The 60,948-nt window shown below is 43.1% G+C and overlaps 2 protein-coding genes across 3 annotated transcripts; one reads left to right on the top strand and one right to left on the bottom strand.

Moving 5' to 3' along the window:
- The first annotated feature begins 1,003 nt into the window (after positions 1–1,003).
- Positions 1,004–29,006, top strand: LOC139380631 (glycogen synthase kinase 3 beta, genome duplicate a). 2 transcript variants are annotated; one of them, XM_071123517.1, is made up of 11 exons: positions 1,004–1,834; positions 12,591–12,784; positions 19,914–19,997; positions 24,707–24,817; positions 25,020–25,150; positions 25,315–25,421; positions 25,526–25,623; positions 25,840–25,947; positions 27,667–27,853; positions 28,188–28,292; positions 28,456–29,006. In XM_071123517.1, the coding sequence occupies exons 1-11, from the start codon at positions 1,747–1,749 to the stop codon at positions 28,524–28,526; spliced, it is 1,284 nt and encodes a 427-aa protein (XP_070979618.1). In that variant the 5' UTR covers positions 1,004–1,746; the 3' UTR covers positions 28,527–29,006. The 2 variants fall into 2 exon arrangements, with proteins under 2 accessions (XP_070979618.1, XP_070979619.1); XM_071123518.1 differs by having other exon boundaries at positions 1,005–1,834; positions 25,840–25,935.
- A 14,372-nt stretch (positions 29,007–43,378) lies between these two features.
- Positions 43,379–51,800, bottom strand: LOC139380104 (cilia and flagella associated protein 91). Its single transcript, XM_071122561.1, has 17 exons — positions 51,615–51,800; positions 51,427–51,503; positions 50,905–51,062; positions 49,495–49,578; positions 49,041–49,097; positions 48,759–48,943; positions 48,392–48,569; positions 48,090–48,247; positions 46,724–46,906; positions 46,375–46,508; positions 46,181–46,294; positions 45,987–46,058; positions 45,721–45,867; positions 45,410–45,631; positions 45,171–45,319; positions 43,837–43,928; positions 43,379–43,623 (listed from the first exon to the last, which is right to left on the bottom strand). Exons 1-17 carry the CDS (start codon positions 51,700–51,702, stop codon positions 43,379–43,381), a joined length of 2,343 nt encoding a protein of 780 aa, XP_070978662.1. The 5' UTR covers positions 51,703–51,800.
- Positions 51,801–60,948: the final 9,148 nt, after the last annotated feature.

Genomic DNA, 60,948 nt, shown 5'->3' with positions numbered 1-60,948 from the left:
CTAATTGCTGTGTGTGAGTGTTGTCTTTAATTGGCATAATTACTGCTGTTTAATCTTTACTCTGGCTGGCATGCACACGCGCTCACGCACACACACACACACACACACACACACACATATTAGATTGCAATTTTCGCCTACCTCATGCTATTGGGTAGATTACAAGAGTTGACATAGCAACAGTGAGGGAGATATTTTACGTTGGCCCAACCCGTCACGTCATCGTGCAAAAACGGGGAGGAAGGAGCGCCCTTCTCAAATCCAACAGTAATCTGCACCTGCTCCGTCATTTTGTCAACAATGCAGCATGGTGCATCCTCCAGAAACATAAAACATGTGTTTTCCATCAAATAATGTTAGCATTTTCTATCTAGTTTTCATTGGGAAGGAAGATAAAGCGCTTTTATCAAAAGCATGGGAAAAGCATGGGAAAACACAAAATCCTACTCATTACTTTGCTTGTGCTTCAGCACTTTTGTTTTGACCCGAATTCGCTGTTCGCTCACGCCCGGGAGGCAGCCCGGTTACAAATAAAATGCAATCAACTTTTAACGGTGCACATCTTCTCGGGCGTCTGGGTGAGATTAATCGAATCCCCGCATTGCAATTTCGCTACCGGTGCACTGTCGGTAGCAGCTGTTCAGCCATTGGTGCAAGTAGTGTGTCCCTGAGTTGGATTGGCTAAGACTGCTTTCAATCCCTCTGATTACCCTGCCCATTTCCCCAGTGCCCATAACGCACGGACACGAGCCTCTGAACACCAGGGGCGGTGTCAGGGACATTATGCCATGTGTTTTACAAGAACAGCGTCCTTATTGGTCTACAGTACGGGCTATCTGCCCATCGTCAAGGGATACGCTTCGGATTGGCTGAATCGGCTACCCCAGATTCACCCTTGCGCGTGCACAATTCTCAGATTCTCTACAGTGGTTTATTTGCGTAACCCTGTCGCCACGCGCATCTACACATAAAACCAAGGCTTACAATTTACGCAAATAGCGTTACAAAGGTCCGTAGTGACAAAGACAGCGAGCTGAGGAGGAAGGAATAAAGAAGAATTTCAGGCTTGGACTGCCACTTCCCGAAGAACGAAACGCACAGAGTTTCCTCAAGACCCGATACTAGAAGACCCGTATTTGGACGTCGCGGTGTATGGAGTTGGGACACATTTGAAGGGCCGTAGAAATCGTTCACGTATTGATTGGGCAACTGGCAGATTTTTCCGTTTGAATCGTCCGTAGGGTAGGAGAGCGAGCAGCCATGGCGGTCGGGTCATTGAGTCTTCACATCGGAATATAAAGAGGAACTGCATGGCCCTGCATCTATAGGAATATACAGCAACCATTCCCCATGTCTGACCGTCTCACTTTTGTCATTTTGTGTTCAACTGTGACCACGTTAGAGAAATCAAACCAGCAGTGCAGTGGGTTTATTCGGAGGCCAGCTTCATGATTATTTTATTTGGAAGACGTGTCTCCAAGGCCTAGCAACTGAAGGAAAACGAGTGCTCAAAGGGAAATAGGATGCTTTGAATTACTGTTAGTGGACGAAAAAGGGTGACTGATAGACTAAATAACGGCTGTCAAGGCTCGTGGACAGAGGAGTTGATTTAAAAAATCATATTGTGAATAATCAAACATTCATATTAACGAACTGTTATTCTTTGGATGCAAAGGTTTAGAAAGATAAACCTACCAAGACATCTACACTCACGTAGTCTACAGTATTTGATTCGGGGATTGGATCATGTCTGGTCGGCCCAGAACCACCTCCTTCGCAGAGAGCTGCAAACCAGTGCCGCAGCCCTCGGCTTTTGGCTCTATGAAAGTCAGCAGTAAGTCTACCATTTTTAATCATCCAACTAACTTCCCAGCCTTTTGAATAAGACCAATTTTAAACTAACCTAGCAGTCTCATTGTTAAGCACATTGACTCGATTCTAGGTCTGAAAGGACAGGCAGGCTTTTCCTTCTGTGTGTCCTTGCTGAGATTCTCAGGCATAGCGTGACACCCTGGTTTCTGTGGGGAGGGATCACTGTGATGTGGGGGAGAGGGGCAGGGCTGGCAGTCACCCAAACCAGCATTGTGGCAAGTGGGTCAATCTGATTTGCCTCATTTGCAGATTTTTCAAAGTGTCTAGTCCATCAGATCACCAGATTTATGCTAACCGATTACTGATCTCTCCAGATCGACCCAGCGCCAGGATAAAGTGACTGAGGGGGCAGTTGAAATTGCAAGGGCGTTTCTAGGATTTGAAGATATTTGGGGCTTAGCCCAAAGCCAGTAGGGGGGTCCGGGGGCAATCTCCCCCATCAAAAAATAAAAGGGAATTTCATCAGTAAAATGTGTGAATGTGGTGCACTTTGAGATTAACATTGGGAAGAGAAATTACAACAACGAGAGAAGATATTTTTCAGGTAACTTGCACCTTCCCACCTGCCACAGCAGACACTGCCAGTACTCATTTATAATAGCTACTGTGGATCTCTCTTCTCTGGAACACATACATATACAGTGTATTGCCAAAAACCACTCAACTGCAAACAGACTCTGACCTGTCCCTCTGAGCCAAACTGATTAAATAATCCCACCATACCCAAACACCCTCTCTCACACACACTGTGCAGTAGTTAGAATCCATAGAGCAGATTTAAGTAATGGTCTACTGTGTGCTCACCCCTCCTCTGTCTCTCTCATCACTTTCTCTGTGTTGTCTGTTGCTGTCTCTTGTCTACCCTCCTCTCTCGTCTTGACCTTGTAAAAGTAAATAATTGTTTTAATTGTTTTATATTTTCACAGTCTGTATTTCACCTGTTATAAATTGTACAAATAAATACTCATTTAGAATATATAGAGCAGCTTGAAGTGATAGTCTGTGTTCCGTTCACTCTTCATCTGACCCCCCACTTTTTCTGTGTCTTGTCTGTTGCTGTTTCAGGTTCTTGTTTGCTACTGTCTCCTTTGTCTATCCTCTTGTTTGTTATGGCCTGTTCTGTTCTTCTGGAGTTCCTCCATCATCCTATTCATCTGTTGTGGTCTCTGTCTTGTCTGGTGTCTCTCCATCTACTCTTCTGTTGCTGTGTCTGTGTCTTGTATCTCTTTAGTTTTGCAATCCTAAACGTTCAAGGGGATACTGGGGTAGCTTAACTTGTTTTGGGCCTGTGTCTGGGTCACCTAAATCATCCTCTTCCCTACCAGTTGCCCCTGGCTGATTTTTATTTATTTCACCTTTCTTTAACTTCTTATGGCTGCCATCCCGTTAACGGGATAATTGTCATCAACAACCGCTGAATGGCATAGCGCCACATTCAAATAATATTACTACAAATATTTATATTCATGAAATCACAAGTGCAATATAGCAAAACACAGCTTAGCCTTTTGTTAATCTACCTGTCGTGTCAGATTTTGAAAATATGCTTTACAGCGAAAGCAATCCAAGCGTTTGTAAGTTTATCGATCGCTTGACAAAACATTATGTACACCTAGCATCAAGTAGCTTGGTCACGAAAATCAGAAAAGCAATCAAATTAATCGTTTACCTTTGCTCTTCGGATGTTTTCACTCATGAGACTCCCAGTTACACAATAAATATTCATTTTGTTCCATAAAGATTATTTTTATATCCAAAATACCTCTGTTTGTTTGGCGTGTTATGTTCAGAAATCCACAGGATAGAGCGGTCACGACAACGCAGTCATTCCAAATAGTATCCGTAATGTCAACAGAAACATGTCAAATGTTTTTTATAATCAATCCTCAGGTTGTTTTTAAAATATATAATCGATAATATATCAACCGCAACTGTCTTTTTCAGTAGGAGAGGGAAAGGCAATGGCTGCCCAAACTCTGTTACGCATACAAAATGCTGCTGGCACCCGCCCATACAATGACGCAATGTTATCTTTCTCGCTCATTTTTCTAAATAAAAGCCTGAAACTATGTCTAAAGACTGACACCTTGAGGAAGCGATAGGAAAAGGAATCTGGTTGATATCCCTTTAAATGGAGTAAAGGCAGGCTATGGAACATGGAGTTTTCAAAATAGAAGCCACTTCTAGGTTTGATTTTCCTCGGGGTTTTGCCTGCAATATCAGTTCTGTTATACTCACAAACAATATTTTGACAGTTTTGGAAACTTTAGAGTGTTTTCTATCCAATACTAATAATACTATGTATTTATTAGCAACTGAGACTGAGGAGCAGGCTGTTTTAGTTTGGACAACATATTCATCCAAGCTACTCAATACCCCCCCCCCCCCCCCAGCCATAAGAAGTTAACCAGGTAGGCCAGTTGAGAACAAGTTCTCATTTACAACTGCGACCTGGCCAAGATAAAGCAAAGCAGTGCGACACAAACAACAACACATAGTTACACATGGAATAAACAAACGTACAGTTAATAACACAATATAAAAAGTCTATATACAGTGTGTGCAAATGCCGTGAGGAGGTAAGGCAATAAATAGGCTATAGTAGCGAAGTAATTACAATTTAGCAAATTAACACTGGAGTGATAGATGTGCAGATGATGATGTGCAAGTAGAAGTACTGGTGTGTAAAAGAGCAAAAAAGTACATTTAAAACAATATGGGGATGAGGTAAGTAGATTGGATAGGCTATTTACAGATGGGCTGTGTACAGCTGCGGCGATCGGTAAGCTGGTCAGATAGCTTATGCTTAAAGTTAGTGAGGGAGATATAAGGCTTCAGCGATTTTTGCAGTTTGTTTTTTGCAATCATTGGCAGCAGAGAACTGGAAGGAAAAGCGGCCAAAGTAGGTGTTGGGTTTGGGGATGACCAGTGAGATATACCTGCTGGAGTGTGTGCGACAGGTGGGTGTTGTTATGGTGACCAGTGAGCTGAGATAAGGCAGAGCTTCACCTACCAAAGACTTATAGATGACCTGGAGCCAGTGGGTCTGGCAACTAATATGTAGTGAGAGTCAGCCGACGAGAGCATACAGGGCGCAGTGGTGGGTGGTATATGGGGCTTTAGTGACAAAACAAATGGCACTGTGATCGACTGCATCCAGTTTGCTGAGTAGAGTGTTGGAGGCTATTTTGTAAATGACATTGCCGCAGTCGAGAATCGGTAGGATAGTAAGTTTTACGAGGGTAGCGTGAGTGAAGGAGGCTTTGTTGCAAAATAGGAAGCCGTTGACTAAAATAAGAGTGTGCAAAGCTGTCATCAAGGCCAAGGTTGGCTACTTGAAAGAATCTCAAATATAAAATATATTTTGATTTAACACTTTTTTTGTTGGTTACTACATGTTTCCATATGTGTTATTTCATAGTTTTGATATCTTCTATTATTCTACAATGTAGAAAATAGTAAAAATAAAGAAAAACCCCTTGAATGAGTAGGTGTGTCAACTTTTGACTGGTACTATATATACACACACACACAGTTCTGATTTCAAAATGTCAGCATTCAAAAGAAAAAGCCTCTCATCAAGCAAGACCTGTCTCAACCAATAAAGCACAGGTGGGCTCTACCATGCTCAGTTTTCTAACCACCCCCCTTACACGCACACACTACCCAAATGAATGGACGTGACAGCAAGGCAGAATGGCACATTCCAGACGAGCACTGGGTCATGATACATACAGTTGAAGTCGGAAGTTTACATACACTTAGGTTGAAGTCATTAAAACACATTTTTCTACCACTCTACACATTTCTTGTTAACAAACTATAGTTTTGGCTAGTCGGTTAGGACATCTACTTTGTGCATGACACAAGTGCATGACGCGTTCTGTCTCCTAGAGATTAATGTACTTTGGTGCGAAAAGTGCAAATCAATCCCAGAACAACAGCAAAGGACTTTGTGAAGATGCTGGAGGAAACAGGTACAAAAGTATCTATATCCACAGTAAAACGAGTCCTATATCGACATAACCCGAAAGGCCGCTCAGCAAGGAAGAAGCCACTGCTCCAAAACCTCCATAAAAAAGCCAGACTACGGTTTGCAACTGCACATGGGGACAAAGATCATACTTTTTGGAGAAATGTCCTCTGGTCTGATGAAACAAAAATAGAACTGTTTGGCCATAATAACCATTGTTATGTTTGGAGGAAAAAGAGGGAGGCTTGCAAGCCGAAGAACACCATCCCAACTGTGAAGCACGGGGGGTGGCAGCATCATGTTGTGGGGGTGCTTTGCTGCAGGAGGGACTGGTGCACTTCACAAAATAGATGGCATTATGAGGATGGAAAATGATGTGGATATTTTGAAGCAACATCTCAAGACATCAGTCAGGAAGTTAAAGCTTGGTCGCAAATGGGTCTTCCAAATGGACAGTGACCCCAAGCATACTTCCAAAGTTGTGGCAAAATGTCTTAAGGACACAAAGTCAAGGTATTGGATTGGCGATCACAAAGTCCTGTGGGCAGAACTAAAAAGTGAACTGAAAAAGCGTGTGCGGGCAAGGAGGCCTACAAACCTGACTCAGTTACACCAGCTCTGTCAGGAGGAATGGGCCAGAATTCACCCAACTTATTGTGGGAAGCTTGTGGAAGGCTACCCGAAACGTTTGACAGAAGTTAAACAATTTAAAGGCAATGCTACCAAATACTAATTGAGTGTATGTAAACTTCTGACCCACTTGGAATGTGATGAAAGAAATAAAAAACTGAAATAAATGATTCTCTCTACTATTATTCTGGCATTTCACATTCTTAAAATGAAGTGGTGATCCTAACTGACCTAACGATTAAATCAGGAGTTGTGAAAAACTGAGTTTAAATGTATTTGGCTAAGGTGTATGTAAACTGTATTGACCAACATGGTATGTCCATTTTGGTGAATATATAGATTGGCGGAGAAAATAAAGGAACATCATAGCAGTTGCCTCGAGGCAGATGAACACTTTGCCCCTAAACACTGTCCACTAACCTTTTGGCGATGCAGGGGCACAAACTTCCCCGCGTGGGCCTTTCTTTGTTGAAGCAGGTAAGGGAGCATTCTCTCCCCCGAACAATGCAGTGGACACTAGGGTTGTATCCAGAACCCCAGCAGTGACACAACTTCTGTGCTACATCCAGGAACATTTAGCTGTGCAGTCATTTTCTCTCCAAGTCCGGGGAAAGTGTCAGAGCACATCCTCCACAGGCTCCGGAGAGAGCTCGGTCATAATCAATTCAGTGTCAGTCAATGTAACTGTAGGAGGTTTGCACAGATGCGTACAGCCTTGAGCCTCCAGCCAACGAGCTACACTTCCACTACACTTCCTCCCCAGTTACACTAACACACAGGTGTTGGAGCATGCTAGATAGAGGCGACCACCTGTGCTAATTAGTTGTCTTCCATCGCAAACAATGTGTGTTACGAGCCTTGGGGCACTAAACAAAACTCCCACGGCCAGACGATACCTTCATGAATAGACACTAAAGGTAGTTTGCCTCTATGAATGGGCTCAGTTGGAGTAGGCCTATGTGTCACAATGTATAAGACTGAAGATGCTGCGATACATAGTTCAACCCCAGCCTTGCTCTACATACAGTAAGTACCATTAGGCCTGTCACCTTCTGCACTTCTGTCAGTCTGTGTGTGGGCTACTCAGAGAGGTGGGGGGTTCGTGCTGTTGCAGTGGTGACGGATCTCAGATACTGTTTCACGATGCAAGTTTCCCTTTCACTGGATGATTGGCCCTATTAGTGTATGGTTGAGTGTATGGTTGAGAGCGTGTGTGTGCATGCAGATGGGAGTTGGGATTAGAAAGCATTATTTAGCACTTACAGCGTTGCAGAATAATGCCTTTCCCTCCCCTCCCCCCATCTCTCTCCCCATCTCACGCTCCCTCTTTGTGCACCCACACCTGTGTTATAAATAGTGATGCGTGTTATTGGGGCGAGGCTGCAGGCTGAGACTCCTTTTAAGTCTCATCACAGAAAATCACCCACCAGACCATCAGGATTACACACAGCCAGACACCAGGCCTCTCTTGCTTCCCCCCCCCGCTACAGGCACGTGTGCCAGTGTGTGTGACTAACTTGGCCGATGTTCTGAAGCAGCTGTAGCCAGAGTGTATGGTCGTTGAGTGAACGTTGCCCCCCCCCCCCCAGCAGCTGGCCAAGAAAAATGAGCAGCTTGTTTAGCATTTCAAAGCTCTTTCTTTTTCTCTTTCTCATTCTCTCTTACTCTATTTCCTTCAGTCTCAATGAAGACCTGAACAAAATGAACAAATTGAACATGATGTTCAATTTAAATTGCCGGTTAACATGCAAAAAAGGACAGAGCGTGTTAAACCAACTGAAGAACAAACAGAAAGAAACCGACAGACTGAGCATCAGAGAGAACTGAGAAGAAAGAGTGAAAGGGAGAGAGGGATGTTAAATATTGGGTCTGAGTTATTACTCTAATGTAATAGTTATTACCTACACACTGACAACCCTTCTCCTCCCATTAAGGCCTGTGGTAGGTGATGACTGAATAACATGGTGATATCTAGGGTTGTGCTGATTAATTAAAATGATTAAATCGAATATTGTGATATTTCACATTGATGAAATTTCGTGACGTTCAATATGATATATCGTGAAGACTATTTGAACTTTTACAAATCAAAACGACTCAGTTTTATCAGTTAGGCTGTATCAATATGTTGAAAATTAAGTCAAAATGTATTAACTAAACCATATTTTTTTCTCCATACTAGGATTATTTAATGAGAATGTGACTATAATATCGTAAATAAGCACAAAAGTTGCACAGGCTGGATGTATCTAGTCAATAACAGCGCAAAATGATTATTTGGGATATCGCGATATTTGGAGTAGCATATCGTAGAAGAGACCCAAGTATTGCCCAACCCTAGTGATACCCAGATGTCAGATGTCTCTGCCTTAGGCCGCACCCGTTAGATGGTACTGCTCCACGGGTCTTCTTTAGGGGAGAGAGAGATTTGGATCTCTGCCTCTAAGTACCAAGTCTTAGTGTGAAAGAGCAAAATATCATGATCTGATGATCCCATATATCCAGTGGAAACATCATAAAACAACTAAACATTTTTCCTTTGTGCAAAAACAGCTGTCTGTCCCGAGCTCACTGATGCAGGAAACTCTGAAGGCCCAGAATAGGCTAGATACAATGTTACAAGTACACTAGTGACAGCTTCGGGCCGGATCCACACTGAAAATATATATATTGGATTTAATATTGTGTGTTTTAATTAACTACATTTTAATAATATTTATTGTGGGTAATTCAACACTTTCAGACTTTCTACTACTTTTCTGCAAGTATATTTATATATTAGTATTAAGTAGTTTGTTGTGCTATGAGGTATAATGGATAATAATGAACAGATATCAAAATTGTCGTTCAACGATGAGACCACCCATTCCCACCATCAACAAGGTCACGTGCACAACTGCTCGCAACCCTTAATGCTAGAGGCACATGCAGCATCATACAATGCTTGCAGTTCTACCTCCACTGACTGCTAGTGGAATGAGCACTGTGTTCAGCAATGCCTGCTAAAGTGGGTTAAAAGGGCAAAGAATAGAAGACATCATTTTTTGGGGAACATTAAGACATGATCACACAAAGTAACTGATCAAGGATATTATAATAACAGTTTTGGAATTGATACAATTCAGTTGGATCTAAGCCGTCTTTTAGATTTTGGACTTAATATGTTAGTGCAGTGCTTCAACCCTGTTCCTGGAGAAACCTCCTGTAGGTTTTGGCTCCAACCCGAATCTAGCTCACCTGATTGAAATAATTAGCTGAATCAGGTTAGTTACAACTGGGGTTGGAGTGAAAACCTTCAGGAGGGTAGTTCTCCAGGATCAGGGGTGGAGAGCCCAGTATTACTGTATGTGAAACACAAGTTCCTCCTAAGGAGCCACCCTTTTTTTTACATTTTCACCTAAAATGACATACCCAAATCTAACTGCTTGTAGCTCAGGACCTGAAGCAAGGATATGCATATTATTGGTACCATTTGAAAGGAAACACTTTGAAGTTGGTGGAAATGTGAATGGAATGTAGGAGAATATAACACACCGCCTATGAAGTCTTTATGAAATAATTGCCTCCACGTTTCTATATTGCCTAGGCTACTTTGAAGCAAGGTAAGACATGCTTCATAATATGTTTTCAAACAATTAGGCCTAAGTATGTTTTCAAAATGCATAGCTCATTGTAAAGTGGTGGGTGATGTGCTGATAGACTGCCTATCGTTGCCTTCACTTGAATGGGAGGCGTGCATCAATTACCAAATAAAAATAGCTATTTTTAATTGTGGCCATCAAAACCGTTTTTAACACTTGATTGCATTTAGAATTGTTGCGCGATGACTGGGCTTATAAAAGCACATGTTTCACCCAGCAGCAACCAGCTGAGGAGCTGCAGCAGAACCCCCCCCCCAAAATAGTCTCTGTAGGCCTATGCTGTGTGCGTGGGACAGTTGTATTGGATAAATGATTCATGACGACTAACAAAAATACACATGCCAATTTAATTCCATAAAATTATGCAAATTAACCAGTAGACCGATAAGCATGATGGTCAAACGTATGTGTGATTTGTCTCGTCTGTCTGTTTGTCTGTGTGAAAGCCTTCTCTGTGTAGTATTCCTACTTGCCACTAACACTATCTGCATTGATGGAGACAGTGTGCTGAGTCGTACATTGTCCAAGTGAACGTTGGGTCAACATGGCATCCCTCTTTAGTAGAAATAGGAGATGTGGGGAAAAGGGAGGATACCTAGTCAGTTGAACAATTGAATGCATTCAACTCAAATGTGTCTTCCGCATTTAACCCAACCCCTCTGAATCAGATAGGTGCGGGGGCTGCCTTAATCAACATCCATGTCATCGGTTACTGGCCCAACGCTCCTACCCGCCAGGCTACCTACCCGCCTCTAAGGGCTAAGGTCATGTGTTTGTGTGGCTGATGTGTACGTTTCTCACGGTTTCAGGAAGTGAAGAGGCATGAAACGATCCTGCTGGATTGTGTAGACAGTTCTATTCTCTCGCTCTCTGAGGGAGGGAGATACAGCGTGCATTAGTGTGTGTTTCTGCAGGTCTAGTTGCTAAGTGTGTGAGACTGCATCATGGCTGCTGGAATAATTACTACTGTTTAACCTTTTCTCTGACACACAAACAATTGACCAAGTGAGTGTACTTTCTTTTTCAGCATAGCATTCATCCACTGTCTCATTTTGACAGGTTCAGAACCAGCAGGCGTTTGGTATCGAGAGTCTGTCTGTTAGTGTTGGCTCAGCAGCATTAACACACCACAGACTCATCCAGCTGATCTTTTCATTGCCCGCCTGCCTTTCAGCACTGCAGCTACACTTACCACAGAAGCAGCTGACAGTAGTCAGCAGTAGAGTGAATTCTGCTGTGATAGTTAGAACAACTCTGTCATGTACTGTCTCCCAAGCGGGTTGGACAATGATCCAGACTAATATGGAAGAGTTCTTTTATTTTTTATTTTATTTAATCTTTATTTAACTAGGCAAGTCAGTTAATAACAAAAAACTATCCCAGCCAAACCCTAACCTGGACGACGCTGAGCCAATTGTGCACCGCCCTATGGGACTCCCAATCATGGCCATTTGTGATACAGCCTGGAATCAAACCAGGTTACACATTTAGCAAATGTATAACCTAGTTTCCCTGGGTCTTGTGTAAGGGATGGATCATGTTAATGACATGTGACTGTCTGTGAGGGAACTATAGGCTATAGGAACCAAGGGTTTAGGTGGCTAGGGAGAGTCAATCGGTTTATGGATATGAGTGGGATCGAGATTCAGTATCTGTCATTGTAAGTGTGAGTGAGAGTCAGGAAATAGGGACTGATTTTTGATTTTTTTACTTAAATGTATTATCTTGGCTTTGACACCCATGGATGATAAATGTGTGCTTGGTAGCAGGGGCTGAGGGTGGTGGTATGGCTACGACACCCACCACGGCACGCGACACCCACCACGGCACGCTAGGCAGGTCTGGTTATCCTTTAACAAGGAGTTAACACAGACTTTAACCCTGACACAGACATACACACACACACACACACTCCAGCGCACTTCAGTTTAAACCCACTTAAACAGGAGTAGGCCTCCCAATAATCCCAAGGGAATGGGCTGCTGTGCAATTTACTGTAGAGGAAGGAAAGGGAGGAGAGTTATATGTGAGTCTGTCTCTATTCCAGTTTATGTACCAATCGTCTTAAATAATCTAATTCATGGAAGTCAATGGCTGAGATTCAAACCCAGTCCCCACTGATGTTTAGTCATGTATGACTGTTAAAATGTGTGTATCATATCTTAGTAATATGATCATGTAATAACGTGTGTGTCAGGCTTAGTACAATGACCCTAACAGTGTGATCATCTTTTTTTGTACCTATATTTAACTAGGCAAGTCAGTTAAGAACAAATTCTTATTTTCATTGATGGCCTAGGAACAGTGGATTAACTGCCTGTTCAGGGGCAGAATGACAGATTTGTACCTTGTCAGCTCTGTACCTTGAACTTGCAACTTTTTGGTTACTAGTCCAATGCTCTAACCACTAGGCTACCCTGCCGCCCCAATCTCACCCCTTCTCTCCCCTCCTCATCTCTCTGTCCTCCCTCTAGGGGACAAGGATGGCAGTAAGGTGACGACGGTGGTGGCCACCCCAGGCCAAGGGCCCGACAGGCCCCAAGAGGTCAGCTATACAGACACCAAGGTGATTGGGAATGGCTCCTTCGGAGTGGTCTACCAGGCCAAGCTGTGTGACTCTGGAGAACTGCTGGCGATCAAGAAGGTTCTGCAGGACAAGCGGTTTAAGGTGAGCGAAACTGCAGTCACAGACACACACACACAGTTTCTCTGATCTCTCATGAAACTGTAACATCCTTCAATCATCTTTCAATCTTTTTCTTCTACCTTTTCTTTGTAACGGATGACTTTCATTCAGAGAGTGTGTCAGTGTGTTCATCTGTGAAGCATGACTCCATCCGTTCACACTACTGTTGTCTTGCCTTTTGTGAATGGATCACAGGCACCACGTTAGTAGAGCAGAGTGAGACAAACACACACACTAAGTGTCAGTCAGTTCACCACCACTCTCACTGACTACTACAGAAACAAACTCCTAAATCCAAAGCTGTTCATATCTGCTCAGTTGTATCAGTGAATGCAACGATGGCTGCTCTGTGTAGCATTGTGTGTGCGTGTGCGTGTGTCAAGTTCAGGATTGTCACCATAGTAACCAGATTTCTCCTGGGCCTCAGGATACCATCACTATCCCCATGTAGGTCTGTGAATAGGATTGACTGATGTGTTGTTGTTGTCCCTTAGAGGAGGGAACATGTCCCAGCTCCTTGTTGTGTTGACAGCCAGGCCTGTTGGTGATGTCACCATTAGAATGGTGGCACTGGCCAGTGTCCTGCTGCTAGCTGAGAGCCTGAGGACAAAGACACAGACAGACAGTCCTAGAGAGAGAGAGAGTCTTCTTTTCTCTATTTATATTAGCTACTAGCTTGGGATTTTCATTAATGTCACTAGCTTTGGAGTGTCATTTGTCAGGTCATTAGCTTTGGCTTTGGAGCAGTAGAGTAGAGTAGAGTACTGAACAGTTGGACAGAAGTGATATGTTGGTTTGAGGTATTGTCTTTTTCAGAGTACAACATAGGCTAAGATTAGCAGCCTAGCTAGCAGTCTCTGCCAGACAGGCTAAGATTAGCAGCCTAGCTAGCAGTCTCTGCCAGACAGGCTAAGATTAGCAGCCTAGCTAGCAGTCTCTGCCAGACAGGCTAAGATTAGCAGCCTAGCTAGCAGTCTCTGCCAGACAGGCTAAGATTAGCAGCCTAGCTAGCAGTCTCTGCCAGACAGGCTAAGATTAGCAGCCTAGCTAGCAGTCTCTGCCAGACAGGCTAAGATTAGCAGCCTAGCTAGCAGTCTCTGCCAGACAGGCTAAGATTAGCAGCCTAGCTAGCAGTCTCTGCCAGACAGGCTAAGATTAGCAGCCTAGCTAGCAGTCTCTGCCAGACAGGCTAAGATTAGCAGCCTAGCTAGCAGTCTCTGCCAGACAGGCTCGTAAGGCAATAGCAGACTTAGCTTCTAACACATTGTTTCTTACTCTTTAGGTGTTCTGTTTTCCCTTTATAGCAGCCAACCCCCATCTTTTTCTCTCTCGCCCTATGTAGGGGCTGTTAGGAAGAGTGAACTCGATGACTGTTGAGCGCTAAGTCTCCTCACATGACTGCTACACACACACACACACACACACACACACAGAAAGTATTCAGACCACATTTTGTTATGTTACAGCCTTATTCGAAAATGGATTAAGAACATTTTTATTTAATCAATCTACACATAATACCCCATAATGAAAAAGCAAAAACTGTTTTATTTGTTTGCTAACTTATTACAAATTAAAAACAGGAATAACTTAATTACATAAGTATTCAGACCCTCGAAATTGAGCCCAGGTGCATCCTGTTTCCATTGATCATCCTTGATGTTTCTACAACTTGATATGAGTCCTGTGGTAAATTCAATTGATTGGACATGATTTGGAAAGGCGCACATTTGTCAATATACGTTCCCACAGTTGACAGACAGTGCATGTCAGAGCAAAACCCAAGCCATGAGGTCGAAGGAATTGTCCTTAGAGCTCCGAGACAGGATTGTGTTGAGGCCCAGATCTGGGGAGGTGACCAAGATCCCACTCTGACAGAGCTCCGGAATTCCTTTGTGGAGATGGACAAACCTTCCAGAACAACAACCATCTCTGCAGCACTACCAATCAGGCTTTTATGGTAGAGTGGCCACACCTCAATAAAATGCACATGACAGCCCGCTTGAAGTTTGCAAAAAGGCTCCTAAAGGACTATCAAACCATGAGAAACAAGATTCTTTGGTCTGATGAAACCAAGATTGAACTCTTTGGCCTGAATGCCAAGTGTCACGTCTGGAGGAAACCAGGCACCGCTCATCACCTGGCCAATACCATCCCTACGGTGAAGCATGGTGATGGCAGCATCATGCTTTGGGGATGTTTTTCAGCAGCAGGGACTGGGAGATTAGTCAGGATCAATGGAAAGATAAACGGAACAAAGTACAAAGGGATTCTTGATGAAAACCTGCTCCAGAGCGCTCAGGACCTCAGACTGGGGGCGAAGGTTCACCTTCCAACAGGACAACAACCGAAAGCACACAGCCAAGACAATGTAGGAGTGGCTTTCGGACCATAATTTTCACTTGTCTGACCGCTTGCATGATGATGAGTTTCTCACACGACTGGCCTATCTGGGTGTTGTTTTTTCTTACCTGAATGATCTGAATCTTGGATTACAGGGACTCTCCGGCAACTATATTCAATGTGCGGGACAAAATTGAGGTTATAATTAAGAAGTTGGAGCTCTTCTCTGTCTGCATTAACAAGGACAACCAAATCACAAGTCTTTCCATCATTGTATGATTTTTTTTGTGTGCAAATTAACTCAAGAATATGGACAATGTCAAATGTGATATAGCGAAGCACCTGAGTGAATTGGGTGTGCAATTACGCAGGTACTTTCCCAAAACGAACGAAACAAACAACTGGATTCGTTATCCCTTTCATGCCCTGTTTCCAGTCCACTTACCAATATCTGAACAAGAGAGCCTCATCGAAATTGCAACAAGCAGTTCTGTGAAATTTGAATTTAATCAGAAGCCACTGCCAGATTTCTGGATAGGGCTACGCTCAGAGTATCCTGCCTTGGCAAATCGCGCTGTTAAGACACTGATGCCCTTTGCAACCACGTATCTATGTGAGAGTGGATTCTCTGCCCTCACTAGCATGAAAGCTAAATACAGGCACAGACTGTGTGTGAAAAATTATTTAACTCTGCAATGTTGGGTTTTATTGGAGAGTTATGTACATCCTTTCAAGCACACCCTTCTCATTAACCTGTGGTGAGTTATTCACAATTTTCGATTAACAAATAAGGTTTTTATATGTAAGATGGCTAAATAAAGAGCAAAATGATTGATTATTATTATTTGTACCCTGGTCCTATAAGAGTTCTTTGTCATTTCCCACGAGCTGGGTTGTGACAAAAACTTAAGAATGAGTGTATCGAATAGTGTGTGTGTGGCAGGCTTACAATGATGGCAAAAACCATTTGAGAGTACGCTGACCCTGGTGCTAGAGGGGGTACGCAGCTGGAGGTTGAATGTTTGTGGTGGTGCGTAACTATAAAACGTTTGGGAACCATTGATCTACACTGACTGAAGTGGATTTAACAAGTGACATCAATAAGGGGTCATACGTAGCTTTCAACTGTGTTCACCTGGTCAGTCTGTCATGGAAAGAGCTTAATTTTTTGTTCACTCAGTGTATTCTGTCAATAAAAAAACAAGTGCCATTTAAGATAAGAAAACACCTTGGAATACAATCTTCAAAAAGGCAGTAACCTCAGCAGTGATGCTTGTTTGTAGTAGCCTTAGGTTGTGCAATGGCATAGCCTTGTTATGTTCATTTAGCAGACAAGACACTCTAATTTTCCGAGCCGTTATCACAGTCAAGACACACCTATTTTATCTTTTTATATATAAAAAAACATTACCTATTATAACAGAATAAAATGGAACAAAATATTTTTCAAAATGAAAAAAAGTTATCACTGCGAAGTGATGCGCATCTAGCTTCTGGAACAGTTTTTCTCAAAAAGTGATCTTTTAAAACAGGGCTCTGTTAGGCGAGTTGAAAGACAATTTCTTCAGGGTTACAAACCAAAATGTGTTTTCTTTTTGACATGCAGTCGTGCAATTTTGTTTATTCTTCCTGTTCTTTGGAGTTTTAAACATAGATGAACAATTCCACATTAAAAAGTGTATGTTGATGAATTATTGCGACGACATCTGTCTGGTGAGTAGGCTTAATGATTCTGATGAAAATACTCTCTTTGTCTTTATCAAACTAATGTTGTAGCCTTGTTTCAGTGTGGCACCTGTCTACTGTATGTTTAGGGGGGGTTATAGCCTAGGCCAGGGGTCACCAAACTTTTCCCAAATTATGTCTGGGTTTAGATTATATATTGGTTACAATGGTTCATGGAGGTTATTTGGTCTGGGAGAACTGTATGTGTAATTCCCCTTTTAATTGTGCTACTGGCCCTTTTAATTGTGCTACTGGCCCTTTTAATTGTGCTACTGGCCCTTTTAATTGTGCTACTGGCCCTTTTAATTGTGCTACTGGCCCTTTTAATTGTGCTACTGGCCCTTTTAATTGCGCATTTAGCGAGTGAGGAATATGCCATCTAATGTGCTGATCTAGCAATGGTTCTGTACTGTTGCTGCTCATTTCATGGCAAAGTTAGCAAATAAAATATACTTACTCAAGATATACTTCTGCCAGGTAAGCCTACTTTGCAGTTAACATTTGATTGAGAAGGTTTTGGGGAAAGTATTTCTGTCAACCCACAAGACGGTTATCACATCAACTGGCTACACATGGAGCGATAGAGAAACGTGCGCACCACACAGACAGGGGCAATGTTACTAGAAATTAATTGACAGATAATGTTAGGTTTGGCTTAAGCCAATAGTGGCTAACCAGGGGTGGGATAATGTCAATGTTGCTTACATTAGATCATAGCCGGGAGCTTGCGGTGTCTGATACTGTGAGATGTGTTTATGACAGTTTGCGGTGGAACATGTGAAAAGTTTGGTGAGCCACTCATAGGTGGGCTGCGAGCTACTGGTAGATCACGATCGACCTGTTGGAGACCCCTGGCACTAGCAGTTGGCAAAGTAGCTTAAAGGGATACTTTGAGATTTTGGCAGTGGGGCCCTTTATCTACTTCCCCAGAGTCAGGTGAACTCGTGGACACCATTTTATGTCTGCATCCAGTATGAAGGAAGTTAGAGGAAGTTTTGCGAGCCATTGCTAACTAGCTTGCAGATACCCATAGACTTCCAGTCATTGCGCCAGTGCTAGTTAGCAATTGTGTTAGCGCTAGTTAGCAACTTCCTTAAAAATGCACGCAAAGACATAAAAATGTTATCCACAAGTTCATCTGACTCTGGGGAAGTAGATAAAGGGCCTCATTGCCAAAATCTCTAAGTATCCCTTTAAGCAGAAAATAGACAGGATGCAATTATTCCAAAACTGCAGCTCATTGTTGGAACACATTTTTTCCTACTTCAATCAACCAGTCCATTTTGAATGTGTGATAAAACTGTTTTTATTTGTAGCTTGTGTATCACATCAGTTAGATAGGTTTTCTGAATAGGCATTTATTTCTGTAGGCCTATGGAAGCTTGCGTGCACACTCAGCAGCATGCGTGTATAGAAGGAGTGGTCGGAACACAAATAAGTGAGACATGAAAGGGAATTTAGGTCGAAGAACTGTGTGATGCTTGGCTTGGTTTCTTTTTTGTTGTGGCCTGCCAATGTACATGTACAAATGGAACACTCGAGTCAAAACAAATGAATGTTGTCTTCAAGACATTTCAGTTGCCCGTTCGGGCAGGCACAAAGCACATTCCACCAAATAGTTTTACAGTATTTGAAAATGTTTTTATCCCTGGATAAAGATAGAGTTTTGACGTCCGTTCAAGTACTTGATTACTCATGCCCATCCCTAGTGCGTGTGTTTGTAGGATGTTCTGATGTGTGTGTACTCTGCTTTACCATCCTGTTAGTGTCACTGTCTGTATGACAACTTCCATGTTGGTTGTGTGTCATGATGTCACTGTGGTTTACCAGTCTCTGTCTCTATCCTCACCATGTCTCTGTCCCAGTGCAGTATATGACAGGTCAGCAGTAATGACTGCAGTGCCATCTTCTGCTCTGCTCTGCTCCATATGGCACTACCGTTCTTTCCTCTCCCTGGCGCTGGGAAAGAGGGCGTTGCCTGTTTGCAATGCATGCTTGTCTGCTGGCCTGTCTCTGTCTGTGAGAAACAGGAAACCACATTGGAGGATGGTGATGATGTCACTGGCTAGTTGAGGGGGTGTCTCAATGGTAGATGAGATTAAAGTAGTAGGCTAACATTGCTCATACGTGTCTATCCATACAGTACTCTATGTACCATATGCACATTATGTACCATATGTATCATATGCACCCCATGTTCCCTGTGCGCCCTATGCACCCTGTGTATCATATGCACCATATGTTCCCTATGCACCCTATGTACCCTATGTGCCCTATGTGCCCTATGCACTCTATGCAGGTAGTTTGTGTTTGTCAGAATATAAGATGGTTTTGTGTCTGTCAGTGTACTGCCCGCTCAGTGGTCCTGTTCTTCCTTAGTTACAGGATTACATCCAAGTCATTCCCAACCTTCACTCCCAGTCACCCTCAAATGTCTGCGCATCCCAGGGACATTTCTGTAGTTCTGTTGAACACGTCTGTCTTTTCCGCTTTCTCTCTCTCTGCATTCCACTGTGGATCAGAGCTGTGAGCTGTGGCTACTCATCCTCTGTGGGTGGCTACTCATCCTCTGTGGGTGGCTACTCATCCTCTGTGGGTGGCTACTCATCCTCTGTGGGTGGCTACTCATCCTCTGTGGGTGGCTACTCATCCTCTGTGGGTGGCTACTCATCCTCTGTGGGTGGCTACTCATCCTCTGTGGGTGGCTACTCATCCTCTGTGGGTGGCTACTCATCCTCTGTGGGTCGCTACTCATCCTCTGTGGGTGGCTACTCATCCTCTGTGGGTGGCTACTCATCCTCTGTGGGTGGCTACTCATCCTCTGTGGGTGGCTACTCCTTCTTTTGGCCTGTTTGACCTGGAGTTCTCCAGATTGAGGGCCAGTAATTATCGTATATTGATGGGAGTCAAATCTCTGCTGTGTTTCTGTAATCTAACCTGACTCTATATCTGCTGTAGACCTCGGTGTTGTACTTCTCATGCTGTATCCTGTTGAAACAGTAAGTAGTATTGACTGACATCTGTCTGTCTCTCTCCCCGTCAGAACCGCGAGCTGCAGATCATGAGGAAGCTGGACCACTGCAACATCGTTCGTCTGCGCTACTTCTTCTACTCCAGCGGAGACAAGGTCCCTCTGCCTGTCTGTGTCCCTCTGCCTGTCTGTGTCCCTCTGCCTGTCTGTGTCCCTCTGCCTGTCTGTGTCCGTCTGTCTGTGTCCGTCTGTCTGTCTGTGTCCGTCTGTCTGTCTGTGTCCCTCTGTCTGTCTGTGTCCCTCTGTCTGTCTGTGTCCCTCTGTCTGTCTGTGTCCCTCTGTGTCGGTCTGTGTCCCTCTGTGTCTGTCTGTTTATCCGTATGGCTGTTTGTCTGAATGTCCTGTTCCGTCTGAGTATTCCTTCTCTGAGTATTCATAACCCATGAATGGTTGAGTTCGTATAAACTGTAATTCGCATGGTGATAGGGAGAGCACTGACAAATATAGACCACACTTGTGTGTCCAATCTGTCAGGGTGCACGTATGCAGCACTCACAGAATCAGGTCCATGACAATGGGGTAATGGATCCTCCCACATAGGAAACCTAGTCTGGACTGGAGTTGGGGTGCCCATGCGTGAGGATTAGGGAGAGATGCTGGGGGAGAGGGGAGAATGCACGGAGCAGGGGGGTTGCCTGACTAAAGGCCACCTGCTAATTTTAGGAAACACCAGCTGCTAGGGGCCCTCTTGTGAGCCTCACTCTTCTCGTCTCTCTTCTCCATCTCCTCTCATTTCCTCCTACCCCCTTATTCCTCTCTGTTCTAATTGTGGATATCTGGCATAGGGTGATTCGGTTGGAGATTAAAGCTTTCTCTACATTAGATTTTATGGACGGGATACCCGATACAAATCTTACTTACTGTTAGGTTTACAGTTAAAATCCTCCCTCACATTTATGCTTTATAGGAATTAATTCAGTCCATTCTAAGTTCATTTTTAATAAGTTTAGAATTCAACCCCAAACTAATGAATAAAGATTACTGACCTTATCTTGCAGCTGAGAATTCAATGTAGGTTGGATCTTGTCACCGCCTTTGTCGTGTACCAGTTCGCCACCGGCCTGAAATGGACCCTCAATTTCAGAGGTCAGGTCTTTATCTTACGGATCTCTGATCCGCCCGTGCACTGTTTTCAGCAGTTCCTTGGGACGACAGAGGCAGGTATTGAGATCTGGCTCAAAGGACCAGGACCAGTTGTCATGAGAATTGTTATCCCAATGTTCTAACTGAACTATTTTATAGCTTTGACCAATTCCCCTGAGGTTGTAAGGCCCTGGTTAATAGAAGAATTTGACAAAGTCTCAGAATTCTGCAAAAGGTTAGTTCTTTATTCAGAGAGTACTCTGAAGTCAAAAATGCAAACAGTAATTTTATAACTCCCACCTACACACACACACACACAGTTTATCACTTTTCTACCAGCCTGGCAGTTTCTAGCCATTCCTCTCCTCCCTAGATTAGAGGGGTCTTGGAAGGGCCCTCTTTCCTGTTGTCACAAGTCGACAGTTCAGTTGGCCTTGAATGTCTCAACTCTACCCAGCTCATATTGCAAAATAGTAACACAATGGTCTAGTCACACACATTATTCAATTATGACTCTAACTAATTTCATATAATTATATGATTTCAGGGTGGAATTCTTTAATCATTACTTTAAACATATACATTCCTTTATCAGTTAGCATTAGCGTAGCGCAAGCAGTAGATATAGTGTTAGCAGTAGCAATAGTGTTGGTAACAGCAGTAGCGTTAGCTGTTAGCAGTAGTATTAGTATCAGCAGTAGCGCTAGCTGTAGCAAAAGTATTAGTAGTAGCAGTAACTTTAGCTGTTAGCAGTAGTATTAGTTGCAGCAGTATTGTTTTATTTAACATTTATCTAGGAAAGTCAGTTTAAAAACAAATTCTTATTTACAATGACGGCCTACTGGGGAATAGTGGATTAACTGCCTTGTTCAGGTTGCAAAACAACATATTTTTAGCTCAGGGATTCAATCCAGCAACCTTTCGGTTACTGGCCCAACACTCTAACCACTAGGCTACCTGCCTCCCCAGCGGTAGTGTTAGTAAAAGCAGTAGTAGGAACAGTAGAGTTAGCTGTTAGCAGTAGTTTTAGTAGTAGCAGTAGCGCTAGCTTTAGCAATAGTAATTAGTAGCAGCAGTAGTGTTAGTAGCAGCAGTAGTGCTAGCTGTAGCACTAGTATTAGTAGCTGAACTGGTGTTAGGAGCAGTAGTATTAATAGCAGCAGTAAAATTAATAGTATTAGTAGTATTAATAGCAGCAGTAGTATTAGTAGCAGCAGTAGCACTATATGTTGCAGTAGTGTTAAAGCAGCAGTAGCATTTGCTGTTAGCAGTAGCACAGTTAGCAGTAGTGTTAGGATTATGTGGGGTTATGCAAGGTCTGGAATCTGGACTGATTGAACACTTCTCTGGTTCACTCTTAACTCACGTACACAACACACCTCAAACACAGTTCAAGGGCTCTATTTTTGGCTGGCGTTAAGGTGGCGCTAGTGTCAAACGCACGTTAGTTTGCAATTTCGTCATGTAAAAACTGCCGCACTGGCATTTTCCAGCCATAACGCCAGGTTCCTCAATTTCACCGTTTAATATCAGCAAGCTTGTGCTCAGATGGGAGGGGTGGATATATTTGAAGTGTGTCCTTAAAAACATAAGCCAAAGTGCTAATTCAGGCAGCGCTGGCAAGGGTATTTAAACCAACCAAAGCAGATTTTAGCAGTAACGCAGTTGGTAATGGCATGAATTTTGACAGCAGAAATCTGTGATGCACACTGCCCATATGCGCATGGAACAAGATGTGTTTTCGGTGCCTGTATACTTCATGAAACATTTAATGTTTTTTTCCCCATTTTGCTTTATTTGATTAAAAACCAAGCATAGCCTTGTCTGCTTGGGGATTTGATCCAGAAACCTTTCGGTTACTGGCCCAACGCTCTAACCACTAGCGTGTTTGGCTTGTGAGACCGCTTGGAAATAATTGTTAAAACACTGTAAATACACAACTTAAAGCAACCACATATTTAGCCATGGCGCACGTTCTGATTGGCCAGTGAGGGGCCAAGCCTTGACACACCCACAACTTATTTGTTCATCTACACTACCGGTCAAAAGTTTTAGAACACCTATTCATTCAAGGGCTTTTATTTATTTTACTATTTTATTTTTACTATTTTACTTGTAGATAATAGTGAAGACATCAAAACGATGAAATAACACATTGAATCATGTAGTAACCAAAAAAGTGTTACACACATCAAAATATACTTTATATTTGTCACGTCTGCTCCTCCCCTCCGGCGTACGATTATGCACACCTGGCACTCATCATTACGCGCACCTGTTAGTCATAATGATTCACACCGGGACTCCATTAATCATTTCCTCCCCTTTATACGTCACTCTCCCAGGTTCACTCAGCAGTTGGTATTGTTCTTGTGTATCGGGGTACTGCCTTATGTCTTATGTCTTGGTTTTGTTGTTTTATTAAAACGTTTCCCCTGCACCTGCTTCCTACTCACTGCCCCATCATTACAATATTTGAGATTCTTCATAGTAGCCACCTTTGCCTTGATGACAGCTTTGCACAACCTTGGCATTCTCTCAACCAGTATTCTCTAAACCAGGAGTTCCCACATATGCTGAGCACTTGTTGGCTGCTTTTCCCTCGCTCTGCAAACCCGATTCATCCCAAACCATCTCAATTTGGTTGAGATCAGGGGATTGTGGAGGCCAGGTCATCTGATGCAGCACTCCATCACTCTTGGTCAAATAGCCCTTACACAGCCTGGAGGTGTGTTGGTTCATTGTCCTGTTGAAAACAAATTATAGTCCCACTAAGCCCAAACCAGATGGCAATGCTAATATCTTTATATGTCTTTGACAGGATGCCAGGCTCATGCTTTTTAGCAGTGCTCTAGTCTTCCTAGTTGAATATGTACAGACTTGTAGTGTGAATTATTCTGAAATGAGTGCTAGTGCTCCCTCTCTCTCTCTGGGCTCTCTCTGTGCTATGTCTTTCACGCTCTCTCTTTCTGTAAATCCTTTTCTCTCTGTAAATTATGTTGAGGTGTGAGCACCATCACCTTAGCCTGTAAAAAACATTTATTGTCAGACTGGATGCCATGTTTTGGGGGGGTGTGGGTGTGTGTGTGTGCGTGCGTGCGACTGTATGTGTGTCTACGGTATGTGTGAGAAAGAGAAAAGGGTCAGTCCAGACAGATCCATTCTAGTAGACATAATTGTGTCAGATTGGCAGTCTCTTCAGACTCCATGATAACACTAGCTCACATGAACAGCCAGCTAGCTTCTCACGCTACAATCTGTCTCTTCTGGTTAGTTTGCTGACTGGCTCTGCTAACAGATGGAACAGGGAGAGGAGTCTAGTAGGTGAGAGAGAGAGGAAGCGGGAGAGAGTAGCAGAGGAGTGGAAGATGTGGAAAGTTGAGTTGGGTTACATGGCACTCATAGACCTGCCGCTTCGATCCGTCCTTCTTTGGTCACCTTCAGGGGCAGTATGGGATGAAGTCTGAGCTCAGAGATGAGGAACGGCTGGCATGTGACCTCATGGCAGACTGTTGACCTCAACCAATCAGATCAGAGGAAGAGGGATTGAGTGGTAGGCTTGCTATAGGGGTGGGGTGCAGCGCCCATCCCCCTGGTGCCCTCGGCAGGAAATGACATCACTGTCTACAGCAGTGAACGAGAGAGCGAGTCACTGATAGTCAAACAATAGTTACATTGTGCGTGTGTGTTGCTTAAACCCCCTCTCTGTTTCTGTGTTACAGAAGGATGAGGTGTATCTGAACCTGGTACTGGACTATGTTCCTGAGACGGTCTACAGAGTGGCCAGACACTACAGCCGAGCCAAACAGACCCTACCCATGGTCTATGTCAAGGTACCTGTGTGTGTGTGTGTGTGTGTGTGTGTGTGTGTGTGTGTGTGTGTGTGTGTGTGTGTGTGTGTGTGTGTGTGTGTGTGTGTGTGTGTGCGCGCGAGTGCACACTGTTTCCATCAAATGTGTCCTTGTCCTCTGCTCTCCATTTATAATGTGTGCATGTTCTCCTGTGTGTGTGTGTGTGTGTGTGTGTGTGTTGTAGTTATATATGTACCAGTTGTTCAGGAGTCTGGCCTACATCCACTCGTTTGGGATCTGCCATCGGGACATCAAACCCCAGAACCTGCTGCTGGACCCCGAGACGGCCGTGCTCAAACTCTGTGACTTCGGCAGGTCAGTTTAAACTATGTGAAAGAATCTGCAGTTCTCATTAGCTTTGATTGGCTTTGATGATGATGATTATGACAGTGATGGTCATAACATGGTGATGATATTGATGAGTATGATGATGAAGAGTGTGTGACTGACAGTATGTTGTGCTGATGTTGTGTCTCCAGCGCTAAGCAGCTGGTACGCGGAGAGCCCAACGTGTCCTACATCTGCTCTCGCTATTACAGAGCCCCCGAGCTCATCTTTGGTGCCACTGACTACACCTCTAGCATAGGTAGGCTAACTGCTAAACCCCCATTTAAATTAATATAATTACACCTCTAGAGCCTCTAGAGCAAGTATGCAAATCACAACATCTTCCTGTTTATGCTTCTACAGATGTGTGGTCAGCTGGTTGTGTGCTAGCAGAGCTGTTGCTAGGGCAACCAATCTTCCCTGGCGACAGTGGAGTGGATCAGCTGGTGGAGATCATCAAGGTACTGAAACCTGCCTGTCAGTTTTGGTGTTTGCCACCAAATTCTCTCTCTTTCATCGAATGAAAGTTGTCTCTCTCACTCTCGCTCTCTCCCTGTTGTTCGCAATTGACCCTCTCTTCACAGCTCACGCTCTCTGTCATCTTCTCTCCCTCCCTTGTCTCTTCCTCCCCCTGTCTCCACCTCACCCTCTTCTCCTCTGCTGTCTCTGTGCTGTAGGTTCTGGGGACCCCTACACGGGAGCAGATCCGAGAGATGAACCCCAACTACACTGAGTTCAAGTTCCCCCAGATTAAGGCACACGCATGGACTAAGGTGAGTCAACAGGTACAGGAACTATTTTACTACTCTACAATCCACCCCCTCCCCTAGCATCATTTCTCTGTGCTCGCCTCGTCAGCCTGCCAGGCATTCATCTCTGCCATCCCATTAAATCTGTATCCCCCAATTATGAAAATCAATTCACCTAGGAACTTCATGATGGGCCCCACCTAGATCTGTAAGGATTGGATAGGTGTAAGCAATTTGGTAACAACTCCACCTATCCAGTAGGCTAGCTGGGGTTTCTACCTAATTGCTTACAACCACCAGGTTCTTTTTAATCTGCAAGGGCACATGAAGAAGTCATCGGGGCCCGGTTTCCCAAAAGCATCTTAAGGCTAAGTTCATCTTTAGAACCTTCGTAGGAGCATCGTTAAATCTCAGAGCTGTTTACCAAAACCACTGTTATAAAACGTTGCACTTGAAAACACTCGTAATCTAACGCATGCCTCAGACCACTCGTAGAACAGCTAAGTGTGTTGTTAGATGCTTTTTGCCCTCCCGCATCACTTTACACACAGAAGATCTCTGCTAAACATAGAATCACATGGTTTATCGTCTCTCTGTGGCCACCGATAACTGCAGAACAAAGTTGATTACGAATACAAAGTTACCAATGTCTTTGCAATTGATACAAACTAAGCAACGTATAAAAAGATGCTTCAAATGAATGACTGCATTCAAATATAAACAGTAGGCTATAGGCCTTTTTCAATCATATTGAAATAATGTACATTTCATGCTCAATTCATTGCTATTTGTAGGTTACTGTCTGTAATTTATCTTAATATATTTCATGATGTGTAGCCTAAGGTGTGCAATGATGTGCCGATGTGCCATCCTCATGGTGGCGTTCCAGACTACACCTTGTGGTTGTTCTGTAGTACTGCAACCCCCCTAGCCACCCAGTATCAAATCAAATTGTATTAGTCACATGCGCCGAATACAACAGGTGTAGACCTTACAGTGAAATGCTTACTTACAAACCCTTAACCAACAATGCAGTTTTAAGAAAATACCTAAAAAAAAGTCAGAGATAAAAATAACAAATCATTTAAGAGCAGCAGTAAAATAACAGTAGCTGGGCTATATACATGGGGTACAGAGTTAATGTGCGGAGGGCACTGATGTCGAGGTAATTGAGGTAATATGTACATGTAGGCAGAGTTATTAAAGTGACTATGCATAGATACTAACAGAGAGTAGCAGCAGCGTAGAAGAGGGGGGCAACGGAATTAGTCTGGGTAGCCATTTGATTAGACGTTCAGGAGTCTTACGGCTTCGGGGTAGAAGCTGTCTCTGTGCTGATCTAGAGTCTCCTACCCTGCCGCTGTAGGGCTGGGCCCTTTACACTTGAACTGGAAAAATATAAAGCACAATTTATGGACAAACTATTTCAATATAATTTATCCAAGCGTACTAACCCCAATAGTTAAGTTTATACTATATTTATGTATACCGCCCTCACCTTTGTGATGACCTCATTCAGTTAAGATAATATCTGTAAGATAGGAAGTAATAATGACATTCTCCATTTCATATCAATAAGCAGAAACAGATAAATTGATAACCGAAATCCATAGTCTTTACACCTCTCTCACATCTGCTATCATGACAACATACATCTTTGTGTGCATGATACTATCTTTGAATTGAGTGGTTAACTGATTCCAGTCTTTGTGATTGGCTCCTTGACTCTTGTCCTTGCGTGTGATTGGTTGCTAGGTGTTCCGGCCCCGTACGCCACCGGAGGCCATCGCCCTGTGTTCTCGGCTGCTGGAGTACACGCCCACCTCACGCTTCACCCCCCTGGAGGCGTGTGCACACTCCTTCTTCGACGAGCTGAGGGACCCCAACGTCAAGCTGCCCAACGGGCGAGAAAAACCCTCCCTCTTCAACTTCACCACGCATGGTACTGCACTCTCTGTTTTTTTTACCTTTCTTTCCTCCCAGTTTCATTGGTAGTACAGAGAGACCTGTTTTAGTGTTTGAGTTGACTGAAAGACAGTTACTTCTCCTTTATGTATAATGATGAGGTCTCTGTACTAATGCTACCTGCTGTCATCTGTGTGTGTGTGTGTGTGTGTGTGTGTGTGTGTGTGTGTGTGTGTGTGTGTGTGTGTGTGTGTGTGTGTGTGTGTGTGTGTGTGTGTGTGTGTGTCACCTGTGCTTGAGGTGTGTTTTGATGTATTAACCTGTGGTGGGTGTAATCTGCTGTGATCTGGTGTATCCTATCTCTCTCACAGAGCTGTCCAGTAATCCCTCGCTGGCCAACATCCTAATCCCCGCCCACGCCCGCACTCAGGCCGCCGCCTCCACCCCATCCAACGCCAACGCCACCGCCACCACAGGTCAGACCCACACTTCTTCATTCCTCCATCCCTCTCCAACTTCCCTTTATTTTTTCTCTCTCAGGAACATTTCTTATTAAAACACCTGTTTTATCATTGATAAACATATGAATGGATGTGTAAATTAGTGAACAATCTTTGTCTCTCCTGTCCTCATCCCTAGATGGTAACAGCACAGATCGCAGCCCTAACACCATTACTGCCTCGGCCTCCGCCTCCAACTCCACCTCCTGAACCCCCCGCCCCAGCCAGGGGTGATGCCAGTGGAGGGATGATGACATGGCAGGGTTTAAAGCAGATGACAACTACAACAACAACTCCAAGTCACCCATCTAGGTGTTTGATTTCTGCAACCTACTCCACTGTGGACATCTTTATTGTCTGTTAGAAGGAAGGAGTGGTGGGGGACAGGGGAGGCTGATGAAATATAAGAGTATTCATATATAAACGTACCCTATATACACAATACTAGCCTGCTAATGTTTCCAAGAGGACAATCCTACGTATCAAAGTAGTTAGCTGACCCCACACCCTCCTTTTCCCTGTCCACAATGAAGCCCCACACACACACACACATTCACATGAGGGATCAGTCCCTTCCTCATGTCCTCTCCATAACCCACCCCTTCATGTTCTCATCACTTACCTCTGACCCCCTGCTTGGGATGTCTACCCTGGCTCCTCCTCCTGTAGTGCATGGCCTGAGTAAGGTTAGGAGTGCCTAGAGTGACCTTTTACCGCTGCATTGACCTCCATACTTCTAGGCATAAGACACACACACTTAACATTCTTACAAACACACCCCATGCATGAAGGTCCTGATATATGTGGACACGGATGTCAGAGGTTTGCTCTGGGTTATTTTTAAACGGTTAGCGAACAGTTCTATTATGTTTTTATTTTTGTTTTATATTCTCTGGGCTCGGGTTGGGTGGGATCATTTAGATTGATATGCGTGACATGTCTGGTTCTGTGTGCTTGTGTTATATATATATATATATATATATATATATATATATATATATATATATATATATATATATATATACACACAGTTTATATATTATGTTGCATTATGTACAAAAATATATATAGATATATGAAACTTCAATGGCTCAGAATCCATAACGGTAAGTTGTTGGCTCACAGAGCAGGGGCAATATTTGCTGCTGCCTAAAGAATGAAGAGGCAAGGTGGTGTGATCTCTATTGCTGGAAAAATACTTTTCTTTTCAGCAGTCCCTTTACTATTTCCCTGTGTGTCATCATTGGTATGTTAAGGCTGTAGACCGGACTACGTGTTGTTCTATTCCTTAACTTTCTCTCTCCATTGATCATGTCACTGTGTAGTAGTGCTGTCAGTTTCTAGGGGATGCCTCCCCCACACCTGCTCTGTCTTTACATGAAGACATTTTAAAGTCATGTATACTTTTCCTTCAACTCATGTGCCAAACTCCAAATCAACAGCTAGCGTCTACCCTCTAGGCACTTGATTTGGAATTTCAGACATGGTTTCTGGCTAGATTGCGAGAAGTGTTCTTATCTAGGCCTCTGTCACTCCTGGCTCTCTCTTATTGTGACCACTGACTCAGTGTTTGTCTAATATTAATCTGTTGGTCCAACGTTAATTTAACGTTAGTCTAGCGTTCGTCTCTTTCTCTGCATCTCTCTCCACCTGGACCACACAACCACCTCACTGGTACAGGCTCTGAGTCGAGCGTCTTACTTACCCAGACATATTCACACAGGTTCAATATGACAACACAACTACACAATGTGTATATGTACAGTTCATATGCTCCTCACCAAATCCTGACTTATGTATGTTGTATTTTATGTTGTGATCGTGGTATGTGTATATATGCAGACCCATGTACTGTTTATGAGCAAAAACAAAGATATGGGGGAGAAAAGAAATGAAAACAAGAAAAAATCAGGGCAATATGTTGGAGATTGTAGATGATGATGATGCTATATCTAGCCGTATAGTTCAACCTTTACCTGTACAGTACAGTAGATAACAAGTGTATTATTGTAACAATAACTAGTCATGTATAGTGTATCTATAGTTTGGAGTGCCTTTGCTTTCATACACCTTCGCCTTGCCCCCCTCACCTCCTACCCCCTTCCACAACATGACCTTGCCCCCTCACCTCCTACCCCCTTCCACAACATGACCTTGCCCCCTCACCTCCTACCCCCTTCCACAACATGACCTTGCCCCCTCACCTCCTACCCCCTTCCACAACATGACCTTGCCCCCTCACCTCCTACCCCCTTCCACAACATGACCTTGCATCCCTCTTAGGTGCCGTTTAATGACTTGCTGCCCCCCTCTGAGCTCAGTTTCAGTCTAGCGTTGTACCAATGTTAGATCAACTTGAGCATTTTCTCTTTCTCGGTATGTACACATTCTCCTTGGTGTCAACATGTCTTATTCATCCTCTGTTTTCCCTATGTTAAGGTTATGACAAATCTGTAAAAACATACATATATTGTTCGAGATTATTGACCTGATTTGAAGCAAAGTTTGCTTGAGTTCAATGTTTTTTTATGATTTCACTAGGATGCACAAATATTTTACACACACGCACACTGTATCCAGGGTTTAAGTATGGATATGAGGATTGCCTTTTTAGGTCAACAGTGTCATATACATTAGAGTACGTATGTATTCAGTCAAAATGTTGCTTCTGGTATCAAAGCCATTAAGCCAATTGATGATATTGATTTTGTGACAAGCCATTCTCAGAGGAAATGCAGTACATTCTCTTTTCCTTACCTCCTTCCCTCTCTCCCTCTGTCTGAGAGATATTCAGTATCACCCAAGGGGTTTGTCATGCCTCACACCCGTCCCGTCCCACTTGCTGTAATATTTGCTTTCATTGACGTGTTGCTATCTATCCCATCACCAGGTCTGTGACCACTCCCCCAACTCCAGTTCAACCAGAGTGAACCATGTCAAATCACATCAAAACATTTTCAAACAGTTACCAAAAAAAGAACAAGGATAGTGGACTATAAAATATACAGACTATCTGGATTTAAAGAAAAAATAAAAGATAAAAGCCCTGTATAACAATACTACTACTACTAGTACTACTTGAATGCCTCTGTTTGTGACTGACATTTTTATTTCATTTTGAAATGTTTGTTTTTATTCTGTGAAGGTATGCTAAATGTTCACCCCTGTAAATACTTTCCCTTGCGTGCCCTGAGGAATAGTTCCCTGGTACTGTCATTTGCATTAAATAAAGAGTAGGATAGCCTGGAAATGAACTAGTCTTTGCCTCTGTCCGTTTGTCCTCTCACTGTGTGTGTGTGTGTGTGTGTGTGTGTGTGTGTGTGTGTGTGTGTGTGTGTGTGTGTTGTTTGGTCCAGTGGCAATGCCCTGTTGTGATGTCTGGTATAGAAACAAGTATGTTCAGTAGAACAGCAGGCTATAATGACCAACAGCCCAGTACATGACTTCCCATCCATTTGATCCAGCCACACATTCTACACTTCTGAGATAGTCAAACTTGCTCTTTATTTGAGGGTTAGATACAATAGAGCACTTCAGGTTGATATGACAATTTAAATATAGAATTCATTTTTGGTCACATTTGTTTTACATATAACAGCTTTTCGACAAAAGAGCGTAAGGCTAAGGCCACACAGACATTCAAACGCAAATGCATTTTTGTCGGTCAAAAGTTCTACTCGTCTCAACTGTTTTTTGACAGATACTCATCTGGGTTGTCCATCATCTACTAACGGAAAATTGTCACAATCAGTACATTTCAGACAGAGTAAAATCTCTGTGTTACTATACCCTAATAGAAGGACAGCCTGAGGAACTGTAGACCAGAGGTTATTGGTAGGCAGTGCTGGTCACAAGGCGGAGTTCCAAGGTGGCGAGTGCTGGTCATGAGTGTGACTGCAGCCCTGTGTCTGCTAGTGTTACACCACACAGGAAGATAAACATTTATGACAGAAAACAACATTGACCCAACACTCACAAAGCCAAACACATGTCCATGTACTGTTCTTGTCAAGAAAACACAACCCAACCTTCACAGAATACATGTACTGTTCTTGTCAAGAAAACACAACCCAACCTTCACAGAATACATGTGCCTGTACTGTTCTTGTCAAGAAAACACAACCCAACCTTCACAGAATATATGTACCTGAACTGTTCTTGTCAAGAAAACACAACTCAACCTTCACAGAATACATGTATCTGCATTTGTAACATTCTTCAGCACATAAGATTTTCTATCACACTTTGATTCTAATTGTTATTTTCACACACAGTTCTGCAATGAGGGTAAATTGATATGGACTAGATCAGGGGTAGACAACCCTGTTCCTGGGATGCCGCAGGTACTGCAGGACTTTGTCTACGCACCACACCAGACCAACTGGTGAAAGGGGGACGAGGGGAGGGAGGAAGAGAGCAAGGGAGGGAGGGAGGGAGGGAGAGCAAGGGAGGGAGGGAGGGAGGGAGAGAAGGGGGGAGGAGAGGAAGAGGGAGATTTGGGAAGGGGTGGGAGTGAGGAGGGTGAGAGAGGGGGAGACAGAGGGTGGGGGTGGAGAAAGAAAGCGAAAAAGGGTTCCGAGGGAAGCAGTACAGAGAATTGAGAGGATGGGGTGTGTAAGGTGATGGAGAAAATTGAAATAATAGACAAGAAAGAGAAAGTGTGGGAATGGGGTAAAAAAAGAGAGACATGCAAGAGACAGGGTATTAATGACCTACAGTCATGTGATGTGATAAAGAAGCTACGTCAATCTAATAACCCTCACTATGGGCTAAATTCAATCTGCGCTATAGCGTGATTGACATTTAAAGTCAATGCTTCTACGTTCGTGTAGACTGCAATCACATGAAAGGCTGCAGGGTGGTTTAATCTGAAATTACTTACATTTCAACCACGTTACAATACAGATCTTCCAGGCTTTGGATTGAACCGAGGAAAAACAAAAAGGAACACATCCATGAAATCCTGAGTCAAGCACTTGGCTACATGGTACACCAGAAACATCCGTGAATAACAGGGACAACACGCTGAAACGACACTTGGCTCTACATCTACCTTGATTACATCTACCTTGACTCTACTTGTTTGTTTACCTGAGAAATCTTCATCACATTATCCTGATACTCTGACAGTTAAAAGGGGTCAGTGATTGGCCAATTATTTATTTTCAAGTGGTAACCACTTTTTCAGATTGGAAAACATCAGACAGCCTACAGCTGTCTCTTAGCTGACCTCTTAGATCAGGGGTGTCAAACTAATTTTGCCCCGGGGGCCACATTCAGTCTTCAGCGAGGTCAGGAGGGCTGCACAGATTTTTTAAATATATTTCCTCGCCGTCAAAATATGCAAAAATGTTTAAATGTCAGTGCTCCCTGACTGTCTAGCTTTCATTTATGTGATTATTAGCAAGCTGGACACAGTCAAGAAACTGCATGAATGTAGGTCTATTATAATTTCTACACAATTTCGTAACTCATCCATGCCTTCATCTTCTCTCAGATCGACTATGGCAATGCACTGTTTGATGGTCTCCCAGCCACATCACTATATAGGCTCCAACTTATCCAGAACAGTGCTGCCAGGTTCCTGGCCAGGACCAGGAAGTCAGACCACATCACCCCGATCCTGGCCCAACTCCACTGGCTACAAGATCGGCTACAAAATCCTCCTGCTTGTATTTAAAGCCTTGAATGGATTTAGCTCCACCTACATCAGCGACCTCATCTCATTCAGCATGCAACCTAGCACTCTCTGCTCAAGCCACTCTTTACTGCTTCAAGACCCCAAAATAAGCCTTCCGAATATGGAGGACCGAGCCTTGTGCTCCTTGCCAATCACCTATTGAATGCTCTCCCTGACCATCTGAGAGCTCACTCTGAACTTTTAAAACATGCCTTAAAACCCACTTCTACAGAATGTATTTTTTATAGTGCTAGTCCCAATATAAAATGTATTTAGCACCTTAGCACTATTGCTATTTTATCTGCCTTGATTCTAAATGTGTTTTTTTTTGCCAACGGCAACAGTAACCAGGAGGCTGTTGTCCTCATCAGAGCCATCTATAACCTCATGATGAGCAGCCCAATTCTGATCGTTTGCCACTAATTGGTATTTTGACTGATCAGATCAAATCTTATGCCAATAATTGGGCAAAATATCAGAATTGGGCTGCCTGTGTAAACGCAGTCATGGAGACGTAAACAAACCGATTGCCTGTTGGAAGGGGAGGGGATCATTAAAGTCACCCTAAGGCTTAGTTAAATGAAAACATATGGCTCTGTATCATGTCCTTATGATATTCTTATTACTAGCTTCTCCTATTAGTGACGGCAATATATTAGCAAGAGCAATGAGGCTGCTAGTCAGGTGAGTGAAGATCTGTCTCCATGTACCTTCGCCAGTCTTAGACCTCTGACTAGTCTGCATGGAACAATGACTACCTGTGCTGGTTAAATGTGGTTTGGGTTGGCCGGTCAGGCTAATGATAAACACATACTGTACAGTGCATTCGGAAAGTATTCAGACGCCTTGACTTTTTCCACATTTTGTTACGTTACAGCCTTATTTTAAAATGTATTAAATAAAATAAAAACTCAGCAATCTACACGCAATACCCCATAATGACAAAGCAAAAACAGGTTTTTAGAAATTCTTTCTAATTTATTACAATTAAAAGTCATCAGGCACTTTGCTATGAGACTCGAAATTGAGCTCAGGTGCATCCTGTTTCCATGCATCATCCTTGAGATGTTTCTACAACTTGATTAGAGTCTGTAGTAAACCCACCTGTGATAAATGAAATTGATTGGACATGATTTGGAAAGGCACACACCTGTCTATATAAGGTCTCACAGTTGACAGTGCACGTCAAAGCAAAAAGCAATCCATGAGGTAAAAGGAATTGTCCATAGAGCTCCGAGACAGGATTGTGTTGAGGCACAGATCTGGGGAAAGTCACCAAAAAATGTCTGGCGCATTGAATGTCCCCAAGAACACAGTGGACTCCATTCTTAAATGGAAGAAGTTTGGAACCACCAAGCTCTTCCTAGAGCTGGCCGCCCGGCCAAACTGAGCAATCGGGGGAGAAAGGCCTTGGTCAGGGAGGGGACCAAGAACCCGATGGTCACTCTGACAGAGCTCTAGAGTTCCTCTGTGGAGATGGGAGAACCTTCCAGAAGGACATCTATCTCTGCAACACTCCACCAATCAGGCCTTTATGGTAGAGTGGCCAGACGGAAGCCACTCCTCAGTAAAATACACATGACAGCCCACTTGGAGTTTGCCAAGGCACCTAAAGACTCTCAGAACATGGGAAACAGGATTCTCTGGTCTGATGAAACCAACATCGAACTCTTTGGCCTGAATGCCAAGCGTCACATCTGAAGGAAACCTGGCACCATCCCTACGGTGAAGCATGGTGGTGGCAGTATCATGCTGTGGGGATGTTTTTCAGCGGTAGGGACTGGGAGACTAGTCAGGATCAAAGGAAAAGTTTAACAGAGCAAAGTACAGAGAGAACCTTGATGAAAACCTGCTCCATTATCGCTCAGAACCTTCCAACACTACAACGACCATAAGCAAACAGCCAAGACAACGCAGGAGTCACTTCGGGAAAAGATCCTGAATGTTCTTGAGTGGCCCAGCCAGAGCCTGGACTTGAACCCGATCGAACATCTCTGGAGAGACCTGAAAATAGTTGTGCATCGATGCTCCCCATCCAACCTAATAGAGCTTGAGAGGATCTCTAGAGAAGATTGGGAAAATCTCCACAAATACAGGTGTGCCAAGCTTGTAGCGTCATACCCAAGAAGACTCAATGCTGTAATCGCGGCCAAATGTGCTTCAACAAAGTACTGAGTAAAGTGTCCGAATACTTATGTAAATTTGATATTTCAGTTTTTTATAACTTAGCAAAAATCTTCATAAACCTGTTTTTGCTGCATCATTATGGGGTATTGTTTTAAGATTGATGAGGGAAAGGGGGCAGATTTCTGTAAACTATATTCTTCCCTCCATCAGTCCTCCTCCTCTTCATCCTCCTGCTCCTCCTTCGCCCCTTCAAAAGAACAGGAGGAAGAGGAGGTAGTGGTAGAAATGGAGTGAGAGGACAACAAGTTATTTATTCTTCTAGTCAGAACTGGGGTTGAGGCCTCTGTCGATGGGCTGAAAACTGACACAAAAGATCAAATACACTACATGACCAATGCATGTGGACACCTGCTCGTCAAACATCTCATTCCAAAATCATGGGCAATAATATGGATTTGGTTCCCCTTTAGCTGCTTTAACAGACTCCACTCTTCTGGGAAGTCTTTCCACTAGATGTTGGAACATTGCTGCGTGGACTTGCGGTCACGGATGTTGGGCGATTAGGCCTGGCTCACAGTCGGTGTTCCAATTGATCCCAAAGGTGTACGATGGGATTGAGGTCAGGGCTCTGTGCAGGCCAGTCAAGATCTTCCACACCGATCTTGACAAACCATTTCTGTATGAACAGAGGTATTGTCATGCTGAAACAGGAAAGGGCCTTCCCCGAACTGTTGCCACAAAGTTGGAAGCAGAGAATCGTCTAGAATGTCATTGTATGCTGTAGTGTTAAGATTTCCCTTCACTGTAACTAAGGGGCCTAGCCCGCAACCATTATTCCTCCTCCACCAAACTTTGCAGTTGGCACTATGTATTGGAGCAGGTAGCATTCTCCTGGCATCTGCCAAATCCAGACTGCCAGATGGTGAAAAGTGATACATCACTTCAGAGAACCCATTTCCACTGCTCCGGAGTCCGACGGTGGCAAGCTTTACACCACTCTAGCCAACTCTTGGCATTATGCATGGTGACCTTAAGGCTTGTGCGCGGCTGCTCGGCTGTGGAATCCCATTTCATGAAGCTCCCGACTAACAGTTCTTGTGCTGACATTTTGTGTGGCCTACCACTTCGCAGTAAATATACTGTTGTGGACATTCTTACACAGGGACACTCGAAGTCAATCTTAAATGAATCATTGTTTATCGTCAGCGTGCTGGAGAGGTTCCAACCAACTCAATGCACCATAGTACACATGTCAATCAGGAGCTCTGCCTGGGCAGTCCCAGCCGTTGTCATATATATGGCTATACACAGACAAGTTATATTTGCATGATTTAGCATAATTCAGTAATCATTAGCATTTTGTTTCATTCATGTGACAGACCAATACTGGTTCTTAACATGTGACAGACCAATACCTCACGAGGCTTGTTCTCCCTAAGCTGAGACCTTGAAACTGACATATCTTTTGTTCTCTCTCAAAACAAGGTCTGGGCGTACTGCCAAATTGTAGCTAGTGATAGTGAGGATTTGCACAGTTAGCCACTTGCATGAACACAGAAATTGGTTTATAGAACAGCACATGACTAGAACACAGAAATTAGTTATAAGAAAAGCACAAACATTAAAATTCCATTACAGTACTATATGTGGAAGAGGTGACTTTCACAACCGCAGCTTATAAACATGATTATATTTAGTTATGTTAACCATGCTTTTTCAGAAAATACATGTGTGTGTGCGTGTGTTTTTTAACAAGGTAAATTGACACCAATGGATACCACTGATGGACATGCTCCTAACCTATTTACTACTAATGAGTACCTGGAGTATATAGACAATAGAGCTCAGGTAGCCTATAAAGCGCTATTCTCTGTCTTTAACCTGCAACACTGCCCAGCAACATAGCGCGATCAAGTCGACCAGAAAAAAGAGAGATCATATGATTGTCACTAGAACACAGAGTAGTAGTATTTAGTGAAGAAATCCCTCTTTCTTCAACAATCTCTCTTTCTTACTGACTCCCCCATCTGGCTCATTAGGTAAAGTAACCAATCCAATATCGACAGTTTGTTGTCATGTTTCTCCTTAACACCCACAACACAGATGTCTACTGCTCTCACCTGTGAGCACCTACTGGCCACAAAGTATTAACTGCTTCATTTGTAAAACACAATCCGTCTCATACACTCAGTTCCTAGATCATGCTAACACTGTACTAAATGCTTCTGTGTGTGGGTTTATCTCACCTGAAGAAGCCCTTGCAGCCTTCCCGTCATGGCATGTAGCCCAATCTCCACACCTGATAAACCTTGGGCTCCCCATCATCTTCCTCCTTCTTCCTTCCTTCCTCCTCGCTGAGGTCCTTTTTACTCATTCTGACCTGATGGAGGTGCTATAACGGAGCCTGTAGCACTGTTACTAATGAGAATGGAATAGATTTGATACACTACTGCTAACAAATCCTATACAATCTATTCCAAATCAGACCAACAACTAACTGATATATTTGACATAACATTTTTATTTATTTACATAAATATTTGTCAAATATTCAATTTAAGATAGACATCACAGTGTGATCAGATCAAAACAGGTCAAAGATTTATATCAGACATGTACAAAAGGAGTCTTTTGTTTTACCTCCCCCACCCCATCACCAGGAATACAGCTAAAAATGAGTTTCCTTCAGGAAATCTGTTCCAAGGTACGTCCATGAATAAAAAAGAGACCCACTGTGCCTACAGAAAGAATGATTTTAATAAAACATGTAAAATGCTGAAATAAAAATGATATATTATGCATATTAGTCATACATAATTACAGTAATTTAAGCACAATCATTTAAGGAAGGGGGGTCATATTATTAACAAATCATGCTTTATGCAAAGCAGAGTTTGTAACAGTTCATGAAATTAGAATACAACTTTTGTATACTTTATGCAAATGTATTACTTAATCCACACACAACACAAAGCAACCCCACCAAAACACTCACACACAGCATCCCTACCAAAACACTCACACACAGCATCCCTACCAAAACACTCACACACAGCATCCCCACCAAAACACTCACACACAGCATCCCTACCAAAACACTCACACACAGCATCCCCACCAAAACAATCAGACACAGCAACCCCACCAAAACAATCAGACACAGCATCCCCACCAAAACAATCAGACACAGCATCCCCACCAACACAATCAGACACAGCATCCCCACCAAAACAATCAGACACAGCATCCCCACCAAAACAATCAGACGCAGCATCCCCACCAAAACAATCAGACACAGCATCCCCACCAAAACAATCAGACACAGCACCCCCACCAAAACAATCAGACACAGCATCCCCACCAAAACAATCAGACACAGCATCCCCACCAAAACAATCAGACACAGCATCCCCACCAAACCAATCAGACACAGCAACCCCACCAAAACAATCAGACACAGCATCCCCACCAAAACAATCAGACACAGCATCCCCACCAAAACAATCAGACACAGCATCCCCACCAAAACAATCAGACACAGCATCCCCACCAAAAACAATCAGACACAGCACCCCTGCCAAAACAATCAGACACAGCATCCCCACCAAAACAATCAGACACAGCATCCCCACCAAAACACTCACACACAGCACCCCCACCAACATACACAGCACCCCCTACCAACACACACACTCACACACAGCACCCCCACCAACATACACAGCACCCCCACCAACACAATCACACAGAGCACCTCCACCAACACACATACACACACACACACAAAGCACCCCCACCAACATACACTGCACCCCCACCAACACAATCACACAGAGCACCTCCACCAACACACATACACACACACACACAAAGCACCCCCACCAACATACACAGCACCCCCACCAACACAATCACACAGAGCACCTCCACCAACACACATACACACACACACACACACAAAGCACCCCCACCAACATACACAGCACCCCCACCAACACAATCACACAGAGCACCTCCACCAACACACATACACACACACACACAAAGCACCCCCACCAACATACACAGCACCCCCCACCAACACAATCACACAGAGCACCTCCACCAACACACATACACACACACACACAAAGCACCCCCACCAACATACACAGCACCCCCACCAACACAATCACACAGAGCACCTCCACCAACACACATACACACACACACACACACACACACACAAAGCACCCCCACCAACATACACAGCACCCCCACCAACACAATCACACAGAGCACCTCCACCAACACACATACACACACACACACAAAGCACCCCCACCAACATACACAGCACCCCCACCAACACAATCACACAGAGCACCTCCACCAACACACATACACACACACACACAAAGCACCCCCACCAACATACACAGCACCCCCCACCAACACAATCACACAGAGCACCTCCACCAACACACAGCAGCCTCACCAACACACACAGCCCCACCAACACATACACCACATCACAAATAGCCTAACACAGACACACACAGCCTAACACAAATACACACTTCTCACTAAGTCTGAACTGTAACACAGAAGGCTGCTAGTCTAATACAGCTTACTTCTAAGATAGGCCTACACCGGAGTTGGATGACATTGGAATGTTATTTTTGGTGTTGTTAAGTTACTCTGGCGATCGGAGGATAAACTGCAGCAAATAATTAGCCTAGGCACAGAAGAGACAGAGTGAGCTGCCTGCTAGTGTTGTGGAAAATGTTTAATCAAATACTTCTCAGATACCGGAGTTTGTAAATTCAATTAGACTTTTATTACAAAAGTAACAGAAGCCCAAGCAGTTCCATGGAAGAACTGCCTCCTCATTCTTAGTGCTTGGCTTTTATACAGTTTTACCCTTACATAACGTCATCACCCCATTTTATTAATCTAATTTTGTTACATAGTTTCCATTCTTTTATTGGTTCAGATATTGGGGCATATATTATATTGGTGGCATGACATGCATACCCCTTAGGTAATGTTCCTGTCCAAACGTCTTTACAAGTTCAGGCTGAGGTTATCTATGTATGACTATTCATGTGTGTGTCCAGTAGCCTTCCCAAGATCAGATATGGCCCAGACCAGTCACGTCTTATTAGTTTACCTTGCCTCATCTACACAGATTCTGCTTACATTCTGTTTTTTACATGTCCAATGATCAATTCGATGTTGATCTAGCTTTGTACAATCACATGGGCTTCAGACTTCATTCTGCTTACACGTCTAATATTTAAACTTATATTGATTATTCTTTCTACTTCAAAGAGAACATGCTACCACAGGTTTTTACTTGATAGAATAATACCATCAATCCCAAATTAAATTTGCCGCTGGTACAACACAGCCAATGCCGTGCAGCGCTGCCTCTTGCCCGGCTCGTTGCCTCAGCGAACGGAGTCAGGCACCCCGACACAGCTAGAAAGCCAGCACTCATCATGGAAATGTGGATGGAAAAACGAGAATTTGTACCAATCCCTGACAACCCATACATCAAAACGTAGCTATAGAGTACCACAGTATGAATCATAATATGCATAAAACCTAGCAGTCAAAATGGTTCCAATCAATAAAAGTAACCTTGTCCTACACGGTTATCAAAATGTCACGGAAACACAGCCCTTATTTTAAGAGTTTCTAAAATCCCCAATTGGAAAAATGAATGGTGGAAAAACAATTGGAACCATTTCGTTGCCAGCAGCAACACAAATGAGGAAAAAGTCAGTGGTTGTATTCAGTAAAAGTCTTTATTTCAACACCCTGCGGAAGGACCGCAGTTGTACAGGACAAACATACAGGTAAGCGTTTTCAGAATTTACATTTTTACAAGTAGGCTATGGACAACTTGTGGTGACTCACTAGGCAGCTTTAATCGTGGTTACTCACTAGGCAGCTTTCCGTTGACCTAGGTTTAGTCGGGGAAAAAATGTAGTATAAATATCATTGCCATGTGTAATGGAAACGACAGATACAGGAGAAACGTTCTAAAGATCGACAGTATTTGTATGTTGTTGACGGGGTGGATTTTTCTTCAGTAAAAATGTCTTTATTGCGATGATGGAAAAGGTGTTTTTTTTTTATAAATTATGATTGCAGAATCATTTTGAAGGCACTTGATTTTTGTTTGACGTCATTATGTCCAATGTTTTTATCGACACAAGATAGTTAAATGTGACACGTTTCAGGAAACTAGGCGCATGTCACACGCCACTACTTCACAGGAGAGGCATTTGAGCATAAAAATTTATTTTTATTTTATCCAAATGTGTTTTTTGGCATAAAATGCCTTCTGGAACATGTGAACATTCATGTGCCTTAATAACAAACTTGTATTCCATACTTAAATACGGATAAAATTGTTAAATTAGAGTCTAGTTGGTTTAGCCACATAAAGACAGGAACCTTCCCACTAGCCATGATTGGCTGAGATAATGGATGGGCTGGACAAGCCAGTAAATGAGTTTGGATTGGTCTCCCATATAGTATGCTTCTGTCTATAACGTGAACTGTTCAGTATGTGTTAATAGTCCTTTCTACCTAACTTTAGCCATCAAGAACTACAACATTTTTGCTACTTTTCTCAACAACATTGATGCCCTGAATTTAGCAGGTGCTATTGACAGAATAGTTGGAAAAAGTGGTGGGCTACTTTCTGCACACGCCATGGTCAGTGTGAACCAGTGACTTTACACAATGCTGTCCAAACAAGATGTGGCTACAAACAAAACTGAGTTAAACGGTTCCAGTTTTTTGGTCTTGATTTACGGTTAGGCATAAGCTTAAGGGTAAGGTTAAGTTTAGGTTTCCACATTTTAAGAAGATAAATTGTAGAAATAGGTGGAGTTTATGACTTTGTGGCTGTGGTAACTAGTGACAACCACAGCCTCCCCACACTGCTCATGGGACGACATGTTTTGTAGACAGTAGCCTGTAGTAAGAGCCTTTAGTAACATGACCCATACAATACATTTATTTGATCTAGTCAACTTCTGAACCAATGACCCATGAAAAAATATCTTAGACTCAGCTTTTTCAAAATTCTTATCAACTCACTTTATCAAGCACAGCATGTAAGAACAAGCCAAACACAATGATAATTCAATAAAATCTCAGTTTTATTTGAGCAAAAGCATGACACTGAACTCTTTGGAGATGCATTGCTTGAAGAAACACTAAGTGTTTTCTCTACTGTCGAGAAATGAATCTATTCTCAGCTGGTTCTTTTCTGCTCTGCCTCTCCCACCTCCCTGCACTCCTCCTCTCCCCTGCCTGCTCCCTCCAGCTTCTGCTCGACATGGGTTAGCATCTCCTCCAGGAGCTGGCTGGAGGCCCTGTCCGAGGGCGAGGGGGGGCGCTGGGCTCCAGGGGAGCCAGGAGGAGGGGCCACTGAGCTCTCTTCACCCCCGTGGATGATCTGGTGAGCCGCCTGGAGGTGCCTGCGCTGGCTCTGACGCACTGGAGGAAGGAAGGGGAGGGAGAGAGGGAGAGGGGAGGGAGAGAGAGAGGAAGAGATGGGAAAAAGGAGAGAGAGAGAGAAAGGTGGATGAAGAGAGAGAGAGAAAGACAGAAGAGACTAAAGTATTATTATGTAATTATTATTGTGTTACCACGCTATCATGTTTTATCAGCATGTGATGGTACTGGGTACTTTGGGAATAAACGGCCTACCTCTGTCTCTGACGTTGATCTTCTGTACCTCAGGGATCAGGAAGCTGTAGACCAGCTCTGCTACGATCTCCTCTGACTGCAGGCTGCTCCGACTACACACACACACACACACACAAGGGGACAGCTTTTACAATGTGCAATACAAAGATACAGAGATACAGTGTGTATGGATGCTAGATGGCGTGTGTGTCAGGGTTTCAGATAGGATAATGTGGCGCCGGACATTTGAGAAATCCGCCGGACCCATATGCAGTGGGTGCATAACCTGATTAGGGTGTCCACCCACAGCGCTCAGAATGACAGAAATCACATTTAGATTATAGTAATTCATATTAACAGAACATGCAAGTCGAGGATGCAACGATATGCTGTCCTTCTTACTGAATTCAGATGTGCACTTTGAAGACGTAAGAATAACTGTCCACATTTACTTTTCCTCAGAAAACAAGACCAGTAACCAACAGCAACATCACCAGCCTGTCAATCTACTATCCCCAGAGGAGAAAGGTTTACATATTCTATTGGTCAGCTTGTCGAGAAAGAAATAGCCTATTCAAACAGACTATGGGACAATAAAAAGCAATGAGCCTAACGCAACAGATCAGAATGTTTTGCTTAAAATGTTGATAAAGTATTATTTCTTCACATCATAAGCGATGCGCACAAGGCAGTACTCTACATGCATCCAGTTCATTCCATAATGCAATTAGCTAGAAAACACTGTTGTCTAAAGAGCACCGCACATGCGAGTTGTTTCATGTGACAGAGATGAAAATATCCGTTAGAAATGTAGAATGAGAGGAGATCTAACAGGCTACTTTGAAGCAAGGTAAGACATGCTTCATAATATGTATTAAAATGTTCAGGTTTCAAACAATTAAGTACGTTTCCAAAATGCATAGCTGACTGCAAGGTGGTGTGTCACGAACTGATGAAGCTTGCCTTCCGTTGCCATTTGAGATGCTGACACAGCAGCTCTCGCGCTGTCTGACAGATTTTCCGCTCAAAGGCTCTGTATCTGTACGCTGTATTCGTGTGATAAATAAGATACACAACAAATATACTGTAGCCTACACACACCAATTTAATTCCACTAAATTATGCAAATTGACCTATAGACCGATAAGTATGACCAGTCAAATGTATTTACATTGACTGGTATTTCCATCAATGAATAGACTAAAAAGCATTATATCACAATGGTATTTTTGATTATTCTTCTGGACAATTGGCTAGCGCCAATTTTAGTTATCAGCTTTTCTATGTTTTTATAGGCCAAAAGCCAGCTATTACCGGCTAACGGAAACCCTGGTGTGTGTGTGTGTGTGTCGTACGTCTCCTCCATGGCGTAGGCGATGTTGTTGACCTCCTCTGCCACTCTGCGTATCTCCTGTCTGGCCTGTTGGTCTGCTGTCTGGTCCAGAGTCCCCAGGATGATGTCCTCCAGGTACAGATCTACTGTCTCCTGATGAACCCTCATCACCTACAGGACAGTACAGGCATTACACACACGACACACACACAGGCATGCGCATGCAGGCAGACGCACGCACGCACACACACACACAAACACCTGTTTGAAGATCTCATCCTCCTCTCTACGTCTCCTCTCTTCCATCTGTCTCCGCCCACTCTCCTCGGCCTCTCGGAGGCGCCTGTCTCTCTCGGCCAATAAGGTGAAGGCATGGATCCTGCGTTCCTCCTGTAGGCGAATCAGCTCCTTCGATAGGAAGTCGAGCATGTCTACAAGCTCCGCCCCTGCCACAGCTGCCTGGTACCCCTCCACCAAGGATGCCTGGGACAGGAAGATGGGAGAGTGAGGGATGGGGGAGGAAAGAGGTGTCTGTACCTGTCTGTGTGTTTTGTGTGTGTTTTCTCTCTCACCTTGTGTGTGTGTTGCTCTCTCTGTCTCTGCAGAGCCAGCGTGAGCTGTGTGTCTGCTCTCTGCAGCTCCTGCTCCTCTCTCTGCAGGGCATGAGTGGTTCTCAGCTCCTGGATCAGCTCTAGACGCTTCTCCTTCCCCTCAAACATCTGACACACACACGTACAGATAGACAGCAGCGCACAGAGATGGTATCCCATAACATCAGACACACACAGAGAAACGTTGGTTTATCATAGAGCTTATCATTCTCTTCATAAAAACACACCTGGTTCTGAATGCTTCTTCCCCTCAGCAGCTTCTGCAAGTAGATGACAGCCAACTCTCTCTCCTCGTCCCCCTGGAAAAACACCGGAATGACAGGGTGAAGAGAGAATGAAGAGATGTGCTACAGACCACATAGTGAGTGAGGGGGGATAGTGTACATCTCCAGACAGTGTGTTGAGACAGACTGTACTGTACCTCAGGGGGCTCGTCCACCACGGGGGTCTGTGGTCGAGGAACAGATTTCTCTGTCTTAAAGAGGAAGCGCAGGGTCTTCTTCTGCTCCACACGAGTCTTCTCCTCCTTCAGAGCCTGCAGATGGAGGGACAAAAAGAGTGTTATACATATTTTGAGTGTGTGTGTGTGTGTGTGTGTGTGTGTGTGTGTGTGACCTGGTGTGTCTTCATGAGCTCCATCTCTCTGCGTGCAGAGCGTTTAACGAAGCCCTTGCTGATTTTGGGTACGGGGGCTTTGATACATGGCTCTGTCACTGAGACCGGAAGTCCCGCCTCCAGCTCCAGCAGACCTGTGATTGACAGATAGGAAGAGAGCTCACTACCCTCTACCTTAGCAATTTTGATGATCTAGCATTATTAAAACACCATCACTTTGAGATTCAGGGCCTGTATTAATTTTTCTCAGAGTAGGAGTGCTGACCTAAGATCAGGTCCCCATGTCCATGTAATCTTATTCATAATGATCTTGAAATATCAAACTGATCCTAGATCAGCACACTCAAACCTTCATAGGTATCAAGGTAGCGGCTCTTGACCATGTTGCGTTGGGAGTGGCGGTCAGGGAACAGGCCGATGCGGGACACAGGGGCGTACGTCTGAGATGAGTAGTTGGAGTAGTCCTTGATGATGTCACGGCGTTTTAGCTTTCCCTCCACATTTTTTCTTTTCGCTGTCAGCTTCCTCATTGCTGGGAGAGGAGAGAGAGGGAGGGAAAAGAGAGAAAGGGGGAAGGAGAGAGGGAGAAAGAGTGGAATAGAAGGAGAACGATAGAGAGAGTTAATCTTTAAGCCCTACTGTTCTCATCGTATTAAATCAAAGTTAAAGGGAAGGTTAGAGGCTTTGAACACTTATCAACACTTATCACAGTGATTTATGAAATGCAAAATGTAAATACGCAGAATTTCTATGCATCATTGCCTTAGACAAAAGTCAAGACATTGGGTGTTCCTCAAAATGCATTCTACCGTCATCCGGGCACACAAATTGGACCAAGGTAGGGTTGGAGTATGAGTCCAAATCAAAGTATGCTAAACTGAGCAGGGAGGGCACTTGTCGAATGCGTACTCCATTTGTACATATTTTTAAGCATGCAACGATGCAGGAGTCAAAGGAAAGTATACAAAGAAATATGACACAACCACGTAAAAAATTACGCAAAATGTATTGAAATCACTGGTAGCCATTATTTGAGCTGAAGCGAGAGAAAATACACTTCAACTTCAGAATGAAATGTTGCCTATTCACATCTCATATGTTGCCTGACTACAATATGTTATCTTGATATGTTAATAAATGCATGCTGTATTAATTTTGGCATATTTACCTGCCTACGTACTGTAGATCGCAAGTAAGTCAATAAGGCTAACTGGCTCTACTCTTTGAGTATATCTTGTTTTGTCTCCATTGCCATTGTCCTAGCTGGAAGACGGTTAAGTGAATGAGTAAGTCCCAAGTCCATATTAAGTCAATAGGGTTAACTGGATAGCTATCTAGCCACGAAGAATTGGTAGCTAACCACATAACATTAGTTTTAGGTTATTTTTGCCTGTTTAACTAGCTGGCTAGCTAGATTATTACAATGTACATATCTAGCTGATAATTATGAAGTAAAACGTTTGCTTTGTGTATATCTTGTTTTGTCTATTGTTGCCATTGTCGTGGCTGGAAGAAGGTTCAGTGAATGGGGAGGTGCAGCGTGAGTTAATACAGTAGGGGGAGTGCGTGTGCTCCTCAAATGTAATATTTTATACATTCTCCACACTCTCATCCTCACAAGAACGTACTCAAAAGAAAGTCGTCGGAGAATGCACTAGGAGCACGAGAGTGTGGAGCACAGTAGAATGCATATTGAGAAACACCCATTGATTTACAGATGATGTAGTCATTGCGTATCTTGCTCAGCTTGCTCTTCTCGTCTCTCTGGTGCTGGGAGTACTTGAGGTCCAGCCTGTCCACCGTGGCCTCTTGCTGAACCTCCTCCCTCTGCCTCAGTAGACCCATCAGCAAGGCCAGGCGAGCCTCCTGCAGCCTGGGGTAGAGGGGGGAGAATGACAGTGGGGCAAGGGGAGGGAGAGCAGGGATGGGTGGACAAGGGCAGGAGGGAAGGAATTTTAAAAAGATGGTGAAGCTGCTTGTGTGGTGCATTCCTTCCTTTATTCTCTTGTTCCCTCACTTCTGGATCTCGTCCTCCCTGAAGGCCCACTCCTTCCTCTCCATCTCATCCATCATCCTCTTCCTCTTGTCCAGTTGACTCAGGTCGTCCATGGGGGGCAGGGTGGCCTCCCACGCCCGCTTCACCCTGGTTCGCTCAATCATCTCCACCTCCGCCAGACCCGCCGGAAGACCACGACCTGGGGGGTGGGGGGGGGGGGGTAGAGGTAGAGAGATCGGGTCAGAGGAGTCAAGGTGATGAGGCTGGGGTGAGTTGTGTAGTGTTGGAACATGTGTGAGGATGGGTCATAATGGCCTGTCCTGCAGTATAAGTATTGTGGAGGTGCAACAGGAGGTGAAGCGGTAGGGTCTCTGAAGCTCGTATGTACCCCATGTCAGTGTGGCCAGTGTCAACAGCTCTGGGTGGGCCGTCCCGGGCCGTACCACGTATTCGGGGGTGTAGGGGTCCGTCTGGGCCTCACTGTCCCTGTAGTCAGTCTGCACTCCCATGGTGCGCTGGAATGGAGTGGGCAGCTGCTCACTACCCCCCTCCACTGTAGAGTATGGGTTAGCTCTGAGTGGAGGGAGGAAGGGAGAGAGAGTGATAGAGAAGAGAGGGGTTCCCAATATGTTTACAGCATTTTTCAGGGGACTTTGGCAGCATGACTTACTTGGGCAATGCAAAGACCACATCGGGGGGAACCTGCTGTGCAAAGGGGATCAGGGGGCTGAGGGAGGGAAAGGAATACAAAAAACATCATCAGAAACAATCAATGTTTTACTTTAATATGGGATAAGGCTTCAACACTACACACTCAAACAGAGTCAAATCCATCTGAACTGATACAAAAATCATAATTCTGGTTTTAATTGGTTCTATTTTTTACAGAGAAAGATCTGCTGGTCTGCTGACATTCTATCCAGTGACCATGCCGCTGGTGCTACAGTGAGGATAATGACAGTTGTGTGATTTGACTCTCATGATACAAATGACCTCTGATGCTGTCATGACTTGATGCCTGAGTCTTCCTTCAGGCCCTGGTGTCCTCTCTGACACCATTCATTCTTTAACCCTTGATCCCACAATGTCCTGCTGCCGCATTACGGGTATGTGCTCTCTCTCACCACTTGAAAAACTTCCAACGATCAATGCCTGAAACACTGCTGTCTTTGCACCCTCTGACCTGAAACAGAGCACCAGGAACGACCCTAACAAAGAAAAAAACAACAAGACAAACATGGGCCTTAATAATCAAGTAAATCAAGTATATGAAATACAGTACATTACCAAAAGTATGTGGACACCTGCTCTTAAACATCTCATTCAAAAATCATGGGCATTAATATGAAGTTGATCCCTTCTTTGCTGCTATAACAGTTGTTGGAACATTGCTGCAGTGACTTGCTTTCATTCAGCCACAAGAGCATTAGTGAGGTTGGGTACTGATGTTGGGCGATTAGGCCTGGCTCGCAGTCAGCATTCCAATTCATCCCAAAGGTGTTCGATGGGGTTGAGGTCAGAGCTCTGTGCAGGCCAGTCAAGTTCTTCCACACCGATCTCGACAAACCTTTTCTGTATGGACCACGCTTTTTGTATGGGGGCATTGTCATGCTGAAACAGGAAAGGGCCTTCCCCAAACTGTTGCCACAAGGTTGGAAGCACAGAATTGTCTAGAATGTCATTGTATGCTGCAGTGTTAAGGTTTCCCTTCACTGTAACTAAGGGGCCTAGCCCAAACCATAAAAAACAGCCCACAATCATTATTAGTCATCCACCAAACTTTACAGTTGCCACTATGCATTGGGGCAGGTAGCGCTCTCCTGGCATCCGCCAAACCCAGATTCGTCTGTTGGACTGCCAGATGGTGAAGCGTGATTCATCACTCCAGAGAATGAGTTTCTACTGCTCCATAGTCCAATGGCAGCAAGATTTACACCACTCCTGGTGAGCTCAGGCTTGTGTGCGGCTGCTCGGCCATGGAAACCTATTTCATGAAGCTCCCGATTAAAAGTTATTGTGCTGACGTTGCTTCCTGAGGCAGTTTGGAACTCGGTAGTGAGTGTTGCAGCCGAGGCGATTTTTACGCGCTACGCGCTTCAGCACTCGGCCGTCCCGTCCTGTGAGTTTGTGTGACCTACCACTTCGTGGCTGAGCTGTTGTTGTTCCTACAAGTTTACAATTCACAATAACAACACTTACAGTTGGCCAGGGCAGCTCTAGCAGGGCAGAAATTTCACGAAGATACTTTTTGGAAAGGTGGCATCCTATGACGGTGCCACGTTAAAAGTCACTGAGCTCTTCAGTAAGGCTATTCTACTGCCAGTGTTTGTCTATGGAGATTGCATGGCTGTGTGTTCAATTTTATACACCTGTCAGCAACAGGTGTGGCTGAAATAGCCAAATCCACTAATATGAAGGGGTGTCCACATAAATTCATAAACTATATATACAAATGTAACTTGAATCTATCTACTTCAGTATCCAAAGATTTCTCCTCTGTAGGGATAGCACGTGTGTGTCTGTGTGTGTGTTACCTTGCCAGCTGCTGAACTGCCTCTCTGCGCTGCTCTGTGTACCCTCGCCAGCGGCGGTCAATAAAAGTGGGCACAGGGTCAGTGGTGTCCAGACGCAAGACGTATCGAGGGTGGTGAGGTAGGTGACTGAACATGGACCCATACTCTGGAACCTTCCTCTGAGCAGGGGGACATGGAGAGAGGTCTTTCACAGGGTTAGGGCTGTTACAGTGGCCGTATTTGGGTTAAATTATTGTCAAATTATTGGGTTAATAATATTAACATTATTTCACCAAGTGTGAATTGAATTTCTTCTCAAAATAAATCCTTGCAGTTATGCATGATATGAAAAACTGTCATGGGTAAGGGTGGTCTGGAAAAGTCCTAGGTATTGCATTAGAGTCATGGACACATGTGACATTACTGACGAATGAAGACAGCGATAAGCATTGATTGTGAATCTGTAATCATATGAAAGGTCATTTGAAAGTAAGTGTTTAGGTCGAGGTTGCTATGCTAGCTAGCTAACGTTGATTAACTTACCACCCGGTCCACGGATGCATGTGCCTTGAAGCTGGCCCTTGCATGGTCCATTTCCCCGGACACAGTATATACGGGGTCTGTAATGCAACATCCACAACAAAAACAGTTCATGTTCGCTTGCAAACTGTCTAGATAATTATTGCAAACAAGCTAACTTACCTAGCTAACGTTAACGTTAGCTAACTCACCATATAGATAGTCGTGTACCCGCTCTTGTGTAAAACCTTTGTTGGTTTCATTTTGCTTATGAAATGTTCGAGTTACTGATATACTCATTTTTGCACCGGTTTAAAACCAATTCATCTAAAAAAGAAATAGTAAGAGGATAGATAGAAAGCTATCATGCAAGGTAGCTAGCTACTGTAGGCAGCTGTCAAACTTCAAGAGCTGGGCCACATCGTAACCATGGAGATTGTAAACAGCCCTTCCTCGAGACGCTAATAATTTTTGCCAGCTTGGGGGCAGTATTACACATAATTGCAGGCTTGTGTTTTAGCCACCATTTCATCACTCTTGGTTAATCATCATTCATTTAAAATCAGATGCGGCGGAATTGTATATATTTTTTAAATTATATTATATTATTGAATAGGCTTCTCTTCAAACGTTTATTCCTTTACATCTGATGTCAGAAGAAGCCTACATGATAGAAGAAAACCATACTTGAAGACATTTATATCATTACCAAAAGAAACAAATGAAAACAACCCATCTTGATATTTTCCTTTCCATAAAGAAATAGTTCTGGACTGTTGTATTTGGGTCATGATGCCTTTGTCTTTCCCACAGTTTGGCTAAAGTAATCAGGAAAGAAAAGCTGTCAGTGCAAAGAAAAAGGAGGCGGAGTGGCAACCAAATGGAAAACATGACTAATTAGGGTTTATGCATCTCTGCAACACCACATATGGCCTTTGTGGCTCATGTGTTTGAAAAGAACAACACACACAACCACCTACTCACCCACCCGAACAAAGACACAGACACACCATATGTTCTACTATCCTTCTGGGGACCTAACATTGATTTCTACTTACAACTCTTCCCCTAATTCTAACCCTAGGCCTAAACCTAACCCCTAAGCTTAAAACAGTTTGTGGGGGAGTGGGAAATGTCCCCACGATGGAACATTTTCTATGTTTTACTGTCCTTGTGGGGACTTTTGGGAATTTCTGGTACGAGGATAGTAATACAAGCCGACACACATTTTTCCACTAACACTTTACCAACAAACGCTATGCAATTACTGTAAATGACAACACATAGTGGTGATCGCAAGCAGGGACATCAGGGTAGAATTTGCATAGCCTGTCCACAAGGCCGCGGTCGGAAGTCATCGTTTTGACAGTTTGCTGCGTCTTATTTTATTTTTCAGACGTTATAGGTGCTTGTGATAGCTGATTTCAGTCCACCGTATATGTTAGCTCCTTGGGGACTCTCCCCATGTCCATGCAGTTGTATTGTCACTATGGCTTTTGTGATTGTCATGGCAGACTCCACTCAAGGCACTGTGTCAGTTCTGGGAATGGACTGTGACTCTGCCTAACTGACAGGAAACTGCCAAGCTCTATCAGAGAAGAGCAGAGAGTATCCACACACACACAAGCATGCACAACGGTAACCCAAATTAATGCGAGCAGTGGTCATCGTGAATGAGAATGTGTTTACAGCACTGTTAGGTCCAGACTGATCTATAAAGGACCAGTCTCAACACAGACTTGAAACCCTAAAAGAGAACTGAGTGTCGATACATACGAAACATGATGTTTGAAACCTGCTGATTCTAAGACATTGGTTTGAAAAGTGGTCAGCAAGAACAAAAATGAAAGCCAAGTTTACTCTAATGAAATGATTATCTTCATCTGGTTCTGTTGGTCATTGCCTGTCTGCATAGAGGATCAAACGATACCAAAAGTACAGCCAAGGAAAGGGCTTAGGACTATATAGTAATGGACTGACGTGTTGGTGGGTATGTGTGCGGTCTACTACAGAAACATTTCCACAGGCCAAATTCCATTGATCAGTTCAGCCACAACAACATTAACCCCACAAAATCAAACCACAAGGTCAGGAGAGTCATCTCTGTAATCACATGGACACACACCAACCGGACAAACAGTTTATGTGAGTGAATGACGTGTGTGTGTGTGTTGGTGTGTGTGTGCCATGAGTCAATCAGAGGAAGCTGGGGGAGGAGCTATAGGAGGACGGGCTCATTGTAATGGCTGGAATGGAATCTATGGAACGGAGTCCAACATGTGGTTTCCATGTGTTTGATCTGTTTGATACCGTTCCATTAATTCCATTCCAGACATTACAATGAGCCTGTCCTCCTATAGCTCCTCCCACCAGTCTCCCCTGGAGTCAATATACCATATAACACAATACATTACATGGAATTGAAGTCATATCAGTGTGAGGATAGTGCTTGTATTGTTTTGATTTGATATGCCTATCTAATTTATTTTCAAGCTACTGTACTGCAGATAATAGCCTTTAACATCACTGAGACTATGCACAGCAAATTCTTGTGTAAACAAAAAAAAGTGTGTTAGACAGAGTGTTAAATCAACACTGAAAGTGTTGAGTCTGTGGACCCACACCGGAACAGTGTTAAACTAACACACTGCTTAGTCGCAGAGCTCTCCAACACTGTTCCTGGAGAGCTAACATCCTGTACATTTTCACTCCAACCCTAATCTAGCACACCTTATTCTAATACTTAGCTGGTTTATCAGCTAATGGGTTAGTGTAAAGCCTTAAAGTTGCCTATAAGACAGACTATAGAACAGCCGTCTTTGAAGATGTCAGAGGATTCACCAGCAATTTTAGTGGACACAGACTGTCCACTATCTGAAGCTCTTTTCCATCACACCTTGATCACACCGTTACTTTTTAAACCTGGTCATGAGACTTCTCAATTTCAGAGCAATGGCAACATATTATAACCAAACACAGGGAATCAATTATTATATCATTTATTTTATCCATTTGCAGGCTAGTTTAATATATACATGGTCTGTCTGTGTACCTTTTTATCATATGTTAATGTTTCCTATTTTTAACATTGTGTCAGTATAAAGTGTCGATAGTAAGGGGACTTTTTATTTACTTTTACCCCTCAGAACTACAGCTGTGGATCTCTAGGTCCGTATCCACAAAGCATATCCGAGTGGGAATGCTGATCTAGAATCAGTTTTGCCTTATGTGGACAGATCCTGGATCAGCACTCATACTCTGATGTTTTGTGGATACGGGCCCTGATCTCCACAGGTTAGCATTGCGTTGAAGAACTGATTGATTAGTTGGTCTAGTTGGTAAAAATAGAACAATATTTCACACAATACCATATCTACGTCATAAGGCATTATTTAACCTCTCTGCGCACCGAACCCGGTAGCGGGATGAAATTTGACAACATACGGTGATCGCTACATAAATAGTCATATTAAACATTCATAAAAATACAAGTGTCTCACATGTTTCGAAAGCCTAGAATCTTGCTAATCCAACTGCGTTGTCAGATTTAAAAAAGGATTTAATGTGAAAAAAACGATGTTATTATCTGAGCATAGAGCCCCATAAAAAACAACTATTTCAACCAGCACAGGCGTAACAAAAACATAAACTTCAATAAAATAAATAGTTTATCTTTGACGATCTTCCTCTGTTTGCAATCCTAATGCTCATTGTTACACAAGGAATGGTATTTTGTTTGATAAAATAAATTTTTATAGCCTAACACAAAACATTTTGTGAACCGCTTGTGTCGTGAATTCCGTCTCATTCCATTTTCGACGACACATTCGAGGTAAATACACACACAAAACATGACTTTTCCAGTCATGTTTGGTTTCATTGCAATCAACTGGTTTGTTTGTTACACAACCAAACATGATGGTTCATTTTGCGGGACGTATTGACTGAAAGAAACCGATTTGAAGACAACAAGTAATGACATCATTGTGCACCAATGATATGACCGCTGTTTCGTTGATTGACTTGTATTTTAACCCAATGACCACTGATCGTCTTGAAATCTAGCTGGGTAGATAGCCAATGAGCTGATGTAAACGGCAATATGTAATGTTTATGTGTTGGAAGACCAACCCATGTAGTAAACTCCGGCGTAAAGAGGTTCATTCGCCATTGACGATTCATACCGGAAGGAGCCACGCATGTTGCGCACAGCATTGTTTTGGTAAAGCGCATATTCAGCTGTTTATATATCAAAATAGTATGGCGACTAAGTCAGGGAAAGCTAAATCTAAGTCTAGATATACAGATGTACACACAATTTTAGAAGAAATTGATCGAGGACGGTTCATTTAGCGATTCTCAAATGGAGGAATATTTTTTGAACGGAGAGGACATTGTTTTGGACTGGTAAATTCTTCTCATGCTAATGCCGTTGTTTGAAATTAATCATATAAATATTATTTGTGAAATGAAATAGCCTATTTGAGGCTGTTGAGGGGAGGGCAGGCCCACAACAATGGTCAAAGTGAAATGAAGACTGTAGATACAGCTGGTCTGTTGTAATATAATAAAGACAGTAGATCCAGCTGGTCTGTCATAATATAATAGAGACAGTAGATCTAGCTGAAATGTCATAATATAAATGAGACAGTAGATCTAGCAGGTCTATAATTATATAATTCAACATTTTGTTCCCTGTACTCTATATACAGGATATCTGTTTATTATACCTGTTGATACAGGGCTCATATGTGAAACTATTCTAACTGAAAATTTTCTTTCACAGTGACACTGACTCCGAATGGGAGCCCCCAGTGCCAAGGTGTCCATCCCCCACTGAAGTTGGTTCATCCAGCTCCTGCCACAAGTGGTGTTCATCTGCCCAAATGTATTTCTGCAGGCATGGATGTGCCTCAGGGCCAAAAGGGCACAGCATGGAGGCGTCGCTGTGTTCTTTGCAAAATGAAGTCCCCCATCACCTGCACCACATGCTTGGTGACCCTCTGCTTTACAGCAGACAGAGACTGCTTTGGCACCTGGCATCAGCAGCACAATATTGTGTAGAGGACTGAGGGTCTTCCATATATTGAAAGTGTTATTTTGTAAATGTATATATATATTTTTTCATGTTTTTTCTCATTTGTTTTTTGGGGGGGGGGGGGGGGGGGGGTGTTAGAATACCATTTTGGTATTTTGTATATAGTTATTCCATTCAAAATGTATAACTTCCCCAATTTGGCCACTTGGGTACATTTGGGCTACTTGTGTGGGACACCTGGGTGACTTCATGATAAATGTCATGTAGCACACTCATTTTGGAAGTTATCATTCTGAAACTTTGCACAAGTACTGTTGCCCTCTTATGTTTTTCACTGAAATTGTCCCCATCATCCTATCTGAATGTTTGTTTTATCTTGTTCATTTTAAAGATGATGATACAACAATAAAAACAAAAAAACGTATGTTTTTTTCATTGTATTATCTTAACCAGATCTATTGTGTTATATTCTCCTACATTCAATTCACATTTACACAAACTTCAGAGTGTTTTCTTTCAAATGGTACCAAGAATATGCATATCCTTGGTTCTGTGCCTGAGCTACAGGCAGTTAGATTTGGGTATGTCTTCAGGTAGCTCTAAGATGTTAAGGGCCTAGTTTTACCCTAATACAGGGTCCTGAAACTGATACACATCACTTTGAACCAAAAATGTTCCCATCATTACCATATTTTCCAGCATGCAACCCTTACTGAAATGTTTGTTACAGTTTAAATGACTTAGATAGTCTAAGTCTTCCCACAATGTTCCTAACCCTGTCACGCATTCTGAATGCAGGTTGCAGGTGAACTGTTGGATAGCCTAACTTCGGCTAGATTCTAATAGGAATTTCACATCACCAGAGAGGATCAGGCTAGGGATGCGAAGTTCGGCTCATTTTACTGACTCTGATGTTATCGACTCGTTCAGTCAAAATAATGAATCTTCACTCATTTTGTTAATTTGAGTCAGTAATGCACAAAGCAGGCAGGACCCCCTAACGGTGAAAAAGAAACTGAAAACTCAATATATATATATATATATATGATTCTACAAGCCTTTCGTTCACGTCGTTCACCATAGGAGGCTTATTGGAGCTGTCATTTGAGATTGAGACTTGTAAATGTGTGCTTTAAACAGCGTAAGCCTATATGTATTGATTGCTATGCATACAAATAAGATTATTTCTTGATACATTTGTAACTAGGCCTAGTTGTGGCCGCAACCTGACTAGATTGTTTTGGTAGAATACATTGCGTGACTTCCGTGAGGGTGATAAACACAATGTCGTTTGTGAACTGCAGCCCCCCCAAACGCTGCGTTTTCGAGTTTGAGTTTGTTGAGTAGAAGCAGTATATGTTTTGGTTCTACCAAGCTGTGTCCACCATAACATTCAATAATCAATTAATTCCATTTACTATTGCACCATGCAATCAATTATCAGTTCTAAACATATTTTCTTCTCTATGCTCATGATCTATTTCCCTGCCCGCATATAACCGCATATAACAGATGGTGGTCAGAGGCTGGGCGCATGTCTCTGGAGCCGCTGAGCCAGTAGTGGCATGTATTCGTGGATGCCAAGGGAAACCAGGCTCCCCTCAAAAAATGACCAAGAAAAAAATATACTAAATAATTGTGTTTCTGAATGTAGCTCACCAGAGCAAGCATCCAAGCGAACAAAACAGCGCCCCTCTGTCTCTGTATGTCTATGCAGTCTGGTCTGAAACAGTATAACATTGTTGCCGCCAAACTGAACTGAGCTCAGCTGTGAATGGTTCTGGCACACCAAAAAAAGGTTAAAGGGAAGCCAGTTTGGATTTGGCTTCACACCAATCCCGTCACATTAGAAACCAAACGTCACTGACAGAAAACATTAATTTTGTGTCTCATTGTGTGTCCTCCGGTGGCTAGCTAGCTAGCTAGAAGTGTCCCTTCCCTAAATTAGCCATGGATGGAGATAGGGATTTGGATTTGTGGTTTTACTTAAATCTCTGTACTGCCAATGATTATAATGGCAATTCTGATCCAGCCATAAATTCATACATTTTGCCCCTGGCCTGAGAGGATGGAAGTTCAACATGTAGCTAGATGTAGTTGGCTGGCTAATGTTAACTAGCTGGCCTGGCACATCGTGGTCCATGAAAGCAAGTTAGGCTAGTGAACTAGCATTTAAGCCATGTAGCCTAGGACAACAAAAATGTCAAGCGTATGACAGAGTCAGTATGACAGAGTCAGTAATTAAGCTAGTAAGTCCTATTGAAATCCTGCCAGTGTGGGGATATCCAACTTTGGAATTTGAATCAACTGCAACCTGTATTCAGAATGACTGCTAGGGTTGGGAAGACTGTTACTGCGTTTACACAGGCAACCCAATTCTGATATTTTTCCCAATAATTGTTTTTTTGCCTAATCACTTCAGATATTTTTCAGATGTGATCTGAATTGGGCTGCCAGTGTAAATGCAGCCTTAGCTATGTGACTTTAAACAGCGTAAGCCTATATGGTGAAAAGCATCTAAACTGGAAAAAAACATTTCAGTAACTGGTGCAATAAGTCCAAGTAACATATTGGATCAGTTTAGAAAATGTTTGTAATTTATATTTGAGTAGCATAAGATTAATTAATGAATCAATCAATGTACATGCACAAACATACAGTTGAAGTCATAAGTTTACATACACCTTAGCCAAATACATTTAAACTACATTTTTCACAATTCATGACATTTAATCCTAGTTAACATTCCCTGTCTTAGGTCAGTTAGGATCACCACTTTATTTTAAGAATGTGAAATGTCAGAATAAGAGTAGAGAGAAAGATTTATTTCAGGTTTTATTTCATTCATCACATTCCCAGTGGGTCAGAAGTTTACATATACTCAATTAGTATTTGGTAGCATCGCCTTTAAATTGTTTAACTTGGGTCAAGCATTTTGTGTAGCCTTCCACACACTTTCCACAATAAGTCGGGTGAATTTTGCACTTTCCTCCTGACAGAGCTGCTGTAACTCAGTCAGGTTTGTAGGCCTCCTTGCTCACACACGCTCTTTCAAGTTCTGCCCACAACCTTTCTATGGGATTGAGGTCAGGGCTTTGTGATGGCCACTCCAATACCTTGACTTTGTTGTCCTTAAGCTTTTTTGCCACAACTTTGGAAGTATGCATTTGGAAGACCCATTTGCGACCAAGCTTTAACTTCCTGACTGATGTCTTGAGATGTTGCTTCAATATTTCCACATAATTTTCCATCCTCATGATGCCATCTATTTTGGGAATAGGCCCTAAACATATATATTTTGACAACATATTTGTTTAGGATCTCACTTGGTGAAGTCCATAGGACCAACAATTGATAAATGCAACAACCATGTCCCTGTCACTTACAATTACAGTCTTAGGTGGTAACTACAATTTAGTCAAAAGGCATTCTGGGAAATATTTGAATAAGGCTTTACACTAAGCAGTGTGTTAATTTTCCTTCCAGTGTCTATATTGGTCCATAAACTGAACACTCTCAGTGTTCTGTTTATTTTTAATACTGGAGGATTTGCTGTGTGGGCAAAAAATGACTTCCTCTAGGTTGCCAACTCACCCTCGTCTGATCTACAGCTATGACCAAATCTTGTCATAGCAAGACTCATTTTAATCCACTGAAACAAATCAGGAAGATAAAAACAGACAATAGTTGGAATATTAGTTGCAGTAACTCTTCACAATGTGGCTGTCATGTAGTAAAAAAGCAGGCAGGTGACTTTTTGTGAAGTGCTTAAAACAAAATTCAGGGCTGCCAACTTTTCAAGAAAGCTTGGAGTGAGATTTGCTATGTGATATTCATTGCTACCTGGCAAAACCCCTAGAGGGGGTTCTGGGGGTCCTCCCCCAGGAAAATGTGACTGTTTTATAGCTATTTTCCTGCAATTCGACATATTGTGACATGGCTTAGACCTATGACCAAAGTGGAATGTAAATGTAAACCACAGGTCAGGGCCCGGTTTCCCCAAAGCATCTTAATGCTACGTTTATCATTAAAACCATATAATTAAAATCTCAGAGCTGTTCCCAAAACCATCTTTACTATAGTTGCTCTTTAAATGTTTGTTTTTTAACAACTGTCTCTGACCACTCATAGAACAGCTAAGTACGTCATTAGATGCTTTTTTGCCCTTCCTCATCACTTTATACACAGAAGCTCTCCGCTAAAAACGAAATAAAGATGTTTATCTGTCTGTGACTGGTGATAAACTTCAGAACAAATGTGACAGTGACTACAAATACAAAGTTTTCCATTTCTTTGCATAACAAGCAAAGGGTATAAAGACTCTTCAAATGGAAACCAAGATTACTGTATTAACAAATAAATAGTTTAGGCTACATAGACCTATATATGAATGATATTGAAATATATTTAATGTTAATTCAATTGAGTTTTATTTAGCTATTTGTACGCCACTGTCTGTACATTTTTCTAAAGGTGTAAGGTGCGAAATTATGTGCCAAATCTTTATT

The sequence above is a fragment of the Oncorhynchus clarkii genome, chromosome 22, assembly GCF_045791955.1.
Source record: "Oncorhynchus clarkii lewisi isolate Uvic-CL-2024 chromosome 22, UVic_Ocla_1.0, whole genome shotgun sequence".
NCBI classification, from domain to species: domain Eukaryota; kingdom Metazoa; phylum Chordata; class Actinopteri; order Salmoniformes; family Salmonidae; genus Oncorhynchus; species Oncorhynchus clarkii.
Note: the sequence above shows the minus strand (reverse complement) of the source record. Positions and strands in the feature narration are given on the sequence as shown.

Coding starts and splice junctions, on each gene's coding strand:
- LOC139380631 (XM_071123517.1), top strand. CDS start 1,747: ATGTCTGGTCGGCCCAGAACCACCTCCTTCGCAGAGAGCTGCAAACCA. Junction 24,818..25,019: donor TACCCATGGTCTATGTCAAG/GTACCTGTGTGT, acceptor TGTGTGTTGTAG/TTATATATGTACCAGTTGTT. Junction 25,948..27,666: donor GGACTAAGGTGAGTCAACAG/GTACAGGAACTA, acceptor ATTGGTTGCTAG/GTGTTCCGGCCCCGTACGCC.
- LOC139380104 (XM_071122561.1), bottom strand. CDS start 51,702: ATGAGTATATCAGTAACTCGAACATTTCATAAGCAAAATGAAACCAAC. Junction 51,063..51,426: donor ATGCATCCGTGGACCGGGTG/GTAAGTTAATCA, acceptor CCCCCTGCTCAG/AGGAAGGTTCCAGAGTATGG. Junction 48,248..48,391: donor AGGGAGGACGAGATCCAGAA/GTGAGGGAACAA, acceptor CCTCTACCCCAG/GCTGCAGGAGGCTCGCCTGG.